The sequence below is a fragment of the Salmo salar genome, chromosome 07 (genome assembly GCF_965601325.2).
Source record: "Salmo salar chromosome 07, fSalSal1, whole genome shotgun sequence".
NCBI classification, from domain to species: domain Eukaryota; kingdom Metazoa; phylum Chordata; class Actinopteri; order Salmoniformes; family Salmonidae; genus Salmo; species Salmo salar.
In genome coordinates, this window is record NC_138297.1 from 53,972,450 (window position 1) to 54,044,538 (window position 72,089).

The window sequence follows — 72,089 nt, forward strand, 5'->3', positions numbered from 1 at the left end:
AGCACTGCTGGCAGCACTCATACGTCAATTTCCCAAAGACAACCTCTGGATATGACGCTGAGCACGTGCACTCAACTTCTTTGGTCGACCATAGCGAGGCCTGTTCTGAGTGGAACCTGTCCTGTTATACCGCTGTATGGTCTTGGCCACCGTGCTGCAGCTCAGTTTCAGGGTCTTGGCAATCTTCTTATAGCCCAGGCCATCTTTATATAGAGCAATAATTCTTTTTTTCAGATCCTCAGAGAGTTCTTTGCCATGAGGTGCCATGTTGAACTTCCAGTGACCAGTCAGTATGAGAGCGATGACACCAAATTTAACACACCTGCTCCCCATTCACACATGAGACCTTGTAACACTAACGAGTCACATGACACCGGGGAGGGAAAATGGCTAATTAGGCCCAATTTGGACATTTTCACTTAGGGGTGTACTCACTTTTGTTGCCAGCGGTTTAGACATTAATGGCTGTGTGTTGAGTTATTTTGAGGGGACAGCAAATTTACACTGTTATACAAGCTGTACACTCACTACTTTACATTGTAGCAAAGTGCCATTTCTTCAGTGTTGTCACATGAAAAGATATACTGAAATATTTACAAAAATGTGAGGGGTGTACTCACTTTTGTGAGATACTGTATATATTTACAAAAAAATATATGGGGGATTAGAAATTATTGCTTCCTGTTCTTAAATTGAGTTTTTGCGACTTTTTCTTTTGGTTTTGTACACCAGCTTCAAACAGCTGAAAATACAATATTTTTGATTATGGAAAATATATTTCACAGCGGTTTACATGTTACAATTATTCGCTACACTATACTTCCTTGTTTTGTCACATAAACTGAAATTAGGCAAACTATTATAATTTTTGCAACTTGGAAATGGCGAAGCGATTTCTGCATATTGCATCTTTAACATCAATAACGGATCATAGCTTTCACCTGGATTCACAAGGTCAGTCTATGTCATTGAAAGAGCATTATGAAAGGTGTTCATATTGTTTTGTACACTCAGTGTATATTAACCCTGGATTGCTGTCGCTATGTATTGGCCAATGAGGCTTTGAAGCTTCTGCATTCCTCCATAGGAATTAATGGCATTCTACAATTTTTCAATTGAACGTTTCAAGGACAAAATTATATTTTGTATTTTGTTGTTGTAGTGGGGACGATAACATTTGAATTAAATAAAAATATATACTCTAGCGGTGGTTGAGAGAATGCCAAGAGAGTGCAAAGCTGTCATCATGGCAAACGGTGGCTATTTGAAGAATCTCAAATATTTGTTTAACACTTTTTTTGCTAACTACATGATTCCATATGTGTTATTTCATAGTTTGATGTCTTCACTATTACTCCACAATGTCGAAAATAGTAAAAATAAAGAAAATCCCTTGAATGAGTAGGTGTTCTAAAACTTTTGACCAGTAGTGTACTTTAAGGAAAATGTTTGAATTAGTTGGCCCATCAGCCAGATAGGACAAGTTTGACCCGGATGAACGATAGGATACATTTGTTCGGCTCCCCAGAAAGGATAAATAAGTTCGGCCGGCCAGATAGGACAAGTTGGCCAGATAGCATAAATTCGATAGGACAAGTCAGTCAGATAGGACAAGTTCGGACGGACGGACAGACAGGACAAATTGGTCAGATAGGACAAGTTCGGACAGATAGGATAAGTTTGGATGGCCAGTCAGATAGGACAAATTCAGCCAGGACGGCCAGATAGGACATGTCGGCCAGATAGGACAAGTTCGCCGGAAGGACAGATAGGATTAGTCCGTCTGGCCGGAAAGATAGGACAAGTTCGGCCGGCTGGACAGACAGGTCAAGTTGGCCACATTGGATAAGTTCGGCCGGCTGCCCAGATAGGTCAAGTCGGCCAGATAGGGCAAGTTGACCGGACAGCCGGATAGGATCAGTTCAGCCGCCTCGCCAGACAGTATAAGTTTGGCCGGCTGCCCAGATAGGATAAGTTCAGCCAGGAGGCCAGATAACATAAGTTTGGCCGAGCGGTCAGATAGTACAAGTTGGACAGATAAGATAAGTTTGTCCGGCCGAACAGATTCAGTCCAGATTTTGTATTTAGACTCATTACATCCGTTTTTTATGGTATCAATATTTTTTTTTTGTTGTTGCTCATTTCAAATATGGCCACACTGTACTTATAGATGCACGTTAGCACATATGCTAATGCTAAAAATACTTTAAAAAATCTTCTTCTCATGAACCATAAGTCAGATTGACTCCAGATTTGGTATATATACACAATGAATTAGCCTCTATTGATTTTGAGAATGATTAGTTGCTGTATTCAACGGTGGCCATGCTACACCACTAGAAGGCACCATACCACACCAGGTCTATAAACGCTGACCTGATGGACATGGGGCCATGAAATGTGTTATGTAAATCTTATGCACAGTGCCCTTCCGTAATTATTGGGACAGTGAATATTTGTTCTTCTTTTGGATCTATACTCCAAAAGGTTGGATTTGAAATTTAAAAAAATACTGTGCAGACTGTCAGCTTTAATTTGGTATTTTCATTCATATCGGGTGAATCGTTTATAAATTACAGCACTTTTTCTACATAGTCCCCCCATTTTAGGGGAGTATTGGGACAAATTCAGTTACATGTGTATTAAAGTATTAAAATATTAAGTATTTGTTCCCATATTCATAGCACGCAATGACTACATCAAGCTTGTGACTCTGTTGGATACATTTGCTCTTTGTTTTGGTTGTGTTTGAGATAATTTTGTGCCCAATAGAAATTAATGGTAAGTAATGTATTGTGTCATTTTGGAATCACTTTTATTGTAAATAAGAATAGAACATGTTTCTAAACACTTCTACATTAATGGGGATGGCACCATGTTTACGGATGATCCTGAGTGAATCGTGAATAATGATAAGTGAGAAAGTTACAGATGCACAAATATCATACCCCCAAGACATACTAACCTCTCACCATTACAATAACAAGGGAGGTTAATGTCGGAACAACATAAGCTTGTTTACTGATCCAGCCACCTTCAATGTATACAAATAGCAGCATCCTCCTCCCTGGCCTAGATCCTGAATCTTGGTGCGACAATGGCCACAGCATTACTTTCTTTTCTTCACGTTGGGCCGAACCTCTGCATAGTTCTTGTTGACCTGAGAGAAGCGGATTATTTGCACCTCGTTGGTCTTGGCCTTGAAGTCCTGCCACAGGTATTCCGGAGACAGAATCTTAGTGGGCTTGTTGTAAAGGAGATATCTGTTCAGGTGGCTTTCCTCCTGCCATGTCGCCTCGATGGAGTTGGCGGCATCGGCCTCCAGCTGCTCGCGGCAGTACTTTGCCAGCTTGTGCACGTCCCCCACATAGCCAGCGATGGTGGCGCCTCCATAGTAGTAGTCTCCTTCCCCCGCGGGGATGTAGGCCCGCGAGGCAAGACGGCGTTCGTAAGGGTAGTGCTCGTGGGTCTGCTCATAATAACCTGGGTGAATAGTGGCCACCAGCCTGCTCAATGTTTCTGCCCCCCACCGTCCGTGGAACTTCGTGTCCACATCCAAGCAGAAGATGTAGTCCGCCTCCTTGCCTATCTGGTTCTCGATGGTGGTCTGGATCATCTCCATCCTCCTGGAGGAGATCTCCTGCCAGCGGTTGGAGCCAGGGACTGGGATGATGGTTACATTTCTACCGGGAGCGAGGACCACCGCTGGCACGTCTTCCCTCCGGTCAGTGAAGATGTAGTAGTGCACTTTGAAATCCACCATGAAATGCTTCTCGGCAGTCTCTAGGAAGTCACGCAGGAAGCGCACATACCTAAAATACAAGGAGAACCAAGTAGGTTTCAGTTGCCTGTCTCATATGGCAAGAGGATAACTACATTTTGTGTAATTATGACATAATGTGTAATCTAAATCAAGATATTTTCCAACTTTGAGGTAGGCCTGCTGAGACTGAGACTCACTAGTTTGGGAAAAAGGGTGTAGTGGAGACTAAGGCACTCAAAGGTTGGCAGTCAAAAGTGTGGAACTTTCAGCGAGGAACATTTAAGAACAAAATGTGTGGGTTGTACATTTTTTAAACATTTCTTCTCAGGTAACCAGAGCAAGTGCAAGCTAAGTTTGAACCTATTTTTACTGGTCACTCTTGTACATGTCCATGTGACGGTCTAGCAGGGGTCATGCTCTATGTGTAGGCTACTGTGAGTGTGAGTGAGTGACACAGGGAACAGGGAGGAGGGAGGGAGAGACGAGAGATAGCAACCAACCAAGCCGACTGGCGCTATAGTAGATTAATAGCTGCCATAGCTAGGTTATTTATCATCTAATATGATTACATAGTAACTGTTTTGACAGCATCAAGCCGAGATCTACCACTCAAGATGACTTAAAAAATATGGCTGCAGGAAGATACTTTTCAATTTATCAGGGGGTGTTGCAGCACCCTCAGCACCCCTACTGCCCGTGGCTATGCCTAAGCAACATTAACCTAGAAAAACAGTTCTGTAGCAATGTGGTTTGTGCAATAGGCTATAGGCCCAATACATTATCATCACTGCATATTGACTATGCTTGAATTGCCATTCCAATGCTGTTCTTCTCAGACCATTTTAAAATTATATTTCTAAATCATCACACTGGTAATATATATATGATCACACTGGTAATATATATATGATCACACTGGTAATATATATATGATCACACTGGTAATATATCATTTGTTGTATTACTTGTGAGGCACAGCTGAGTGAGCATAATCTTTTGCTTTTGATTTTACTGGATTGATCGTCTGCATCTGATGGGGCCATTCTGAGGGGAGGGAGGGAGGGAGGGAGAGAGCAGCGGTGAGGCTGTCTCTCATCCGACTCATTGTCGCTCCGCTCTACCTCGCTCCGCTGACAAAAAGGGGACATTCTTCCAGCTGATGGCGAAACTCAAGTTGCACTGCATTATTTCTGCCTTATGCACCAATTGATGCTGTTACTCATGGTAGCCTAGTGGTTAAGTAGTTGAAAGGTTGCTTGTTCAAATCCCTGAGCAGACTGGGTGGAAAATATGTAGATGTGCCCTTGAGTTTCTCTCTAGTCACGGCTTTACAGGTTTCAACATTTCACAGTATCAACTTTGCTGTGTGCTTGAGGCTTCTTTATAAAGCCTAAGGCTCGAGGAAACCATAAAGACACGGGGATATGAGGTATCTGATTGGCCAGCGGTAGACCTATATGTGTACTTGATTTTCTCTCTGGGCCTGCCGGATATGCAGAGTTCTACCTTCAGACACATGAAATGGTTCAAAATGGGAACACAACGAGAAAAAAATAGGAATGCAAGGCTTTATCATTGTTTTTCTTACAGAAATGTTTGATGACCGACTACAAATGTTATTCTACATTTAAGGCTCAGTGTTACCAGACATCCTGGTAGGGACGGCTGACGTGTGTGAGACTACTTACTTGCCAACAGCAAAGACGGTTGTGGCAATGCTGAGGTGCATAGGCTTGTAAATGCTGTCAACAATCAAGGGATTAAAGGTGCCTTCCCAGACAATTGGTGCCAACCAAGGGGTAACAGTTAACACATTGGTGCGCCTGAAAAAACAAAAGATATGTTAGAAGCTTGTGAACGCCCAGAGATATTCAATCCATCATAAGCAACTCTTTCATAGTGACTACATTTCCTGTACTTCCAAATGCACCTTCTCCTACTGATACTATGTCTACTACTAACAATAATATATTCATAATAACTTACCCCTTTAACACACTGGGCTGCTTATACAGGAGTCTGAAAAGACCATGCAAAATATTACATAGTAAAATAGAGTACTGCTTTCAAAATGGCTGCAGTTGGTGAGTTTTGCAAAGAGGTGGTATCAGGTGAGATGATTATATTAGAGTAGACCAAAGAAGAGTCTCACCCCTGTGGGGACAGCATGTCCCGGGTCCTACAACTCCAGTTTTCCCGCCTGAAATTGACAGGGTCCTGCTGACACAACCTTCAGAGGGGGTTCAATGTTAATACTGTGTTAATACTGAAGGATAGCATCAGGAGAGGTTGTGGAGGGTTAGGGGTTCACAAAAAAGTATACAAATATAAGTTGTTTGTTTATTATGTCAGTAATACAAATTGTCTTACCCCAAAACTTCTAGAATTCTGACGTCCTTATTTTTCATCTCACTGTTGAAGATAAAAAGGAACATTTTAGGTGACTTAACTAGTATGTCAAATCAAACAGAAAAGAAGTGCAACATGTAATTATTTCCATATTTACAATTGTAATGTAATCAGAAAATGTTATCTCAAATTAGATCTTAATCTGTGGTCCTGAATCTCATTGTCATGAGCCCACTGGGCTTTTTTAGAAGGCTACATTTCAGCAATCACCTATGAAATAGATGATGGCATAGAGTCTTTCTGATAGGATTATATACGGGATTGGATTTCTATCAAGATTGGATTATATCATTGACAAAGTTACAAACAAATGAACACTAAACAAGTTCCGATCTTACCTAAATGATGAGTAACAATATGTTAAAACCAGGACTCTAAATAGGAGATAGAAAGAGGATGGATTAACACCAAGTACATCAGCTATGATATCGACAACGCCCAAAAACATATATGTAAAAAAAAGTGGTATGGAGAGAAGCGTACATTTTGGTTAAATGCAATTATCAGCTCTGTGCAAACACAAGTATTGACACACATACAGAAGAACAATGGTGCGTATTCAGAGTACATACACAAGACTATGATAAAGTTTCTCCAAAGATCAGACATCAAAAGTTGACTTAATAAAACACGGGAAAAGCAACATACACCAAAAGTGTGATTCAAAGAAGTGGCAGAGCCATAGAAGGACGGATATTTGTGAAAAAACGCATTGTTCCTCCCAAAGTTTGTAATTCTATTAAATCAAACTTTGAGTGTTTGAAGTAATGCAGGACTGTATCCCAAAGCCAGTAGAATCTATGCCTTTTACTGTTTCACCAGCAAAAATGTAGACCTACATAGTGCCAGTGGGCTATGTAAATATGGGTGTGACCAAAACTCATGTGTAAGGTAAGATAAGCACCATATATCTATAGAACAACAAACACACTATGGAACAGGTTAAGCACCTTTTTTTGTTATGTTGGAGGGCATTGAATGGCAGGGATAACATAAGATCTTGAACTTTTTTTGTTAAAGTGGCACTCCAGTCTCCTTTTCACCTGATTTGTCACCTGATTTACTTAACAAAACTTATTTTGTTCTATATTGCTTCTATATTGTTCCTCTTGCAAGGGTCGAGGCCGATGACGTAGCTGGAGGAAGTCTTTAAACAACTTTGACGAAAAGGAATGAACTGGAGGGTAATACCACCCATATTTCAACAAACAGTGCCTTCAGAAAGTATTAATACCCCTTGACTTACTCCACATTTTGTGTTACAGCCTGAATTCAAATTGTTTTAAATAAATAAAATCACACATCTACACACAATACACCTTAATGACAAAGTGAAAATATGTTTTTTGACATTTTTGTACATTTATTGAAAATTAAATACATAAATATCAATTTACACAAGTATTCACACCCCTGAGTCAAAACTTTGTAGAAGCACCTTTGACAACGATTATAGCTGTGAGTCTTTCTGGGTAAGTCTCTAAGATCATTTTTTTTCAAAATTCTTCAAGCTCTGTCAAGCTCGTTTCTGATCATTGCTAGACAACCATTTTCAGATCTTGCCATAGATTTTCAAGTAGATTTAAGTCAAAACTGTAACTCAGCCACTTAGGAAAATTAATGTTTCTTGGTAAGTGTCACGACTGTTCGAATGATCGGACCAAAATGCAGCGTCGGTTTCGTTCCACATATTTATTGGACAGTGAAACTTAATGCAATACAAAAAATAAACTGAAGGAACAAAACAACAAACCGTGACGCAGGAGGCAAAAACACCCTCACAAAATATAATCACCCACAAAACACAAGTGGGACAGACATCAACTTAAATATGGCCTCCAATTAGAGACAACGACAACCGGCTACCTCTAATTGGAGGTCATGCCAAACAAAACCCAACCTAGAAATACAAAACTAGAAACTAAACATAGAAATACAAAAACGGACAAACACCCCCCGTCACGCCCTGACCTACTCTACCATAGAAAATAATAACTTACTATGGTCAGGACGTGACAGTACCCCCCCCAAAGGTGCGGACTCGACCGCACCTACAAAACCAACAACAAAACCCCCCTAAACAACAACCCCCCCCCCGAAAAAAAACACAACTCAAAGGGAGGGTAGGGTGGGTGACTAATGTCTATGGCGGCGGCTCTGGTTGCGGGCGTAGTACCCCCACCGCCTGCTGATCCCCCCGCTTCTGTATGTCCGGAGGAACCAGACCATGGATCATCGCCGGATGCTTCGGACTGCCAACCGCCACTGAAGACTCTGGGCTAAAGGCCGCCGCTGAAGACTCTGGGCTGCAGACTGCCATTGAAGACTCTGGACTGCAGACCACCGTTGAAGGCTCTGGGCTGCAGACCGCTGCTGAAGGCTCTGGGCTGCAGACCGCCGCTGAAGGCTCTGGGCTGCAGACCACCACTGAAGGCTCTGGGTTGCAGACCGCAGCTGAAGGCTCTGGGTTGCAGACCGCCGCCGGAGGCTCCGGACTGGGGAGCGTCGCTGGAGGCTCCGGGCTGAGGAGCGTCGCTGGAGGCTCCGGGCTGAGGAGCGTCGCTGGAGGCTCCGGGCTGAGGTGCGTCGCTGGAGGCTCCGGGCTGAGGTGCGTCGCTGGAGGCTCCGGGCTGAGAAGTGTCGCTGGAGGCTCCAGGCTGAGGAGCGTCACTGGTGGCCTGATGCGTGGGACTGGCATAGGAGGCGCCAGACTAGTAACACGCACCTCAGGGCTAGTGCGGGGAGCAGGAACAGGACACCCCGGACTGGGCAGGCGTACTGGAGGCCTGATGCGTGGAGCTGGCATAGGAGGCGCCAGACTAGTAACACGCACCTCAGGGCGAGTGCGAGGAGGAGGCACAGGACGTACTGGGCTCCGGAGGCGCACCGGAGGTCTGGAGCTTAGAGCTGGCACACCCCGTCCTGGCTGGATGGTGATTTGAGCCAAACAAGGGCGGAGCGCCGGCAGAGGACGAACTGGGCTGTGCTGGTGAAAGGGGGGTACCGTGCATAGAGCAGGCGCAGGATAACCTGGACCGAAGAGACGCACTGGAGACCAGATACGCTGAACCGGCGCACTTCTACCTGGCTGACGGCCAACTCTAGCACGGCAACGGTGAGGAGCTTGCACCGAGCGCACCGGGCTGTGAGTGCGCACTGGCGACACAGTGCGCATCACCGCATAACACGGTGCTTGTTCGGTCACTTGCTCCCCACGGTAAGCACGGGGAGTTGGCTCAGGTCTTAAAATCGCCTTAGCCAATCTGCCCGTGTGCCCCCCCTCTCAAAAAATGTTTTGGTGCTGCCTCTCGTCCTTGCCTCTTGGTGGATATAGCGCCTCATAGTATCGCCACTCCGCTCTTGCTGCCTCGATCTCCTCCTTCGGACGGCGATACTCCCCAGCCTGCCTCCAGGGTCCTTTCCCATCTAATATCTCCTCCCAAGTCCATTTTTCCCGCTGCTCCATTCCACGCTGCTTGGTCCTTTGTTGGTGGGTGATTCTGTCACAGGCGTCGAAATGAGTAGACCAAGGTGCAGCGTGGAATATGTTCATCCTGATGTTTAATGAAAGAATGAACACTTACAAATAAACAAAAATGACAGCAGACAGTTCCGTCAGGTACACACAAACTAAACGGAAAAGAACTACCCACCCTAGAAATACAAAACTAGAAACTAAACATAGAAATACAAAAACGGACAAACACCCCCCTGTCACGCCCTGACCTACTCTACCATAGAAAATAAGAACTTACTATGGTCAGGACGTGACAGTAAGCAACTTCAGTGTTGTTTTGGCCTTGTGTTTTAGGCTATTGTCCTGCTGAAAGGTATATTCATCTCCCAGTGTCTGGTGGAAAGCAGACTGAAACAGGTTTTCCTCTAGGATTTTGACTGTGCTTAGCTCCATTCTGTTTCTTTATCCTGAAAAACTCCTCAGTCCTTAACGATTACAAGCATACACATAACATGATGCAGCCACCAGTATGCTTGAAAATAAGGAGAGGGGTACTGAGTAATGTGTTATATTGGACTTGCCCCAAATATAACACTTTGTATTTTTGCAGTATTACTTTAGTGCCTTGGTGCAAACAGTATGCACGTTTTGGAATATTTGTATTCTGTACAGGCTTCCTTCTTTTGACTCTGTCCATTAGATTAGTTTTGTGGTGTAATTACAATGTTGTTTTCTCTTATCATAGTAATTCAACTCTGTTTTGAAGTCACCATTGTCCTCATGGTGAAATCCCTGAGCGGTTTCCTTCCTCTCCGGCAACTGAGTGGGATGCCTGTATCTTTGCAGTGACTGGGTGTATTGATACACCATCCAAAGTGTAATTAAAAACTTCACCATGCTCAAAGGGCTATTCACTGTCTGTTTTTTATTTCATTTTACCAATAGGTGCCCTTCTTTGCGAGGCATTGGAAAACCTCCCTGGTCTTTGTGGTTGAATCTGTTGTTGAAATTCACTGCTCGACCGAGGGACATTACAGATAACTTTATACGTAGGGTAAAGAGAGGAGGTAGTCCGGCTTTTGTGGCGCGATGGGTAACGATGCTTCGTGGGTGTTGATTCGTGCAGAGGGTCCCTGGTTCAAGCCCATGTTGGGGCGAGGAGAGGGACGGAAGCTATACTGTTACACCGGCACCATAATTATTCCCAGCGGGTTGTATGAGGCAACTTACTATGGAGGGTTTTATGCACATCCAAACTTTTAACAGGAGCTGGAAAAGTATCCAATATAAAGAGAAAGGGGGAATGTCCACTCACCGTGATACTGCTCCTAAATGTAATATTTTCTAAACATCATGGAACCATTTTACAGATCAGATTTTCACTTCTCCAGAAATAGCAGACATGTGCTTTCTCAGCAGAAACCCATGGATAGTGAATATTTATAATACGTATTTTAATTTGTTTTATTAAAATCAAACAACGATATTTCTAAAAAGGATCGGGTTAGAGGCATGATATCATAATTCGCATCTCTCCTTCAATGAGCATACGGCAATGTGTGCACACCGCTGGCAGCTGGCACACGTTGGCTTCAACGTGGATATATTCCTTTATGGCATTTACATTTCGAAAATGCACTGCATGTTCGACCCAAACGTTATAATAAAATGTGCCTACCATCGCCGTTGATATGGCCAGTCTATAGAAATAACTTGACGTCCCTAAACTGACACCTTATATTCAATGCGAATTGCACATAGACCTAATGAGTCCAAAATCTTCACAGAAGCCAAATGGACAAAACTAATTAAAAAACGTGAATGTCTGTTGACTGCTCGTGATATTTTAATAAACCATTGGTTCAAGGCTACTCACTAAGCTACTTTTCCCCTCCGCTTGCAAAATCGATTCCATAACCAATTACGTTACTCTAAAACCATCTTTATGGTGAGTTTTAAATATCACCAATAGCGCTGCTTGAAATTGGCACGTTGGCGCACCTTGTTAAGCCAACATCTCAAATATTTACACGCTTCCCAATGAGCAAAACAGTTGATCTAAAACTGGTAAATTACCAACCCTGGCGCCAGCGAAGGAAAATAGCAGAGCGCTAGTTTAAACGAAATTGCCAAAGAGCATGCATTTGACACAAGCGCCGCCTTAATCAACTCAGTCTCACAATCAATTCGTGCATATATGCACATAATTCATTACAGCAAATTTCGGGCGTTTTGGTGTGGCTTAATTCGTGAGAAAAGACACGAATTTTATGTGCTTCTTAATTCGTGCGAAAAGACACAAATTTAACCAGTAGGCGTCTATATTGTTTTTGCTACATGGTTACATTTTAGCCTACTGGTTAAATTTGTGTCTTTTCGCACGAATTAAGAAGCACATAAAATTCGTGTATTTTCTCACGAATTAAGCCACACAAAAACGCACGAAATTTGCTGTAATGAATTATGTGCATATATGCACGAATTGATTGTGAGACTGCGTTGCTTTATCATACTGTGTACTTGAGCTTGTGTCCTCAAAAGTGACTACACCTCAGCAAATTATAAAAACATTTTAACTAGAAAGATGAGATTGAAATCTTTCTGGCAGTGTAAGCATTACGAGGTACTCGCAAAATTCATAGATTGACATAATGAATGATAATATCATCATCGTGGAAACCATCAGTATGACAACACTCATACATTGTGTTCTGATGTATTCAGAATGAGAACACTTGTATTCTGATGTTATTCTATGATGAAGTTTCTCGAAAGATCAGATATCACTAATTTAACTTAATAAAACACGGAAAACGCAACATACCCCAAAAGTAGGATTCCAAGAAGTGGCAGAGTGATGGAAGGACGGATATTTGTGAAAAAACGCATTGTGCCTCCCAAAGTTTGCAATTCTATTAAATCAAACTTTGAGTGTTTGAAGTAATGCAGGACTGTATCCCAAAGCCAGTAGAATCTATGCCTTTTACTGTTTCACCTTTTTTTGTTAAAGTGGCACTCCAGTCTCCTTTTCACCTGATTTGTCACCTGATTTACTTAACAAAACTTATTTTGTTCTATATTGCTTCTATATTGTTCCTCTTGCAAGGGTCGAGGCCGATGACGTAGCTGGAGGAAGTCTTTAAACAACTTTGACGAAAAGGAATGAACTGGAGGGTAATACCACCCATATTTCAACAAACAGTGCCTTCAGAAAGTATTAATACCCCTTGACTTACTCCACATTTTGTGTTACAGCCTGAATTCAAATTGTTTTAAATGAATAAAAAATCTCACCGATCTACACACAATACACCATAATGACAAAGTGAAAATATGTTTTTAGACATTTTTGCAAATGTATTGAAAATTAAATACAGAAATATCACATTAACATAAGTATTCACACCCCGAGTCAATACTTTGTAGAATCACCTGTAGTGTAGATTTGGCCTTGTGTTTTAGGCTATTGTCCTTTGAAAGGTGAATTCATCTCCCAGTGTGTGGTGGAAAGCAGACTGTACCAGGTTTTCCCCAAGGATTTTGACTGTGCTTCGCTACATTCTGTTTATTTTTTATCCTGAAAAACTTCCCAGTCCTTAACGATTACAAGCATACACATAACATGATATAGCCACCAGTATGCTTGAAAATAAGGAGATTGGTACTGAGTAATGTGTTGTATTGGACTTGTCCCAAACATAACACTTTGTATTTTTGCAGTATTACTTTAGTGCCTTGTTGCAAACAGGATGCATGTTTTGGAATATTTGTATTCTGTATTCCTTCTTTTGACTCTGTCCATTAGATGAGTTTTGTGGAGTAACTGCAATGTTGTTTTCTCTTATCATAATAATTAAACTCTGTTTTGAAGTCACCATTGGACTCGTTGGGCGAAATCCTTAGAAGGTTTTCTTCCTCACTGGCAACTGAGTGGGACGCCTGTATCTTTTTAGTGATTGATACACCATCCAAAGTGTAATTAATAACTTTACCATGCTCAAAGAGCTATTCACTGTCTACATTTTATTACATTTTTAACCATCTAATAATAGGTGCCCTTCTTTATGAGGCACCGGTAAACCTCGCTGGTCTTTGTGGTTGAATCTGTTGTTGAAATTCACTGCTTGACAGAGTGACCTTACAGATAATTTTATGTGTGGGGTATAGAAATGAGGTAATCTTTTAAAAATAACGTTACATAATTTTATTGCACACAGAGTGAGTCCTTGCAACTTGTGACTTGTTAAGCAAAGTTTTACTCCTGAACTTATTTAGGCTTGCCATAAAAAAGGGGTTGATACTTATTGACTCAAGACATTTCAGCTTTTCATTAAGTATTCTGAACAAAAATATAAATGCAACATGCAACAATTTCAAAGATTTTGCTGAGTTAAGGAAATCAGTCAATTGAAATGAATAAATTAGGCCCTAATCTAGGGTTTTCATATGACTGGGAATACAGATATGCATCTGTTAGTCACAGATACCTTTAAAAAAAGTAGGGGCGTAGATCAGAAAAACAGTCAGTATCTGGTGTGACCACCATTTGCCTCATGCACTGCGACACATCTCCTTCGCATAAAGTTGTGCAAGTAGTTGATTGTGACCTGTGGAATGTTGTCCCACTCCTCTTCAATGGCTGTGCGATGTTTCTGGATATTGGAACACGGTATTGTATACATCAATCCAGAGTATTCCAAACATGCTCAATGGATGACATATCTGGTGAGCTTGCAAGCCATGGAAAAACAGGGACATTTGTGTACAAATCCTTGTGTTGTGTGACAAAACATTTTAGAGTGGCCATTTTATGTCCCCAGGACAAGGTGCACCTGTATAATGATCACGCTGTTTAATCAGCTTTTTGATATACCACACCTATCACTTGATTTAGTGTATCATGCAGCCCTCAGGTTCATTACAAATCAAAAACGTCTAACACATCATTGTGATCTCTACAGCGCTGTTGGCTGGCCGTCATTGTCCCTGCGTAGGTTTAAACACTGGTATACACTGATTTATAAGGCCATATTGGGTAAAATGCCATTTTATCTGTTCTTTTTTAGTCAGGTCGGTAAATAAATATCAATTACGGTCCCATTCTCATTTGCTTCTAACAGTACCAAAAATTAGAACAGGTCACGGTAGAAATAGTTTTAGTTACTTAGCACAGTGGTCCTGGAATTCTCTCCTGAACATTTTAAAATTTGATGATCTAGTTTCGTTGGTGGAGTTTAAACACTTGATCAATGTATATATCATAGAAGAGTGTAATTGTCTTTAGGCCAGCTGTTTTTAGTCAAGACTTGTGTCTTTAATGTAAAATGTTTTTGTTGTATTGTACAGTGAGGGAAAAAAGTATTTGATCCCCTGCTGATTTTGTACGTTTGCCCACTGACAAAGAAATGATCAGTCTATAATTTTAATGGTAGGTTTATTTGAACAGTGAGAGACAGAATAACAACCAAAAAATCAAGAAAAACACGTAAAAAATGTTATAAATTGATTTGCATTTGAAATATCACTCAGTCTGACAAAGATCCAATGAGTTTATTTTGTATGAGTTTTCAAACGAAGTCTCATGTTGCTCATCCGATAAATCCTTTCCCACACTTAAAGTTTTTATTAAGTGTATGATGGATAATAAATGTAGCATCATGTACATAATAATATACATATATCATACACATTCATTTACTAATTATTGAGTCACCACAGACAATTACTGAGTGATTTTTTATTACAATCAGACCTGGGTTCAAATATATATTTCAATATCTGTTATTTAAAATACATTTTTCGGTGTATTTGAGTATTTTCAAAAACAAAACAAGTACTTCTATTTGAGTATTTGAATGGCTATTTGTAAAAAAACAAATAGTAAGAGTATTTTCAAACACTTATTTTAAATACTATTTTCAATACCTGGGTTAAATGCATGGGAGTGTATTTGAGTCAGTGTATTTTAGTATTTTCAAATATTCAACTACTTGTCTTCTGAAATAAAATATATCTGAATACTTACTTGGACAATGTAGGTGAAAGTTGAGATATTTTAAATAGTATTTGAACCCAGGTCTAACTACAATGGAAAACAAAGTGTACCCAATTGCACTTCAGCCCAGCATGAACCAGAAGGGAATCAGGTGCCTGACTTAGGGACTGAAAATAAAAATAAACATTCCTCAGACAAGGACACTTGAACAGGTGACTATGCAGGAGAAAAGGGAGGACTCTGTTCCAACATACATCAAGAGCTTGCCCCAAAACACATGAACGATTATTAAAGGACAACTTGATAGTTGCGGTCAAAATGTTTTTTTTTCTTCATTACTTCAGGTACAGAACAGCCTACACAACATGCTTATATCATGTTAATCCTACTGTGCTCACAGAGTACAGTACAGTTGGCAGTGCACTAAGTAAAACCTCAGCGTCGTTGTGAAGTCTGTGCCCAAAGTTCCTTAACAACCGATCACCTTACCAAGGGGAAAATAACAGAATGGCTACTTAGTCAATAAATGGTGAAAACTTTCTCACGGCGATGAACACTACCTATAATACAATTTCATTTTTTTCTTACTTTTGGCTTTGAGCTCAAGGTGAAACATTATACTAGCATAAAAATTCCATTAGTCTGACAAATATCCAATGACATTATTTTTTTATGAGTTTTCAAATGTATTCTCATGTTGCTCAACTGACTAAATCCTTTCCCACACATGTGGCAGTAATGGGGCTTCTCCTCGGTATGAATAAACATGTGTCTTTTAAGGCCACCAGTTTCTGCAAAGCCCTTTGAACACAGGGAGCAGGTGAACGGGCGCTCGTTTGAGTGCCATCGCTTATGCGACGTGAGAGCGCATGACGTGCTGAAAGCCTTTCCACACGGTTTACAGCGGTAAGGTCGTTCCCCTGTGTGAAAACGCATGTGCACTAAGAGTTCCCTGGAAACAAAGAAAGCCTTCCCGCATACGCTACACAGGTATGGTCTCTCTCCTCTGTGTATCCGGAGATGTCTAACTAATGTGTGCTTTTGATTGAACTTCTTCCCACAGACTGAGCAGGAGTAAGGCCGCTCTCCGGTGTGGGTGCGTATGTGTATTTTGAGGACTGCTGCACTAGTGTAACTCTTGCCACAGTGTTGGCAAATAGGCCTGTGCATCGGTTCTACATCGTGACTTTTCTTGTGCAGTTGTAGATATCTCTCCGATTTGAATCTCTTCTTACACTGGTTGCAACGGAACGGCTGCACACTGGTGTGAACACTTCAGTGTCGTTTCAGGTCAGTTGTGCATCTGAAACCCTTCCCACACTGTTTGCAGGTGTTCTTATTGATTCTCTTGGCTGAGGAGCTCTTGGCTGAGGAGCTCCTGGCAGTTTCACTGGATGGCAGTAAGTTCTCAGCTCCTCCAGAGTCCAGGCTCCTGCTGTCCTCCTCTGTTAGATGTTCCTTCCTGATGTGCTGCTGAAGGTCCACCATTTCCCTGTGGGAGAATGGGTACTGGGGGCAGGAGAAGACCTGGGAGGGCATGTCACTAGCCAGTTCTGTAGGCAGAAAGTAGACATACAATAATTCAGATGCTTTTACATATCCTTCTACGACCCAGATCCTGGAGTGCTTGGTACCATGATCCGCGTTACAAAACATATGCGAAGGGCAAACAAAGCCTGACCCAAATGAATCCTGGACCTGCCCGAGTGGCGGGCCCAAGACCTTGGACCAGAATAGCATGTATTGTGATGCAGCAAATGCGAATCACTTGGACATTTCTGCCAGTTGTAAATGAGCTAGCATGCTGACGTCATGCTGAATGTGCCTGATTTAGGGACAGCTATATTGTTGATTCAACCAGACGTTAGCTTATTATTTAGCAAGTTTCAGCATCTTACAGTTAACGTCGCTCGCCAACCAACATCCCATTGAAATGAATGGTTCCGCTAGCGGTGGCAGCCATTGTTGGAAACAGCCTTCTGTGCGGTGCTCTCAAAAGCACAAAAATGTCCTTCTCCAAAACAATATACACAGCCACTCTATATTTGAAGGTTTTATAAGTAGGAACTGATATCACTCTCTGTAATTCATTATCATAAGTGTAAAATCTGACAGTGGTGTGAAGCAATTCCTGATTTTTCACCTGAAGGTCAAGGAGCGTTAAAACCGCAAATAATATCTTTAGGTAATGTAACAAGTCAGGCTTTTACAAATCACTTAAAAATACATGGTGGAAATGGACTATCATTACGAATCTCTGAATTTCCTTACCATCCGAGTCCTCTGGTTCACTCAGAGGGGAAGTCCAGTTTGCATCATCCTTATCCTTCAATCCTCTCTCAGTGTCTTCATTTCTTTCACTTCCATCATCCTCTAAGTTCTTTTCAAAATGCAACTCTCCTCCTTCCTCACTGTTGATCTTCCACCCCTCTGTGCTCCCTTTCATGCATTCATGTCCATCGACATTGACAATGTGGACAAGATGTTGTCTGCGACCTGGTTGGAAAATTCATCTGGAGGAAGGGAGAGAATTTTCATCTCAGGAAAGGAAACGGAAAAATGCAACTCAACTTATTTACAGAAGAGCACATGGCTAACATGATTGATATCCTCTTATTAAGACGCACTTTTGCGCAAGTGACCCAGATGTCTATGATGCTGCAGCAGTGTCTTCAGGTGCTCGGGGTCAGAGACAGAATGCCAGAACTCCTCCAGGTCAGCGGGGGCAAGGCTGAGACAAGATGCTGTCTGAGAGGATAAAAGGAACATTAAAAAGGTTTCCACAGCTCTCTCTCACAGAACATTCATCATACTAGGTGGGTGTTTTTAATTTTTAATTCTTGCTATGCATAAGCCGTAAAACAAAGGCTTTTACATGTTTCCACTACATGAGTGACTTGATTACTTCTAGAAGTTTGTTTTCACAAAGGCTCTTACAGCATTGTTTACTATCCAGCATCAACTTATTTCTGTTCTATAATATTTCACCCCATGATCAAAGAGCACCTCATGGATTGTATATGCTCTTATCCAGAGTGACATACAGTTAGTGGGGTGTAGTTGGGATGCCAGGACAGAGAAGAGCTTTGACTGGGCTGAGTGGGAGCTGCCCTCCCGTAGGGGTGCGAGGGGCCAAGAGACCAGAGGTGGCAGAACAGAGTGCTCGGGTTGGGGTGTAGGGTTTGAGCATAGCCTGAAGGTAAGGAGGTGCAGTTCCCTTTGCTGCTTCGTAGGCAAGCACCATGGTCTTCAATCAAAGAAGCACTCCTCTCCTGTGTCTCTACATTAATCATATAGGATTCAACTTTAGTTGACAAAAAAGGACAGTCATGAACAAGAAACTCTGTTCCCAAAGACTGGATCTTATACAGTGCCATTACTGAAACAGTGACACCCCTAAGCGTGTGACACTGAAGAAATAACATGACAAGTCTGACCATCTCTAAAGATTTCATGCTATTAAGATATTGAGCCTGTACCTCTGTGAGGTCTGGTACAGGCAGCAGCTCCTCCAGTCGGGAGAGAAACTCCCACACCAGTATCTGCAGTGCTGTGTCATACAGAGGGCTGTAACGTATTGGTTACACCACCTGAGAGAGAAAAATAAAAACATGTGTAGTTGAAACCAACACCTTGCTGGATTTTTCATTTTGTACAGCCTTTCATCAGTTACAGTAAAACAAGCAACATTTCACTACTGAGTTTTACATTGCTGGAACATGCTGTCCTATTGACTCTGAAAGCAACAACTATGATTCATTAAGATATTTCCCACCTGGAAGAAGTGCTTCTTCTCAGAAGGGTCTTCGAGCAGGGTTTTGACCAGCTCCACAAAGTTAGACTCTGAAGCCTCCAACTCATTTCTACTCTGTGACTGGGCATGTAAAATGAATGATACAATCAGCTTTTTAAAAAAAAAGACAATATAAGCTCCCTCTATTCAATAGCATCCAGACTACTTTAGACACTGAAAGTTACATACATCCTCATGCACAGCATGTACTGAAGACGTTTTGATTCTGTCCAAAGGAAGTTGGATGGTCTGGGGGTCCGGTGGGTTTTCATTACGAAACAACTCTAAAACCATCTGAAAGTAGATTTTATGAGAATAATAGTCATTGGACTAAGATCCTTTCTGAACACCCATGCCTCCACTCCTTCTCCAGCCTTCCACCTCTCACCCTTGCTCTCAGTCCCAGGATGAGTTGGGTCCTCTGCCTGGAGCTCAGCAGCTCTGGAACCATCTCTGTCACAAAAGTAACAAACTCCTCCAGCTTCCCATACTGCATCACATTACGCTCTTGAGCCACTTGCCACATGAAAGCTGACATCAGGCGTAGAGGTGGAACCAGGAGACGGAAAGATGATAAAGGGAACAGTGGACCTACAGTAAAATAAAAAAGGAGCCAGTATGGAAACATAAGGATTGTGTCTGTAGCCAACTACACAATACCAGTAACCAACTACACAATACCTGTAGCCAACTACAAACCACTAATATTGCCTTACCTGCCTGGTCTGAAAACAAGGGAGTCTGATCCAGGTTGTCATTAGGACTCTCAACTCTGTCTGCTGAAATCTATGGAAATCAACAAAACAAGAGGCAGTAATTGCACATCTTTAAAAGATTACCAGTAAGGCTAGCCTGTTGCAAACAATAAAACAGTACTTTCTCATTTTATGACTAAATTAATCATTGTCACTGTCATATGTTCTGAATAAAGCAGATTGCCATAAACAGTTGACTCAGTGTTTTAATTTTTCAAAAAGAAAATGTTACATTAATCTCCGCAATCTCATACTGATGCATGTGCGTACTCTGCTGGTTGATATTGCACTCATTTGAACTGCGAACCCAGTGCCAAAAATAGTGGTTTCTTCAGTCGAACTATTAGATAATTTTCTTTGATAATACCGATAATTACTGGTCTATAAGTCTATGGTATTACACACATAACTAGTCATGATAGCAGTAGCTAGCTGGCTGGCTGTGAATAACACAGGTCTGGCAACTAGGTAACTTACTGTAACCACACATTTTCACTATCTTCGCTAGCTAGCTACCTCGGGAAAGTTTGGGTTGGTTTGCCGATGTTTTATAAAAATGGTGAGCCAACTCAGGCTTCCAGGCCTCGGTATACCCTCTGGCATATCCTTAGACCTTTTCAGTGCTCTCACATGACGGTCCCACGCAAGTCTCCATTTCTTCCTGCAAGTATCTTGATCGGAGTTTAAATATGTAGCAATTTCGCGCCAACTGTTTCGAGAGCCTCTTTGTCGAAATGTAAACGCATGGAGGTATCATACAAGTGTGTATGCCCTTTGAAAGCTTTTACGAGACGTAAAAGTGAGTTCTCAACTCCTCCAGAGTCCAGGCTCCTGCTGTCCTCCTCTATTAGATGTTCCTTCCTGATGTGCTGCTAAAGGTTCACCTCTCTTCTGTGGGAGAATGGGCACTGGGGGCAGGAGAAGACCTGGGAGGGCATGTCACTATCCGGTTCTGCAGGTAAAAAGCACATGGAAGTACACTGAACAAAAATATAAACGCAATATGTAAAGTGTTGGTACCATCTTTCATGAGCTGAAATAAAAGATCCCAGACATTTTCCGTACACACAAAACGTTTATTTCTCTCAAATGTTGTGCACAAATTTGTTTACATCCCTGTTAGTGAGCAATTATCCTTTGCCAAGATAATCCATCCACCTGACAGGGGTGGCATATCATGAAGCTGATTAAATAGTATGATCAATACACAGGTGCACCTTGTGCTGGGGACTATAAAAGGCCACTCCAAAATGTGCAGTTTTGTCACACAACACAATGCCTCAAATGTCTCAAGTTGAGGGAGCGTGCAATTCGCATGCTGACTGCAGGAATGTCCACCAGAGCTGTGGCCAGAGAATTTAATGTTCATTTCGCTACCATTAGCCGCCTCCAATGTCATTTTAGAGAATTTGGTAGTACGTCCAACCGGCCTCACAACCGCAGACCACATGTATGGCATTGTGTGGGCAAGTGGTTTGCTGATGTCAACGTTGTGAACAGAGGTCTCACGGTGGCGGTGGGGTTATGGTATTGGCAGGTACAGTGGGGGGGGAAAGTATTTGATCCCCTGCTGATTTTGTACGTTTGCCCACTGACAAAGAAAGGATCAGTCTATAATTTTAATGGTAGGTTTATTTGAACAGTGAGAGACAGAATAACAACAAAAAAATCCTGAAAAACGCATGTTAAAAATGTTATAAATTGATGTTATAAACCTGGTGGCCAACTACAAGAAATGTCTGACCTCTGTGATTGCCAACACGGGTTTTGCCACCAAGTACTAAGTCATGTTTTGCAGAGGGGTCAAATACTTATTTCCCTCATTAAAATGCAAATCATTTTATAACATTTTTGACATGCGTTTTTCTGGATTTTTTTGTTGTTATTCTGTCTCTCACTGTTCAAATAAACCTACTATTAAAATGATAGACTGATAATTTCTTTGTAAGTGGGCAAACGTACAAAATCAGCAGGGGATCAAATACTTTTTCCCCCACTGTATATGCTATGGACAATGAACACAATTGCATTTTATCAATGGCAATTTTAATATCTGTGACCAACAGATGCATATCTGTATTTGCAGTCATGTGAAATCCATAGATAAGGGCCTAATGAATTTCCTGAGGCCAATTGTGAGGCCCATTTATTTTAAGGTATCTGTGACAAACAGATCCATATCTGTATTCCTAGTCATGTGAAATCCATAGATTAGGACTCAATGAATTTATTTCAGTTGACTGATTTCCTGTAACTTAGTACAATCAATGAAATTATTGCATGTTGCCTTTATATTTTAGTTCAGTATATAAATCAGTGCTGCTATTTTAAGCTTTTTTTTCCAGATTGTTGTCGATATGTATATAGTAGTTGACAAGGCAATGACCTCCAAAAAAAGGTAATCCTTGTAAAAAAAATCTCATTACAATTTAATAAAAAACAGTGGGTTAACTGCCTTGTTCAGGGGCAGAATGACAGATTTATACATTGTCATCTCAGGGATTTGATCTAGCAACCTTTCAGTTACTGGCCCAATGCTCTAACCACTAGGCTACCTGCCGCCCCAAAAGAAAGAGTGGTCAAATTTTAAATGAAGTTGTGGTCGAGTAGAGTTAATACAAGCTCTATGAAAAGCCCTGTTAAGTAAATAATGCATGCAATACGTTCCTAAATGTTTTAAGTCAAACACAGATCTTATCTCGAGTGATATTGTCGCAAGAGAAGTTGGATTGCAGTGTGTGAGATATTTTAAGAAATATTTACACGTTTACTTCACAGGCCTCTCCGTCGTGTTTGTGCTAAAATTGTAAGACAGACAACTTCTTTCAATGTAAAAACAAATAATAATAAAATCATTAAGATTGTGTTACATTTTTGTAAAATTATCCCATTAATGAATTTGGAGTCTCTATGAAGACATTCCAAAGGCAAAATCAGTTTGACAGACATCCCTCCTCTAACCACTACCTTGATAACTCCTAGAAGAACAAACCCTAATTCACACATTGAACCATTCACCAATGTATTCAGAATGCTTTAGTACATTTCCTGCAATCAAAATCCCAAAGTTATCACTATTGTTTTCAAAAGTCATATGTGCTGTTTAGCTTTCTTTTTGTTAATTTGTATGTTTACTTTTCCTTGAAGACACACTCCAAGTAGGATTGTGCCAAGCACACAATATGAATGCGTAAATGTGATTTTAAGATCTGTGATGTTCTAAACCCCCTGACACAAGGTGAGCGAACATAAGGCCCTTCTCCTGTTTGAACTCGTTAGTGGGGGCAGGAGAACACCAGGAAGTGCATGTTGATTTCACAGCGAGGTAAAATGAATACAGCTACTGTCACAGGCGGGATCTGAACCCGGGTCTCCCACAGGAGAAACCAACACCTTGACAGTGAGACCAAGAGGATACTCTCTGTAAGGCCGAGGGTGAGGCAGGGCTACCTCATCATGAGACCATGAGCCCGACGAATGTCTGCTACATGTACAGTATGTACAGTATAGTCCTTCACCTGAACAAGCAATATAAGATATACTGAATATTGGTCATCCATGTTGGATTGTGGCATTCTCTCCCGTAGACAGAAGGCCATAACAGTGTTTTCCTTATTTTTTTAAGTCAGGGCCCCCTTAGTGGTCAGGGGCCCTATGCGTAGTGCGTGGTCTGCATATAGGGCAAGCCGGCCCTGGACCACGGTCAACTGTTACAGTATATTGTCAAACAACTGTCATAACCCTGGCTAGCTTGCAAACGACTATTGTAAATGTACTCCAAAACTATTGTGGTGACTGATTACACAGCATCTTCCCAGATGGTTCTCTATTTCAGCTGGTGACTGACAATTATAACAGGTATTTTCAGCATGCAGTGGCCAGACCACAGTCAACTCATCCATAATAAATACACCCCCATAGCAGAACTCAACACATAACAGCTCAAGCAGATGGGTTTTTCTAGGAGGTCCACTCATTGTTAAATCACAACTTCCCAACAATGTGGTAGGTAGTAACATTTTGAAACATGTAGGCTTCTAGGAATTGTGGTAGCAACAGTAACCACTACCCCACCAGTTACAGAAGCAGACCTGGTTTCAACTTCAAATAGCCTACTATTTGAAATAATTTCACAATGGAACCAATAGAATAGTCACAAAACTGCAAACCCCGCCCATCTGGCACTCCGGGTAGGCTAAAGCAAACGTTAACATATTTCAAAGATTTCAAGTAGTATTTGAATACAGGTCTGAAGGGAATATATTATGAAATACTGAATTGTGTAACTTGTTCAAATCTACAATCTTAATTGCCCATTGGTTACCTAGAATTAGAGCTAAAAATGAATCCATGTCATATGAATTAATGTCTTACTTAATTCAACCATTAAATCCTTGGCTTTAGGGTACCAATATTTCCACCCCCAAACAAACAGACTTAACTTTTGGGGAATAGTCAAGTACTTAACTCTGATTGCAATGTAGAAATTCTAATAAGAGCAAACAGTGAAAATTATGTTTCATGCCACGAGAGGTAACGGATCCGGGAGAACAGGGTCCTGTTCCGGCAAGATCCGGCTCAAATAAAGCTCTGTTGGTGGAGTAGCTATAGCCACAATGGAAACAGCAGCTAAAAGTAGCCTGACTAGTCTAATGGAAAAAGTACTGTCGCTTAACTTAATATTGTTCCAACTAGTAATAACAACCAGTTATCAATAACACAGTTTGGCAATCGCCATGAACAGTGCACAGAGGTATGTAATGTACTCTGCTCCGAATGTCCTTACCGTCGACGGCCACCGGACGAGCGTGTAGTGATGATCCTGGTTTCTGCTGACCAGAACTGGATTCACCAGCCTCTTCAAGTCGTTCAGCGTCCTCATCAGTTTCATTGTAACTGATTTCTGGTCGCCACTCTTCTGCACCCTCCTGTTCTTTCTTCCTAGTGTCACGACCTCAAGCCTCCACTGAAGTTTGTTTCGAGTTTACCAAGGAAGTGAGGGACAGAGCGGACAGGATGGTGTCACAGTCGAAGAACAAATGATCTGGAAAAGAGGGAGAATCCAAACCAATTTTATTTACTAATACCTTGGAGGTGAATACAGTTTGTGCAACATTGAAGGTGAAGATCTCTTTAACAAAACAAAACACATTTGATTGGTGGAAAATGCAATCAAATCTAAAGAAGGTCAAAGAATTTACCCCAGCGGAAATAGATAACCTGAAGGCTACCTACCTCTGTTTAGGTGTCCAATGTGTCGTTGATGCTGTAGCAGTGTCTTCAAGTGCTCAGGGTCAGAGACAAACTGAACACACTCCTTCAGGTCAGAGAAGGCAAGGCTGAGACAAGATGCTGTCTGAGGGTGAGAGAGGAAAACTTAAGGAGAGTGCAGTCCAATCCCAAATCAACCCCTAGCTCCTACCCACTGGAAACGTGTTGATGTTCAGTCCATTTATTAAAGGGGGTTCATTCATTCACAACTGTAAACGCAACATTTTTCACATTTGAATTGATAGAATGAAGATGCAGTCATATCAGAACCTGTGTAAAGCTGGGCACCGGCAGCAGCTCCTCCAATCTGGAGAAGAACTCCCACACTAGAATCTGTAGTGCTGTGTCATACTTAGTATCGTACTGCACTGGGAACACCTCCTTTAATGAAAATGTAGAGAGCCATTACACAGTGAGGTGAATGGTCTTGCCTATAACACGTGTTATCATCAATAACCATTAGTTTAATAAAATACTTGTTTTATCCATTTGAACTAATATTCTTGATATTTGTCACAGTACCCAACTTGACACACAACACACACATCACATGCTTGGGAGCATTGCATTTAATTTCAGGTGCATGCCTGCCTGCTTGCTCTTCAGGCATTTCCAACACGTTTGCTTGATTATGACACAGAACAACCCAACTGTGAAAAGTTAGATGTTCGATATTATCTCACCTGAAAAAAGTGTCCCCTCTTCGCTGGGTCTTCCAGCAGGGTTTGGACCAGCTCCACAAAGTTAGACTTTGATGCCTCCACTTTCTTGTTTTTGCTCTGAACATGTAATTACACCCCAAAAAAGTAAGTTAAGAACTAAAATTACAAAAAATAAATGTTGTGATAGAGATTTAACAATCCACATACTCTGTGGTGTATTGCACACAACTTGCCGCTCTGTGCTTTACTGTGCATGACTGGATTCTATCCAACTGGCGTTGGATGGTTTGATGGTCCACCATGTCCTCTTTACCACAGCACAACTCAAGAACCAGCTGAAATAGCAGGCACACTTTAATATACAGGAATGGGAACATTACAGATTCACAGTCAGAGTGTTTAATGTACAGGGTTGCAGGTGTGATGGCAGGGTTCAGAGAAAATATTAGGCTCCGAGCTAAGTGAAATAAAATAATGAAAATGGTCATAAAAAAACAACAATAGAAATATATACATAATAACAACTGTAGCAGTGATGAATAAATAAACGTCCATTGGGGTGGAGGAAAAGTAAAGACTGTAGAGGGAAAAGGGGGAATGACCATAGGGGAGCAGCAGGCAGATTAAATTACCATTGAGGGGGTGTGGGGTCCAAGCAAAATAAAAACTATAACAATTATAATAAAAAAGTAATAATATACATATTAACAACTAACAGTGATGAATGTATACTGAACAAAAATAGAAACACAACATGTAGTGTTGGTCCCATGTTTCATGAGCTGAGATAAAAGAACCCAGAAATGTTCCATACGCACAACAAATGTGTTTCTCTCATTTTTTGTGCACAAATTTGTTTACGTCCCATTAGTGAGCATTACTCCTTTACCATGATAATCCATCCACCTGACTGGTGTGGCATATCAAGAAGCTGATTAAACAGCATGATCATTACATGCTGTTTAATCTTGTGATGGGGACAACAAAAGGCCACTCTAAAATGTGCAGTTTTGTCACACAACAAAATGCCACAGATGTCTCAACTTTTGAGGGAACGTGCAATTGGCATGCTGACTGCAGAAATTGCCAACAAAGCTGTTGCCAGATAATTGAATGTTCATTTCTCTACCACAAGTCACCTCCAATGTTGATTTAGAGAACTTGGCAGTACGTCAAACTGGCCTCACAACCATAGATCATGTGTAACCACGCCAGTCCAGGACCTCCACATCTGGCTTCTTAACCTGTGGGATCGTCTGAGAACAGCCACCCGGACAGCTGATGAAACTGAGGAGTATTTATGTCTGTAATAAAGCCTTTTTGTGGGGAAAAACTCATTCTGATTGGCATGGCCTGGCTCCCCAGTGGGTGGGCCTGGCACCCAAGTGGGTGGGCCTTTGCCCTCCCAGGCTCACCCGTGCCTGCGGCCCTGCCCATTCATGTGAAATCCATAGATTATGGCATCATGAATTTATTTCAATTGACTGAAATATGTGAAATCATTGCATGTTGCACAAATATTTTTGTTCAGTATAATTGGGGTGGGGCAGAGTAAAAGTCATTTGAGGGGTTGGGGGGTGAAATATCCATAGGGGGAACAGCAGGTAAGTTAAGTGACCATTGAGGGGGTGGGGAGAAATGTTCATAGGGGGAGTAGTGGGGGGGAGCAGATAGCTGACCATTTAAAGACAGAGGGGACACAAACTAAGAAGTCTTAAGACAATGACAACAGAAGTTGATCATGAAAATGTGACGAGAACAATCTTCTGTCCACATCCCTAGCCTTCAAGATCCAGGTGCTTATGAGGAATTAAGGTCTGAATCTCACCCCACATTTGTCACTTTTACATCCTCCCCTCCCAACCCTCAACATTTCCACCTCTCTCACCCTTGCGCTCAGTCCTATAATGAGTTGGGTCCTCTGCCTGGAGCTCAGCAGCTCTGGAACCATCTCTGTCACCAAAGTCACAAATTCCTCCAGCTTCCCATACTGCATCACATTACGCTGCTCAGCCACTTGCCACATGGATGCTGACATCAAGCGTATTGGTGGAACCAGGAGACACAAGGAGCATAGAGGGAGATTGAAACCTGTCATGAAAACGAAAGGGAGGAATTTGTTAACATAACTTAAGCCATCAAATTAATACAGACCCTTGCAACGAGACAGACATTTTATGAGACTCCTGGTTTCCACAAATCCAGGACGAAGACCGTATAGCCAAGCTAAGGTTGGTCGAAAATTCTCTGTGCTACACCACAACAGTACCTATCCTGTAACTCCCAGTAATGGATACCAAAAAAATCTTTGGTTAAATTACATTATCTGGTGTAACAATCTGTAGCTAAGTTGAACTAAGTTCATGAGGCATGTATAAGTTATATTCTTCAAGAATAAATGGGTATATGTAGACATTTAATTTAAAATGACAGAAAATGGATGAAGGGGCGATTCCGCTGTAAACATTTACAAGTTTGGACATCAGAGCACGGCACTGGAGAGCGCAGTACAATACAGCACAGTAGAATAGAGTTTAGTACAGTGAAGTATAGTATATTTCAGTACAGTACAATATACTGTACTGTACTTTTCTTTACTGTATTGTACTGTAGTCTTCTCACTGTACAGTACTCAGTATTGTACTCTGCTCTACACTGTACTGTACTATCCATTTGTTCCAATCCAGTCCGTCAGTGTACGTTAACGTCAAGGTCAGGGTGGACTGACCAAATATCAACTACTTTTCAACGTCCATGGACGTCCAGTGTTGGTTGGTACTCAGTGGGATAGGATGCTTGTTACAGTAAATGGAAAGAGAGGGGGCTCATGGGTAGGTGTCAGTAAGAGCTGGGAGAGGTGACATTAACTGGAGAGTGAGAAAAGGAGAGGTGTTGTCCAGAGTCATGACTGTTCTAAGACAACAAAAAATTAAAAATAAAAACTGTTATCTGAACATAACTGTACGCCAGTGGGAGGTCAGTAGCAGGTGACCCAACTGTGCTTTGTGACTATTATGATTTCCCATTGTAGCCAATTCAGTTGCAGTAATTCTGTTACTGATTTTGGGGTAATTTCATACCAATTTGGTAATAGAATTACACGTTTTAATCACTTAATAATTAATGAACACATTTTATATCTGTAAAATCACTATAACTAATTGGTAAGTCTACCATTACTTGTTACTTCAGTGAACTTTCATTAATTTTGGTAACAGAATTACAAGGCAATATTTCTTAAACTTACAGAAGTTAAATAATTTATTCAAAACTAAAAATTTTGCCATTAGTTGGTAGGGGTCTTTACGTCAACATTATTGTGTTTTGATGTATTTCTAATAGTTTCCTGGTAGACTAGATGTTTTCTAAGACACATTTTCTAAGATCCCTTCAGTTTATCCAGAAATCAAAGTATTTACTTAGGACTCATATTTAAGATAGAAAATTGTTGAAAAATGTTTCTATCACGCCTTCATTTCCAAAAAAGATACTCTTAGCTTTCATTTGACACTGAAATTGATATGCTCCTAATAACGTGCGCATGGGTCCATTTCGATGGAAATGCCCTGAAACAATCGCAGACCTTTTATGTCGCAACACTTTCAGGTGTTGACTCCACTATGGCTTTCACCCAGTTAGTGCATGCCTAATGTTAGGTAGCTAGCTAACTTGGAGGCTGGTAACGTTAGTTAAACATTTTATTGTGTGACGGCAATTCATGAGTCTTCAAAATAAAAGTCTCCCGTGTTGTTTATAACTAAGACAGACCACATCCTGTCGTTTCCAACGGGGGGAGAAATTGGCATAGTGGGCAGAACAAGCAAGGAGGTGGGCAGAGCCAAGCACGAGCTAGAGAGATCCAGTTCTAGTTAATTTGCATATTTCCGTTTGGTGAGGTGCGTGTGTGCAATAACTCAATTCGCCTTGTCACTTCTAAACAACGTGTTTTTTATTTTGGCAAAGGGTAAAGTCTACAAAACTCTGTTCGTAAAAGATTATAGTTTGGGAACGGAAAAATGTATTGAGATCAAATGTTTCATCGATGAGAAAATGTGCAGAATTTCGGCCAAAATCGATCTCGTTCCATGTTCTCCCACTACCGGCCACTGGAAACGCCAAGCGGATGCTTCACATTTATACATCTGGTGAAATATCTGTCCCATTGTGGCTTGATCGAGTACCGCTATGGATGGAAGTGACATAAAATCATCATACCAAGTTCCCTAAGCAAACATGACTGCTCAAGAAAACCAAGGCCACTTGCACTTTCCCTTCAATAAAATGTTTGAAATGAATGTGAAAAAAGTTTGAGGACCAAATTCGACCAAATTCGTCGTTTCAACAAAAGATACAACTTTTGGTCAATATGTAGCGGAATTCTCAGTCAGGGGGCGCTAACGTTCCGTTTCCGTTGTGTCCCTGACAAAAACAGAACGTTAGCGCCTCCTGACGGAGCTTGTGGTTAGATCTAAGTCTTGACCAGAGATACAATATCTTAGGTCTGACTATGTACTGTACGAGTTTGAAGCTGGTTCACTGGCTGGCCATGCAGGCAGGCAGGATGGTATGTTATGATAAGGACACCGATCATGTGGGAGGTTATACATGACCTTGGATGGGATACGCATTATGGTGGTAGGAAGGAAGGTCTAATCCTGCCACAAGGGTAAAGACAGGCACAAAGGGGAAGCAGAAGAGCGAAAATAAATAAATATAGAAATGGATGTGTATTGATTTGTATACAGGGCTAATCTGTAAAAGAGACCTTGGTCTCAGCATGACTCCTTGTCAAAATAAAGGTAAAAATAAACAGTTATATGCACTTTGGCTAAATTGTTTAACATGACCACACAATGCAATACGGTTCCATATACTGGTGTAATGTAAATTAAAACTGCCCTTGTCTATATTTTTTTATTTGATTTATTTCACCTTTATTTAACCAGGTAGGCCAGTTGAGAACAAGTTCTCATTTACAACTGCGACCTGGCCAAGATGAAGCAAAGCAGTGCGACAAAAACAACAACACAGAGTTACACATAAACAATCGTACAGTCAATAACACAATATAAAAATCTATGTACAGTGTGTGCAAATGTAGAAGAGTAGGGAGGTAGGCAATAAATAGGCCATGGAGGCTAAATAATTACAATTTAGTATTAACACTGGAGTGATAGATGTGCAGATGGGGATGAGGTAGTTGGGTGGGCTATTTACAGATTGGCTGTGTACAGGTACAGTGATCGGTAAGCTGCTCTGACAGCTGATGCTTAGAGTTAGAGAGGGAGATATAAGACATTATATGAGGTACAATATTGAATTGTGTCTAGAAGACTCTAGTTCTAGTACTTGTCAGGGTGCAGGGTGTATTTTTCAATAGTCTATCTTCTCTCCATGTTTGTCTTAGCTTGAAGACCACTCGGATCACTCTTCTAAAAAGCTGCTGTCTGTCACATACCAAAGCTAATATCACTGAGTTATAACATGAGATGCACCAGCTATTTTCTTCTCCCCTCTAGTGGTCAGATACAGTAACGACGCTTGGTCAGTTTTGAGGTACTAGACTGGTTTGGCTATTGTGGGGAGTGTATGAGCAAAATAAGGACAGGAAAATGGTCTAATTGACATACTTATCAAGAGAACATCCCTGGTCATCTCAACTGCCTCTGATCTGGCGGACTCACTAAACACATTCATCTTTACTTTTACTCAAGTATGACAATTAGGTACTTTTCCACAACTGAGTATATGCAAATAATAAAATACTTTGGGGGAAAAGTTATATCTACAGTATTTGATAGGAGTTATGGGTTTTACTTGTTTTGGTCATCATGACAATATTGTCACGGTTGACCTCCTCTACTGACCAGTGTTCCATGGCACTGTCTCCCCTTCAGCACCTGCAGTAGGTCCCAAACTATAGTTTTGACAAGTCGGTTAGGACATCTACTTTGTGCATGACACAAGTATTTTTTCCAACAATTGTTTACAGACAGATTATTTCATATATAATTCACTGTATCACAATTCCAGTGGGTCAGAAGTTTACATACACTAAATTGATTGTGCCTTTGGAAATTTCCAGAAAATGATATCATGGCTTTAGAAGCTTCTGATAGGCTAATTGACATAATTTGAGTCAATTGGAGGTGTACCTGTAGATGTATTTCAAGGCCTACCTTCAAACTCAGTGCCTCTTTGCTTGACATCATGGGAAAATCAAAAGAAATCAGCCAAGACCTCAGAAGAAAAATTGTAGACCTCCACAAGTCTGGTTCATCCTTGGTAGCAATTTCCAAACGCCTGAAGGTACCACGTTCATCTGTACAAACAATAGTACGCACGTATAAACACCATGGGACCACACAGCCGTCATACTGCTCAGGAAGGAGACGCGTTCTGTCTCCTAGAGATGAACGTACTTTGGTGCGAAAAGTGCAAATCAATTCCAGAAACAGGTATAAAAGTATCTATATGCACATTAAAACGAGTCCTCTATCCACATAACCTGAAAGGCCGCTCAGCAAGGAAGAAGCCACTGCTCCAAAACCGCCACAAAAAAGCCAGAATACGGTTTACAACTGCACATGAGGACAAAGATCGTACTTTTTGGAGAAATGTCCCCTGGTCTGATGAAACAAATAGAACTGTTTGGAGAAAAAAGTCAGGAAGTTAAGCAAATCAATTTATAATTTTTTTTTACATGCGTTTTTCTGGATTTTTGTTGTTGTTATTCTGTCTCTCACTGTTCAAATAAACCTACCATTAAAATTATAGACTGATCATTTCTTTGTCAGTGGGTAAACGTACAAAATCAGCAGGGGATCAAATACTTTTTTCCCTCACTGTAGATGGTCATTTCTTCCCTGTCCTCAGTGATTCTCTCCTGTGATTCTCTCCTGTGATTCTCTCCACAGAACAAAGGGCCAGGATGTAGTTTATAACCCAGCCCTAGCCTGTAGTTGACCAATTAGAATTCCTTGCAATAAAACTGGGCCAATGGCCAAATAACAAGTATCCTATTTCAGAAGACATATTCCTTCCATGTCTCTGACCCATTGCTAATTAACTCCCTATGACAGAAAAAACACTATTTCCTTTGATCATCAGTACTCTATTGACCTCTCGTCCTCTGTCTCTGCATTGTGTATTTATCTTCAAAATATTCTTACATTCAAAACATAGGACTATCAATCACTAATGTATTATACTAGTACTTCAGTACTATAGTCCCTATTGTACTATACAAGTACTTCATTCCTGTCAGTCCCTATTGTATTATACTAGTTACTTCATTCCTATCAGACCCTATTGTATTATACTAGCACTTCAGCACTATCAGTCCCTATTGTATTATACTAGTATTTCAGCACTATCAATCACTATTGTATTATACTAATACTTCAGTTCTATGAGTCCCTATTGTATTATACTAGCACTTCAGCACTATCAGTCACTATTGTATTATACTAGTACTTCAGCACTATCAGTCCCTATTGTATTATACTAGCACTTCAGCACTATAGGTCTCTATTGTATTATACGAGTACTTTGGTACTATCGGTCCCTATTGTATTATTCTAGTACTTCAGTACTATCAGTCCCTATTGTATTTTGACACCCGAGTGGCACAGTGGTCTAAGGCACTGCATCTCAGTGCAAGAGGCGTCACTGCAGTATCTGGTTCAAATCCAGGCTGCATCACATCTGGCTGTGATTGGGAGTCCCATAGGGTGGTGCACAATTGACCCAGCGTTGTCTGTGTTTGGCTGGGGTAGGCCTTCATTGTAAATAAGAATTTGTTCTTAATCGACTTGCCTAGTTAAATAAAAATACTAGTACTTCACTACTATCAGGGTGGTACTGAGAGTGCTCTGCAGGAAGGTTCTCACTCTTGTGTGAAGGAGGTTTTGGTACGGAGACTTCACCAGAATGAATCACTGTGGTGGACTTTTGGAAGCGGCACAAAATTGGTGCTGAAAAGAAACTCAATTTTTGTATTTCTCTCCTAAAACTAAATGTAATCATGCTATTGAACAACGTTATGAGATGTTATCATCTTCTCCAGTTGAAGACTTTGAGGTTATATATTTTTTGAGATTTCTGTGGACAGATTGGTCGATTTTTAGAAGGCAGAGTCACAGACGTGAGAGAATTGTTCACATAGTGTCACGGGTGTCGTATGACTTGGACCAAAACGCAGCGGGAATATGTATACTCATCTTCTTTTTTATTGAAGAAGGAAAACAAAAATAAACACGTATACAAAACCAACGACGAAACAGTCCTGTAAGGCTACTAGGCTATACAAAGAACAACTACCCACAAAAACCCCATGAAAAACACCCCTACTAAATAGGACCTTCAATTAGAGGCAACGAGGAACAGCTGCCTCCAATTGAAGGACAAAACAATAAACTAGACATAGAAATAGAAAAACTAGAAAATAGAACATAGAAATACAAAACATAGAACACTACCCAAAAACCCCGACAACACAAAACAAACACACCCCTGCCACGTCCTGACCAAACTACAATAACAAATAACCCCTTATACTGGTCAGGACGTGACAGTACCCCCCCAAAGGTGCAGACCCCGGAAGCACCTCACACAAAAAATAAACACAAAAAATAAACCCCAAAACAAAAAAAATATTCCTAACGGAAGGGAGGGTGGCCACCGTCACCGACGGTTCTTGTGCTACACCCCCCACCTCCCCAACATCCTACTACGGAGGTGGCTCAGGCTCCGGCCTTACTCCCCAACCTAACCTGTCCACCCCCGCTAAATGCTTAATATATTTTAACCCTCCCGAAGTCTCTGGACTATGGCGCATCGCTGAAGACCTCGGGCTGATGCACGTCGCTGGAGACCTCGGGCTCATGCGCGTCGCTGGAGACCTCAGGCTGATGCGCGTCGCTGGAGACCTCGGACTGGAGGGCGACTCTGGGAGCTCCGGACTGGAGGGCGACTCTGGGAGCTCCGGACTGGAGGGCGACTCTGGGAGCTCCGGACTGGAGGGCGTCTCTGTCGGTTCCGGACTGTGGGCCGTCTCTGTCGGTTCCGGACTGTGGGCCGTCTCTGTCGGTTCCGGACTGTGGGCCGTCTCTGTCGGTTCCGGACAGTGGGCCATCTCTGTCGGTTCCGGACTGTGGGCCGTCTCTGTCGGCTCCAGACTGTGGGCCGTCTCTGCCGGCTCCGGAATGTGGGCCGTCTCTGCTGGCTCCGGACTGTGGGCCATCTCTAGACGGGGCACTATCGCCGGAAGCTCTGGACGGGGCACTGTCGCCGGACACTCTGGACGGGGAACTGTCGCCGGACACTCTGGACGGGGCACTGTTGCCGGGCACTCTGGACGGTGCACTGTTGCCGGACACTCTGGACGGTGCACTGTTGCCGGACACTCTGGACGGGGTACTGTTGCCGGACACTCTGGACGGGGCACTGTTGCCGGACACTCTGGACGGGGCACTGTTCCTGGACACTCTGGACGGGGCACTGTTGCCGGACACTCTGGACGGGGCACTGTTGCCGGACACTCTGGACGGGCACTGTCGTCGGAAGCTCTGGACGGGGACTGCGCACTGAAGGCCTGATGCGTGGGGCTGGCTTAAGAGGCGCCAGACTAGGGACACGCACCACAGGGCTAGTGCGAGGAGCAGGAGCAGGACGAGCTGGACTGGGCTGACGCACTGGAGGCCTGGTGCGTGGGGCTGGTACTGGAGGTACCAGACTGGAGACACGCACCCCAAGGCTAGTGCGAGGAGCGGGAACAGGACGTACTGGACTGGGCTGACGCACTGGAGGCCTGGTGCTGGCTTTGGAAGCGCCAGACTAGAGACACGCACCTCAGGGCTAGTGCGAGGAGCAGGAACTGGATACACCGGGCCATGAGTAGGCACTGGAGGTCTGGAGCGCACCGCCTGCACAACCTGTCCTGGCTGGATGGTAATAGTAGCCCTGCACGAGCGGAGTGCTGGCACAGGGCGAACTGGGCTGTGCAGAGGCCTGATGGCTGCCGTGCATAGAGCAGGCGTAGGGTAGCCTGGGCCTAGGAGGCGCACTGGTGGCCAGATGTGCTGCGCAGGCATCCTCCTTCCAGGCTGGATGCCCACTCTAGCACTGCACTTGCGAGGGGCTGGGATTTCTCGCACCGGACTGTGCGTGCGCACGGGCGAGATCGTGCACACTTCCGCATACACCGGCGCTCTCCACTCCACACGCTACCCATAATAAACACGGGGAGTTGGCTTAGGGCTCACCCTTGGCCCAGCCAAACTACCCATGTGCCCCCCCCATTTTTTTTCTTGGGGGTGCCTCTCAGGCTTCCTTGCCAGCCGTGTCCCAGCATAGCGTTCTCTGTCCTCTCCAGCCTTCCTCCATGGTCCTCTCCCACTAGTATCTGCTCCCAAGTTCAAAACTCCTTATAACTCTGCTGCTGCTCCTTCCTCCGCTGCTTGGTCCGTTGGTGGTGGGTAGTTCTGTCACGGGTGTCGTAGGGATTGGACCAAAACGCAGCGGGAATATGTATACTCATCTTCTTTTATTTGAAGAAGGAAAACAAAAATAAACACGTATACAAAAACAACGACGAAACAGTTCTGTAAGGCTACTAGGCTATACAAAGAACAACTACCCACAAAAACCCCATGGAAAAAAACCCCTACTAAATAGGACCTTCAATTAGAGGCAACGAGGAACAGCTGCCTCCAATTGAAGGTCAAAACAATAAACTAGACATAGAAATAGAAAAAATAGAAAATAGAACATAGAAATACAAAACATAGAACACAACCCAAAAACCCCGACAACACAAAACAAACACACCCCTGCCACGTCCTGACCAAACTACAATAACAAATAACCCCTTATACTGGTCAGGACGTGACACATAGCACCAAGTTTATTTGGGAATAAAACCATAGTATTCAAACACGCAATTTAAAAAGAGCACATTTTGATATACAGTTTTGCATGTCAACTCATTGTTCTGTTGTCACGACTTCCGCCGAAGTTGGTCCCTCTCCTTGTTCAGGCGGTGTTCCGCAGTCGACGTCACCGACCTTCTAGCCATCGCTGATCCCTTTTTCATTTTCCATTGGTTTTGTTGTCACGTCCTGACCTTAGAAAGCTTTAATTTTCTATGGTAGAGTAGGTCAGGGCATGACAGGGGGTTTTGTCTGGTTTAATTTTCTATGTTGTGTGGTTCTAGTTTCTGTTTTTCTATGTTTTTTTGGGGGGGATGATCTCCAATTAGAGGCAGCTGGTCATCATTGTCTCTAATTGGGGATCATATGTAAGTAGTGGTTTTTCCCACCTGGGTTTGTGGGAGATTATATTTTGAGGTAGTATATGTTGCACCTCTTCGTCACGGTTTGTTATTTTGTTTAGTAGTTTATTTGTATGTCTTGCATAGTTTCACAGTTTAAATAAAATGTGGAACGATACACACACTGCGCCTTGGTCTCCTTCGTACAACGGACGTGGCATTTGTCTTGTCTTCCATCACACCTGGTTTCAATCCCATCAATTACATGTTGTGTATTTAACCCTCTGTTTCCCCTCATGTCTTCGTCGGTGATTGTTTGTTGTATGTTTTGTGCAAGTCATGTTCTGGTGTGCGACGGGTTTTGTACCCTTTTTATATTATTTTTGTATATATTGGTTTTCAGAGATTTTTAGCATTTATTAAACTGCTCCGTTTAAACCAAGTTCACTCTCCTGCGCCTGACTTACCTGCCACCAGCACGCACCCATTACATCTGTTGAGATGTAGCACTTACTATTTCTATAATATAAGCAACACTTTGTATTGTATTCATAGTAGATGGTAACATTAACATGGATTAAAGGGGAACCTCATCTATAGTTTTAAATCGTTTTTGAGATCATTTTGGGCTCAGAAGATTTGACATACATTTCTATGGATATTTCATGTCTTATTTAAAATTGTGAATATTAAATGATACTGTATCCAGACTATATGAAAGTGATTTTTAGTCTAGGACAAGGCTTCATCTGAATCAAGGAAACCCCCTCCTAGTATTCAGTTGCTCTTGGTGTGCTAAACTGTAGAGCATGAATGTAACATACATTTATCTAATGGATTGTTTATCTATAAATCCATCCAGAGTTGTTAAGTTTGCATTTATGTTTATAGATTCAGTGTTTCGTTGTTCTCGGTTGTTCTCTGTACTGTAGCTAGTTGTTTATCCTGTGTGTACTGTTGATCTGAAATGGTTTTGTTCACTGATAACACAGTGTCTCTTCTCTTTCCTCCTCTCCTAATGTCATAGAGTAGTAGTAGTAACTGACTCGTTCCTCTCCTAATGTTATAGAGTAGTAGTAGTAACTGACCCTCTCCTCTCCTAATGTTATAGAGTAGTAGTAGTAGTAACTGACCCTCTCCTCTCCTAATGTTATAGAGTAGTAGTAGTAGTAACTGACCCTCTCCTCTCCTAATGTTATAGAGTAGTAGTAGTAGTAACTGACCCTCTCCTCTCCTAATGTTATAGAGTAGCAGTAGTAACTGACCCTCTCCTCTTCTAATGTTATAGAGTAGTAGTAGTAGTAACTGACTCTCTCCTCTCCTAATGTTATAGAGTAGTAGTAGTAACTGACTCTCTCCTCTCCTAATGTTATAGAGTAGTAGTAGTAGTAACTGACTCTCTCCTCTCCTAATGTTATAGAGTAGTAGTAGTAGTAACTGACTCTCTCCTCTCCTAATGTTATAGAGTAGTAGTAGTAACTGACTCTCTCCTCTCCTAATGTTATAGAGTAGTAGTAGTAGTAACTGACTCTCTCCTCTCCTAATGTTATAGAGTAGTAGTAGTAACTGACTCTCTCCTCTCCTAATGTTATAGACTAGTAGTAGTAACTGACCCTCTCCTCTCCTAATGTTATAGAGTAGTAGTAGTCGTAACTGACATTCTCCTCTCCTAATGTTATAGAGTAGTAGTAGTAACTGACACTCTCCTCTCCTAATGTTATAGAGTAGTAGTAGTAACTGACATTCTCCTCTCCTAATGTTATAGAGTAGTAGTAGTAACTGACACTCTCCTCTCCTAATGTTATAGAGTAGTAGTAGTAACTGAAACTCTCCTCTCCTAATGTTATAGAGTAGTAGTAGTAACTGACACTCTCGTCTCCTAATGTTATAGACTAGTAGTAGTAGTAACTGACTCTGTCCTCTCCTAATGTTATAGAGGAGTAGTAGTATCTGACTCTCTCCTCTCCTAATGTTATAGAGTAGTAGTAGTAACTGACCCTCTCCTCTCCTCTCCTAATGTTATAGAGTAGTAGTAGTAACTCACTCGTTCCTCTCCTAATGTTATAGAGTAGTAGTAGTAACTGACCCTCTCCTCTCCTAATATTATATAGTAGTAGTAGTAGTAACTGACTCTCTCCTCTCCTAATGTTATAGAGTAGTAGTAGTAACTGACTCTCTCCTCTCCTAATGTTATAGAGTTGTAGTAGTAACTGACACTCTCCTCTCCTAATGTTATAGAGTAGTAGTAGTAACTGACCCTCTCCTCTCCTAATGTTATAGAGTAGTAGTAGTAGTAACTGACCCTCTCCTCTCCTAATGTTATAGAGTAGTAGTAGTAGTAACTGACCCTCTCCTCTCCTAATGTTATAGAGTAGTAGTAGTAGTAACTGACTCTCTCCTCTCCTAATGTTATAGAGTAGTAGTAGTAACTGACCCTCTCCTCTCCTAATGTTATAGAGTAGTAGTAGTAGTAACTGACCCTCTCCTCTCCTAATGTTATAGAGTAGTAGTAGTAACTGACTCTCTCCTCTCCTAATGTTATAGAGTAGTAGTAGTAGTAACTGACCCTCTCCTCTCCTAATGTTATAGAGTAGTAGTAGTAGTAACTGACTCTCTCCTCTCCTAATGTTATAGAGTAGTAGTAGTAACTGACCCTCTCCTCTCCTAATGTTATAGAGTAGTAGTAACTGACTCTCTCCTCTCCTAATGTTATAGACTAGTAGTAGTAGTAACTGACCCTCTCCTCTCATAATGTTATAGAGTAGTAACTGACTCTCTCCTCTCCTAATGTTATAGAGTACTAGTAGTAACTGACCCTCTCCTCTCCTAATGTTATACTGTAGTAGTAGTAACTGACTCTCTCCTCTCCTAATGTCATAGAGTAGTAGTAGTAGTAACTGACCCTCAACTCTCCTAATGTAATAGAGTAGTAGTAGTAACTGACCCTCTCCTCTCCGAATGTTGTAGAGTAGTAGTAGTAACTGACTCTCTCCTCTCCTAATGTTAGAGAGTAGTAGTAGTAACTGACTCTTTCCTCTCCTAATGTTATAGAGTAGTAGTAGTAACTGACCCTCTCCTCTCCTAATGTTATAGACTAGTAGTAGTAACTGACTTTTTCCTCTCCTAATGTTATAGAGTAGTAGTAGTAACTGACCCTCTCCTCTCCTAATGTTATAGAGTAGTAGTAGTAGTAACTGACCCTCTCCTCTCCTAATGTTATAGAGTAGTAGTAGTAGTAACTGACTCTCTCCTCTCCTAATGTTATAGAGTAGTATTCGTAGTAACTGACCCTCTCCTCTCCTAATGTTATACTGTAGTAGTAGTCGTAACTGACATTCTCCTCTCCTAATGTTATAGAGTAGTAGTAGTACGACCCTGCCTCACACAGGAAGCGGCGCAGGTCCTAATCCAGGCACTTGTCATCTCCCGTCTGGATTATTGCAACTCGCTGTTGGCTGGGCTCCCTGCCTGTGCCATTAAACCCCTACAACTCATCCAGAACGCCGCAACCCGTCTGGTGTTCAACCTTCCCAAGTTCTCTAATGTCACCCCGCTCCTCCGCTCTCTCCACTGGCTTCCAGTCGAAGCTCGTATCCGCTACAAGATCATGGTGCTTGCCTACGGAGCTGTGAGGGGAACGGCACCTCCGTACCTTCAGGCTCTGATCAGGCCCTACACCCAAACACGGGCACTCCGTTCATCCACCTCTGGCCTGCTCGCCTCCCTACCTCTGAGGAAGCACAGTTCCCGCTCAGCCCAGTCAAAACTGTTCGCTGCTCTGGCACCCCAATGGTGGAACAAGCTCCCTCACGACGCCAGGACAGCGGAGTCAATCACCACCTTCCGGAGACACCTGAAACCCCACCTCTTCAAGGAATACCTGGGATAGGATAAAGTAATCCTTCTAACCCCCCCCCTTAAAAGATTTAGATGCACTATTGTAAAGTGGTTGTTCCACTGGATATTATAAGGTGAATGCACCAACTTGTAAGTCGCTCTGGATAAGAGCGTCTGCTAAATGACTTAAATGTAATGTAATGTAAATGTAGTAACTGACACTCTCCTCTCCTAATGTTATAGAGTAGTAGTAGTAACTGACATTCTCCTCTCCTAATGTTATAGAGTAGTAGTAGTAACTGACACTCTCCTCTCCTAATGTTATAGAGTAGTAGTAGTAACTGAAACTCTCCTCTCCTAATGTTATAGAGTAGTAGTAGTAACTGACACTCTCCTCTCCTAATGTTATAGACTAGTAGTAGTAGTAACTGACTCTGTCCTCTCCTAATGTTATAGAGGAGTAGTAGTATCTGACTCTCTCCTCTCCTAATGTTATAGAGTGGTAGTAGTAACTGACCCTCTCCTCTCCTCTCCTAATGTTATAGAGTAGTAGTAGTAACTCACTCGTTCCTCTCCTAATGTTATAGAGTAGTAGTAGTAACTGACCCTCTCCTCTCCTAATATTATATAGTAGTAGTAGTAGTAACTGACTCTCTCCTCTCCTAATGTTATAGAGTAGTAGTAGTAACTGACTCTCTCCTCTCCTAATGTTATAGAGTTGTAGTAGTAACTGACACTCTCCTCTCCTAATGTTATAGAGTAGTAGTAGTAACTGACCCTCTCATCTCCTAATGTTATAGAGTAGTAGTAGTAGTAACTGACCCTCTCCTCTCCTAATGTTATAGAGTAGTAGTAGTAGTAACTGACCCTCTCCTCTCCTAATGTTATAGAGTAGTAGTAGTAGTAACTGACTATCTCCTCTCCTAATGTTATAGAGTAGTAGTAGTAACTGACCCTCTCCTCTCCTAATGTTATAGAGTAGTAGTAGTAACTGACTCTCTCCTCTCCTAATGTTATAGAGTAGTAGTAGTAGTAACAGACCCTCACCTCTCCTAATGTTATAGAGTAGTAGTAGTAGTAACTGACTCTCTCCTCTCCTAATGTTATAGAGTAGTAGTAGTAACTGACCCTCTCCTCTCCTAATGTTATAGAGTAGTAGTAGTAACTGACTCTCTCCTCTCCTAATGTTATAGAGTAGTAGTAACTGACTCTCTCCTCTCCTAATGTTATAGACTAGTAGTAGTAGTAACTGACCCTCTCCTCTCCTAATGTTATAGAGTAGTAACTGACTCTCTCCTCTCCTAATGCTATAGAGTACTAGTAGTAACTGACCATCTCCTCTCCTAATGTTATACTGTAGTGGTAGTAACTGACTCTCTCCTCTCCTAATGTCATAGAGTAGTAGTAGTAACTGACTCTCTCCTCTCCTAATGTTATCGAGTAGTAGTAGTAACTGACCCTCTCCTCTCCTAATGTAATAGAGTAGTAGTAGTAACTGACCCTCTCCTCTCCGAATGTTATAGAGTAGTAGTAGTAACTGACTCTCTCCTCTCCTAATGTTATAGAGTAGCAGTAGTAACTGACCCTCTCCTCTCCTAATGTTATAGAGTAGTAGTAGTAACTGACTCTCTCCTCTCCTAATGTTAGAGAGTAGTAGTAGTAACTGACTCTTTCCTCTCCTAATGTTATAGAGTAGTAGTAGTAACTGACCCTCTCCTCTCCTAATGTTATAGAGTAGTAGTAGTAACTGACTTTTTCCTCTCCTAATGTTATAGAGTAGTAGTAGTAACTGACCCTCTCCTCTCCTAATGTTATAGAGTAGAAGTAGTAGTAACTGACCCTCTCCTCTCCTGATGTTATAGAGTAGTAGTAGTAGTAACTGACTCTCTCCTCTCCTAATGTTATAGAGTATTATTCGTAGAAACTGACCCTCTCCTCTCCTAATGTAATAGAGTAGTAGTAGTAGTAACTGACTCTCTCCTCTCCTAATGTTATAGAGTAGTAGTAGTAACTGACTCTCTCCTCTCCTAATGTTATAGAGTAGTAGTAGTAGTAACTGACCCTCTCCTCTCCTAATGTTATAGAGTAGTAGTATTAACTGACCCTCTCCATTCCTAATGTTATAGAGTAGTAGTAGTAACTGACCCTCTCCTCTCCTAATGTTATAGAGTAGTAGTAGTAATTGACTCTCTCCTCTCCTAATGTTATAGAGTAGTAGTAGTAACTGACCCTCTCCTCTCCTAATGTTATAGAGTAGTAGTAGTAACTGACTCTCTCCTCTCCTAATGTTATAGAGTAGTAGTAGTAACTGACCGTCTCCTATCCTAATGTTATAGAGTAGTAGTATTAACTGACTCTCTCCTCTCCTAATGTTATAGAGTAGTAGTAGTAACTGACCCTCTCCTCTCCTAATGTTATAGATTAGTAGTAGTAACTGACCCTCTCCTCTCCTAATGTTATAGAGTAGTAGTAGTAACTGACTCTCTCCTCTCCTAATGTTATAGAGTAGTAGTAACTGACCCTCTCCTCTCCTAATGTTATACTGTAGTAGTAGTAGCTGACCCTCTTCTCTCCTAATGTTATAGAGTAGTAGTAGTAACTGACTCTCTCCTCTCCTAATGTTATACTGTAGTAGTAGTGACTGACTCTCTCCTCTCCTAATGTTATAGAGTAGTAGTAGTAACTGACCCTCTCCACTCCTAATGTTATAGAGTAGTAGTAGTAACTGACTCTCTCCTCTCCTAATGTTATAGAGTAGTAGTAGCTAACTGACCCTCTCCTCTCCTAATGTTATAGAGTAGTAGTAGTAACTGACCCTCTCCTCTCCTAATGTTATAGAGTAGTAGTAGTAGTAACTGACCCTCTCCTCTCCTAATGTTATAGAGTAGTAGTAGTAGTAACTGACCCTCTCCTCTCCTAATGTTATAGATTAGTAGTAGTAGTAACTGACACTCTCCTCTCCTAATGTTATAGAGTAGTAGTAGTAACTGACTCTCTCCTCTCCTAATGTTATAGAGTAGTAGTAACTGACCCTCTCCTCTCCTAATGTTATACTGTAGTAGTAGTAGCTGACCCTCTCCTCTCCTAATGTTATAGAGTAGTAGTAGTAACTGACTCTCTCCTCTCCTAATGTTATACTGTAGTAGTAGTGACTGACTCTCTCCTCTCCTAATGTTATAGAGTAGTAGTAGTAACTGACCCTCTCCACTCCTAATGTTATAGAGTAGTAGTAGTAACTGACTCTCTCCTCTCCTAATGTTATAGAGTAGTAGTAGTAACTGAACCTCTCCTCTACTAATGTTATAGAGTAGTAGTAGTAACTGACTCTCTCCTCTCCTAATGTTATAGAGTAGTAGTAGTAACTGACCCTCTCCTCTCCTAATGTTATAGAGTTGTCGTAGTAACTGACACTCTCCTCTCCTAATGTTATAGAGTAGTAGTAGTAACTGACCCTCTCCTCTCCTAATGTTATAGAGTAGTAGTAGTAGTAACTGACCCTCTCCTCTCCTAATGTTATAGAGTAGTAGTAGTAGTAACTGACCCTCTCCTCTCCTAATGTTATAGATTAGTAGTAGTAGTAACTGACTCTCTCCTCTCCTAATGTTATAGAGTAGTAGTAGTAACTGACCCTCTCCTCTCCTAATGTTATAGAGTAGTAGTTGTAACTGACTCTCTCCTCTCCTAATGTTATAGAGTAGTAGTAGTAGTAACTGACCCTCTCCTCTCCTAATGTTATAGAGTAGTAGTAGTAGTAACTGACTCTCTCCTCTCCTAATGTTATAGAGTAGTAGTAGTAACTGACCCTCTCCTCTCCTAATGTTATAGAGTAGTAGTAGTAACTGACCCTCTCCTCTCCTAATGTTATAGAGTAGTAGTAACTGACTCTCTCCTCTCCTAATGTTATAGAGTAGTAGTAACTGACCCTCTCCTCTCCTAATGTTATAGAGTAGTAGTAGTAACTGACTCTCTCCTCTCCTAATGTTACACTGTAGTAGTAGTGACTGACTCTCTCCTCTCCTAATGTTATAGAGTAGTAGTAGTAACTGACCCTCTCCACTCCTAATGTTATAGAGTAGTAGTAGTAACTGACTCTCTCCTCTCCTAATGTTATAGAGTAGTAGTAGTAACTGACCCTCTCCTCTCCTAATGTTATAGAGTAGTAGTAGTAACTGACTCTCTCCTCTCCTAATGTTATAGAGTAGTAGTAGTAACTGACCCTCTCCTCTCCTAATGTTATAGAGTTGTCGTAGTAACTGACACTCTCCTCTCCTAATGTTATAGAGTAGTAGTAGTAACTGACCCTCTCCTCTCCTAATGTTATAGAGTAGTAGTAGTAGTAACTGACCCTCTCCTCTCCTAATGTTATAGAGTAGTAGTAGTAGTAACTGACCCTCTCCTCTCCTAATGTTATAGAGTAGTAGTAGTAACTGACTCTCTCCTCTCCTAATTTTATAGAGTAGTAGTAACTGACCCTCTCCTCTCCTAATGTTATACTGTAGTAGTAGTAGCTGACCCTCTCCTCTCCTAATGTTATAGAGTAGTAGTAGTAACTGACTCTCTCCTCTCCTAATGTTATACTGTAGTAGTAGTGACTGACTCTCTCCTCTCCTAATGTTATAGAGTAGTAGTAGTAACTGACCCTCTCCACTCCTAATGTTATAGAGTAGTAGTAGTAACTGACTCTCTCCTCTCCTAATGTTATAGAGTAGTAGTAGTAACTGACCCTCTCCTCTCCTAATGTTATAGAGTAGTAGTAGTAACTGACTCTCTCCTCTCCTAATGTTATAGAGTAGTAGTAGTAACTGACCCTCTCCTCTCCTAATGTTATAGAGTTGTCGTAGTAACTGACACTCTTCTCTCCTAATGTTATAGAGTAGTAGTAGTAACTGACCCTCTCCTCTCCTAATGTTATAGAGTAGTAGTAGTAGTAACTGACCCTCTCCTCTCCTAATGTTATAGAGTAGTAGTAGTAGTAACTGACCCTTTCCTCTCCTAATGTTATAGATTAGTAGTAGTAGTAACTGACACTCTCCTCTCCTAATGTTAAAGAGTAGTAGTAGTAACTGACTCTCTCCTCTCCTAATGTTATAGAGTAGTAGTAACTGACCCTCTCCTCTCCTAATGTTATACTGTAGTAGTAGTAGCTGACCCTCTCCTCTCCTAATGTTATAGAGTAGTAGTAGTAACTGACTCTCTCCTCTCCTAATGTTATACTGTAGTAGTAGTGACTGACTCTCTCCTCTCCTAATGTTATAGAGTAGTAGTAGTAACTGACCCTCTCCACTCCTAATGTTATAGAGTAGTAGTAGTAACTGACTCTCTCCTCTCCTAATGTTATAGAGTAGTAGTAGTAACTGACCCTCTCCTCTCCTAATGTTATAGAGTAGTAGTAGTAACTGACTCTCTCCTCTCCTAATGTTATAGAGTAGTAGTAGTAACTGACCCTCTCCTCTCCTAATGTTATAGAGTTGTCGTAGTAACTGACACTCTCCTCTCCTAATGTTATAGAGTAGTAGTAGTAACTGACCCTCTCCTCTCCTAATGTTATAGAGTAGTAGTAGTAGTAACTGACCCTCTCCTCTCCTAATGTTATAGAGTAGTAGTAGTAGTAACTGACCCTCTCCTCTCCTAATGTTATAGATTAGTAGTAGTAGTAACTGACTCTCTCCTCTCCTAATGTTATAGAGTAGTAGTAGTAACTGACCCTCTCCTCTCCTAATGTTATAGAGTAGTAGTAGTAACTGACTCTCTCCTCTCCTAATGTTATAGAGTAGTAGTAGTAGTAACTCACCCTCTCCTCTCCTAATGTTATAGAGTAGTAGTAGTAGTAACTGACTCTCTCCTCTCCTAATGTTATAGAGTAGTAGTAGTAACTGACCCTCTCCTCTCCTAATGTTATAGAGTAGTAGTAGTAACTGACCCTCTCCTCTCCTAATGTTATAGAGTAGTAGTAGTAACTGACTCTCTCCTCTCCTAATGTTATAGAGTAGTAGTATCTGACCCTCTCCTCTCCTAATGTTATACTGTAGTAGTAGTAACTGACCCTCTCCTCTCCTAATGTTATAGAGTTGTCGTAGTAACTGACACTCTCCTCTCCTAATGTTATAGAGTAGTAGTAGTAACTGACCCTCTCCTCTCCTAATGTTATAGAGTAGTATTCGTAGTAACTGACCCTCTCCTCTCCTAATGTTATACTGTAGTAGTAGTCGTAACTGACATTCTCCTCTCCTAATGTTATAGAGTAGTAGTAGTACGACCCTGCCTCACACAGGAAGCGGCGCAGGTCCTAATCCAGGCACTTGTCATCTCCCGTCTGGATTATTGCAACTCGCTGTTGGCTGGGCTCCCTGCCTGTGCCATTAAACCCCTACAACTCATCCAGAACGCCGCAGCCCGTCTGGTGTTCAACCTTCCCAAGTTCTCTAATGTCACCCCGCTCCTCCGCTCTCTCCACTGGCTTCCAGTCGAAGCTCGTATCCGCTACAAGATCATGGTGCTTGCCTACGGAGCTGTGAGGGGAACGGCACCTCCGTACCTTCAGGCTCTGATCAGGCCCTACACCCAAACACGGGCACTCCGTTCATCCACCTCTGGCCTGCTCGCCTCCCTACCTCTGAGGAAGCACAGTTCCCGCTCAGCCCAGTCAAAACTGTTCGCTGCTCTGGCACCCCAATGGTGGAACAAGCTCCCTCACGACGCCAGGAAAGCGGAGTCAATCACCACCTTCCGGAGACACCTGAAACCCCACCTCTTCAAGGAATACCTGGGATAGGATAAAGTAATCCTTCTAACCCCCCCTTAAAAGATTTAGATGCACTATTGTAAAGTGGTTGTTCCACTGGATATTATAAGGTGAATGCACCAACTTGTAAGTCGCTTTGGATAAGAGCGTCTGCTAAATGACTTAAATGTAATGTAATGTAAATGTAGTAACTGACACTCTCCTCTCCTAATGTTATAGAGTAGTAGTAGTAACTGACATTCTCCTCTCCTAATGTTATAGAGTAGTAGTAGTAACTGACACTCTCCTCTCCTAATGTTATAGAGTAGTAGTAGTAACTGAAACTCTCCTCTCCTAATGTTATAGAGTAGTAGTAGTAACTGACACTCTCCTCTCCTAATGTTATAGACTAGTAGTAGTAGTAACTGACTCTGTCCTCTCCTAATGTTATAGAGGAGTAGTAGTATCTGACTCTCTCCTCTCCTAATGTTATAGAGTGGTAGTAGTAACTGACCCTCTCCTCTCCTCTCCTAATGTTATAGAGTAGTAGTAGTAACTCACTCGTTCCTCTCCTAATGTTATAGAGTAGTAGTAGTAACTGACCCTCTCCTCTCCTAATATTATATAGTAGTAGTAGTAGTAACTGACTCTCTCCTCTCCTAATGTTATAGAGTAGTAGTAGTAACTGACTCTCTCCTCTCCTAATGTTATAGAGTTGTAGTAGTAACTGACACTCTCCTCTCCTAATGTTATAGAGTAGTAGTAGTAACTGACCCTCTCATCTCCTAATGTTATAGAGTAGTAGTAGTAGTAACTGACCCTCTCCTCTCCTAATGTTATAGAGTAGTAGTAGTAGTAACTGACCCTCTCCTCTCCTAATGTTATAGAGTAGTAGTAGTAGTAACTGACTATCTCCTCTCCTAATGTTATAGAGTAGTAGTAGTAACTGACCCTCTCCTCTCCTAATGTTATAGAGTAGTAGTAGTAACTGACTCTCTCCTCTCCTAATGTTATAGAGTAGTAGTAGTAACTGACTCTCTCCTCTCCTAATGTTATACTGTAGTAGTAGTGACTGACTCTCTCCTCTCCTAATGTTATAGAGTAGTAGTAGTAACTGACCCTCTCCACTCCTAATGTTATAGAGTAGTAGTAGTAACTGACTCTCTCCTCTCCTAATGTTATAGAGTAGTAGTAGTAACTGACCCTCTCCTCTCCTAATGTTATAGAGTAGTAGTAGTAACTGACTCTCTCCTCTCCTAATGTTATAGAGTAGTAGTAGTAACTGACCCTCTCCTCTCCTAATGTTATAGAGTTGTCGTAGTAACTGACACTCTCCTCTCCTAATGTTATAGAGTAGTAGTAGTAACTGACCCTCTCCTCTCCTAATATTATAGAGTAGTAGTAGTAGTAACTGACCCTCTCCTCTCCTAATGTTATAGAGTAGTAGTAGTAGTAACTGACCCTCTCCTCTCCTAATGTTATAGATTAGAAGTAGTAGTAACTGACTCTCTCCTCTCCTAATGTTATAGAGTAGTAGTAGTAACTGACCCTCTCCTCTCCTAATGTTATAGAGTAGTAGTAGTAACTGACTCTCTCCTCTCCTAATGTTATAGAGTAGTAGTAGTAGTAACTCACCCTCTCCTCTCCTAATGTTATAGAGTAGTAGTAGTAGTAACTGACTCTCTCCTCTCCTAATGTTATAGAGTAGTAGTAGTAACTGACCCTCTCCTCTCCTAATGTTATAGAGTAGTAGTAGTAACTGACCCTCTCCTCTCCTAATGTTATAGAGTAGTAGTAGTAACTGACTCTCTCCTCTCCTAATGTTATAGAGTAGTAGTATCTGACCCTCTCCTCTCCTAATGTTATACTGTAGTAGTAGTAACTGACCCTCTCCTCTCCTAATGTTATAGAGTTGTCGTAGTAACTGACACTCTCCTCTCCTAATGTTATAGAGTAGTAGTAGTAACTGACCCTCTCCTCTCCTAATGTTATAGAGTAGTAGTAGTAGTAACTGACCCTCTCCTCTCCTAATGTTATAGAGTAGTAGTAGTAGTAACTGACCCTCTCCTCTCCTAATGTTATAGATTAGTAGTAGTAGTAACTGACACTCTCCTCTCCTAATGTTATAGAGTAGTAGTAGTAACTGACACTCTCCTCTCCTAATGTTATAGAGTAGTAGTAGTAACTGACCCTCTCCTCTCCTAATGTTATACTGTAGTAGTAGTAGCTGACCCTCTCCTCTCCTAATGTTATAGAGTAGTAGTAGTAACTGACTCTCTCCTCTCCTAATGTTATACTGTAGTAGTAGTGACTGACTCTCTCCTCTCCTAATGTTATAGAGTAGTAGTAGTAACTGACCCTCTCCACTCCTAATGTTATAGAGTAGTAGTAGTAACTGACTCTCTCCTCTCCTAATGTTATAGAGTAGTAGTAGTAACTGACCCTCTCCTCTCCTAATGTTATAGAGTATTAGTAGTAACTGACTCTCTCCTCTCCTAATGTTATAGAGTAGTAGTAGTAACTGACCCTCTCCTCTCCTAATGTTATAGAGTTGTCGTAGTAACTGACACTCTCCTCTCCTAATGTTATAGAGTAGTAGTAGTAACTGACCCTCTCCTCTCCTAATGTTATAGAGTAGTAGTAGTAGTAACTGACCCTCTCCTCTCCTAATGTTATAGATTAGTAGTAGTAGTAACTGACTCTCTCCTCTCCTAATGTTATAGAGTAGTAGTAGTAACTGACCCTCTCCTCTCATAATGTTATAGAGTAGTAGTAGTAAATGACTCTCTCCTCTCCTAATGTTATAGAGTAGTAGTAGTAGTAACTGAACCTCTCCTCTCCTAATGTTATAGAGTAGTAGTAGTAGTAACTGACTCTCTCCTCTCCTAATGTTATAGAGTAGTAGTAGTAACTGACCCTCTCCTCTCCTAATGTTATAGAGTAGTAGTAGTAACTGACTCTCTCCTCTCCTAATGTTATAGAGTAGTAGTAACTGACTCTCTCCTCTCCTAATGTTATAGATTAGTAGTAGTAGTAACTGACCCTCTCCTCTCCTAATGTTATAGAGTAGTAACTGACTCTCTCCTCTCCTAATGTTATAGAGTACTAGTAGTAACTGACTCTCTCCTCTCCTAATGTCATAGAGTAGTAGTAGTCGTAACTGACTCTCTCCTCTCCTAATGTTATAGAGTAGTAGTAACTGACCCTCTCCTCTCCTAATGTTATACTGTAGTAGTAGTAGCTGACCCTCTCCTCTCCTAATGTTATAGAGTAGTAGTAGTAACTGACTCTCTCCTCTCCTAATGTTACACTGTAGTAGTAGTGACTGACTCTCTCCTCTCCTAATGTTATAGAGTAGTAGTAGTAACTGACCCTCTCCACTCCTAATGTTATAGAGTAGTAGTAGTAACTGACTCTCTCCTCCCCTAATGTTATAGAGTAGTAGTAGTAACTGACCCTCTCCTCTCCTAATGTTATAGAGTTGTAGTAGTAACTGACTCTCTCCTCTCCTAATGTTATAGAGTAGTAGTAGTAACTGACCCTCTCCTCTCCTAATGTTATAGAGTTGTCGTAGTAACTGACACTCTCCTCTCCTAATGTTATAGAGTAGTAGTAACTGACCCTCTCCTCTCCTAATGTTATAGAGTAGTAGTAGTAGTAACTGACCCTCTCCTCTCCTAATGTTATAGAGTAGTAGTAGTAGTAACTGACCCTCTCCTCTCCTAATGTTATAGATTAGTAGTAGTAGTAACTGACACTCTCCTCTCCTAATGTTATAGAGTAGTAGTAGTAACTGACTCTCTCCTCTCCTAATGTTATAGAGTAGTAGTAACTGACCCTCTCCTCTCCTAATGTTATACTGTAGTAGTAGTAGCTGACCCTCTCCTCTCCTAATGTTATAGAGTAGTAGTAGTAACTGACTCTCTCCTCTCCTAATGTTATACTGTAGTAGTAGTGACTGACTCTCTCCTCTCCTAATGTTATAGAGTAGTAGTAGTAACTGACCCTCTCCTCTCCTAATGTTATAGAGTAGTAGTAGTAACTGACTCTCTCCTCTCCTAATGTTATAGAGTAGTAGTAGTAACTGACCCTCTCCTCTCCTAATGTTATAGAGTTGTCGTAGTAACTGACACTCTCCTCTCCTAATGTTATAGAGTAGTAGTAGTAACTGACCCTCTCCTCTCCTAATGTTATAGAGTAGTAGTAGTAGTAACTGACCCTCTCCTCTCCTAATGTTATAGAGTAGTAGTAGTAGTAACTGACCCTCTCCTCTCCTAATGTTATAGATTAGTAGTAGTAGTAACTGACTCTCTCCTCTCCTAATGTTATAGAGTAGTAGTAGTAACTGACCCTCTCCTCTCCTAATGTTATAGAGTAGTAGTAGTAACTGACTCTCTCCTCTCCTCATGTTATAGAGTAGTAGTAGTAGTAACTGACCCTCTCCTCTCCTAATGTTATAGAGTAGTAGTAGTAGTAACTGACTCTCTCCTCTCCTAATGTTATAGAGTAGTAGTAGTAACTGACCCTCTCCTCTCCTAATGTTATAGAGTAGTAGTAGTAACTGACTCTCTCCTCTCCTAATGTTATAGAGTAGTAGTAACTGACTCTCTCCTCTCCTAATGTTATAGACTAGTAGTAGTAGTAACTGACCCTCTCCTCTCCTAATGTTATAGAGTAGTCACTGACTCTCTCCTCTCCTAATGTTATAGAGTACTAGTAATAACTGACTCTCTCCTCTCCTAATGTTATACTGTAGTAGTAGTAACTGACTCTCTCCTCTCCTAATGTCATAGAGTAGTAGTAGTCGTCACTGACCCTCCCCTCTCCTAATGTAATAGAGTAGTAGTAGTAACTGACCCTCTCCTCTCCGAATGTTATAGAGTAGTAGTAGTAACTGACTCTCTCCTCTCCTAATGTTAGAGAGTAGTAGTAGTAACTGACCCTCTCCTCTCCTAATGTTATAGAGTAGTAGTAGTAATTGACTCTCTCCTCTCCTAATGTTATAGAGTAGTAGTAGTAACTGACTTTTTCCTCTCCTAATGTTATAGAGTAGTAGTAGTAACTGAACCTCTCCTCTCCTAATGTTATAGAGTAGAAGTAGTAGTAACTGACCCTCTCCTCTCCTAATGTTATAGAGTAGTAGTAGTAGTAACTGACTCTCTCCTCTCCTAATGTTATAGAGTAGTATTCGTAGTAACTGACCCTCTAATCTCCTAATGTAATAGAGTAGTAGTAGTAGTAACTGACTCTCTCCTCTCCTAATGTTATAGAGTAGTAGTTTTAACTGACTCTCTCCTCTCCTAATGTTATAGAGTAGTAGTAGTAACTGACCCTCCCCTCTCCTAATGTTATAGAGTAGTAGTAGTAACTGACCCTCTCCTCTCCTAATGTTATAGATTAGTAGTAGTAGTAACTGACTCTCTCCTCTCCTAATGTTATAGAGTAGTAGTAGTAACTGACCCTCTCCTCTCATAATGTTATAGAGTAGTAGTAGTAAATGACTCTCTCCTCTCCTAATGTTATAGAGTAGTAGTAGTAGTAACTGACCCTCACCTCTCCTAATGTTATAGAGTAGTAGTAGTAGTAACTGACTCTCTCCTCTCCTAATGTTATAGAGTAGTAGTAGTAACTGACCCTCTCCTCTCCTAATGTTATAGAGTAGTAGTAGTAACTGACTCTCTCCTCTCCTAATGTTATAGAGTAGTAGTAACTGACTCTCTCCTCTCCTAATGTTATAGATTAGTAGTAGTAGTAACTGACCCTCTCCTCTCCTAATGTTATAGAGTAGTAACTGACTCTCTCCTCTCCTAATGTTATAGAGTACTAGTAGTAACTGACTCTCTCCTCTCCTAATGTCATAGAGTAGTAGTAGTCGTAACTGACTCTCTCCTCTCCTAATGTTATAGAGTAGTAGTAACTGACCCTCTCCTCTCCTAATGTTATACTGTAGTAGTAGTAGCTGACCCTCTCCTCTCCTAATGTTATAGAGTAGTAGTAGTAACTGACTCTCTCCTCTCCTAATGTTACACTGTAGTAGTAGTGACTGACTCTCTCCTCTCCTAATGTTATAGAGTAGTAGTAGTAACTGACCCTCTCCACTCCTAATGTTATAGAGTAGTAGTAGTAACTGACTCTCTCCTCCCCTAATGTTATAGAGTAGTAGTAGTAACTGACCCTCTCCTCTCCTAATGTTATAGAGTTGTAGTAGTAACTGACTCTCTCCTCTCCTAATGTTATAGAGTAGTAGTAGTAACTGACCCTCTCCTCTCCTAATGTTATAGAGTTGTCGTAGTAACTGACACTCTCCTCTCCTAATGTTATAGAGTAGTAGTAACTGACCCTCTCCTCTCCTAATGTTATAGAGTAGTAGTAGTAGTAACTGACCCTCTCCTCTCCTAATGTTATAGAGTAGTAGTAGTAGTAACTGACCCTCTCCTCTCCTAATGTTATAGATTAGTAGTAGTAGTAACTGACACTCTCCTCTCCTAATGTTATAGAGTAGTAGTAGTAACTGACTCTCTCCTCTCCTAATGTTATAGAGTAGTAGTAACTGACCCTCTCCTCTCCTAATGTTATACTGTAGTAGTAGTAGCTGACCCTCTCCTCTCCTAATGTTATAGAGTAGTAGTAGTAACTGACTCTCTCCTCTCCTAATGTTATACTGTAGTAGTAGTGACTGACTCTCTCCTCTCCTAATGTTATAGAGTAGTAGTAGTAACTGACCCTCTCCTCTCCTAATGTTATAGAGTAGTAGTAGTAACTGACTCTCTCCTCTCCTAATGTTATAGAGTAGTAGTAGTAACTGACCCTCTCCTCTCCTAATGTTATAGAGTTGTCGTAGTAACTGACACTCTCCTCTCCTAATGTTATAGAGTAGTAGTAGTAACTGACCCTCTCCTCTCCTAATGTTATAGAGTAGTAGTAGTAGTAACTGACCCTCTCCTCTCCTAATGTTATAGAGTAGTAGTAGTAGTAACTGACCCTCTCCTCTCCTAATGTTATAGATTAGTAGTAGTAGTAACTGACTCTCTCCTCTCCTAATGTTATAGAGTAGTAGTAGTAACTGACCCTCTCCTCTCCTAATGTTATAGAGTAGTAGTAGTAACTGACTCTCTCCTCTCCTCATGTTATAGAGTAGTAGTAGTAGTAACTGACCCTCTCCTCTCCTAATGTTATAGAGTAGTAGTAGTAGTAACTGACTCTCTCCTCTCCTAATGTTATAGAGTAGTAGTAGTAACTGACCCTCTCCTCTCCTAATGTTATAGAGTAGTAGTAGTAACTGACTCTCTCCTCTCCTAATGTTATAGAGTAGTAGTAACTGACTCTCTCCTCTCCTAATGTTATAGACTAGTAGTAGTAGTAACTGACCCTCTCCTCTCCTAATGTTATAGAGTAGTCACTGACTCTCTCCTCTCCTAATGTTATAGAGTACTAGTAATAACTGACTCTCTCCTCTCCTAATGTTATACTGTAGTAGTAGTAACTGACTCTCTCCTCTCCTAATGTCATAGAGTAGTAGTAGTCGTCACTGACCCTCCCCTCTCCTAATGTAATAGAGTAGTAGTAGTAACTGACCCTCTCCTCTCCGAATGTTATAGAGTAGTAGTAGTAACTGACTCTCTCCTCTCCTAATGTTAGAGAGTAGTAGTAGTAACTGACCCTCTCCTCTCCTAATGTTATAGAGTAGTAGTAGTAATTGACTCTCTCCTCTCCTAATGTTATAGAGTAGTAGTAGTAACTGACTTTTTCCTCTCCTAATGTTATAGAGTAGTAGTAGTAACTGAACCTCTCCTCTCCTAATGTTATAGAGTAGAAGTAGTAGTAACTGACCCTCTCCTCTCCTAATGTTATAGAGTAGTAGTAGTAGTAACTGACTCTCTCCTCTCCTAATGTTATAGAGTAGTATTCGTAGTAACTGACCCTCTAATCTCCTAATGTAATAGAGTAGTAGTAGTAGTAACTGACTCTCTCCTCTCCTAATGTTATAGAGTAGTAGTTTTAACTGACTCTCTCCTCTCCTAATGTTATAGAGTAGTAGTAGTAACTGACCCTCCCCTCTCCTAATGTTATAGAGTAGTAGTAGTAACTGACCCTCTCCTCTCCTAATGTTATAGATTAGTAGTAGTAGTAACTGACTCTCTCCTCTCCTAATGTTATAGAGTAGTAGTAGTAACTGACCCTCTCCTCTCATAATGTTATAGAGTAGTAGTAGTAAATGACTCTCTCCTCTCCTAATGTTATAGAGTAGTAGTAGTAGTAACTGACCCTCACCTCTCCTAATGTTATAGAGTAGTAGTAGTAGTAACTGACTCTCTCCTCTCCTAATGTTATAGAGTAGTAGTAGTAACTGACCCTCTCCTCTCCTAATGTTATAGAGTAGTAGTAGTAACTGACTCTCTCCTCTCCTAATGTTATAGAGTAGTAGTAACTGACTCTCTCCTCTCCTAATGTTATAGATTAGTAGTAGTAGTAACTGACCCTCTCCTCTCCTAATGTTATAGAGTAGTAACTGACTCTCTCCTCTCCTAATGTTATAGAGTACTAGTAGTAACTGACTCTCTCCTCTCCTAATGTCATAGAGTAGTAGTAGTCGTAACTGACTCTCTCCTCTCCTAATGTTATAGAGTAGTAGTAACTGACCCTCTCCTCTCCTAATGTTATACTGTAGTAGTAGTAGCTGACCCTCTCCTCTCCTAATGTTATAGAGTAGTAGTAGTAACTGACTCTCTCCTCTCCTAATGTTACACTGTAGTAGTAGTGACTGACTCTCTCCTCTCCTAATGTTATAGAGTAGTAGTAGTAACTGACCCTCTCCACTCCTAATGTTATAGAGTAGTAGTAGTAACTGACTCTCTCCTCCCCTAATGTTATAGAGTAGTAGTAGTAACTGACCCTCTCCTCTCCTAATGTTATAGAGTTGTAGTAGTAACTGACTCTCTCCTCTCCTAATGTTATAGAGTAGTAGTAGTAACTGACCCTCTCCTCTCCTAATGTTATAGAGTTGTCGTAGTAACTGACACTCTCCTCTCCTAATGTTATAGAGTAGTAGTAACTGACCCTCTCCTCTCCTAATGTTATAGAGTAGTAGTAGTAGTAACTGACCCTCTCCTCTCCTAATGTTATAGAGTAGTAGTAGTAGTAACTGACCCTCTCCTCTCCTAATGTTATAGATTAGTAGTAGTAGTAACTGACACTCTCCTCTCCTAATGTTATAGAGTAGTAGTAGTAACTGACTCTCTCCTCTCCTAATGTTATAGAGTAGTAGTAACTGACCCTCTCCTCTCCTAATGTTATACTGTAGTAGTAGTAGCTGACCCTCTCCTCTCCTAATGTTATAGAGTAGTAGTAGTAACTGACTCTCTCCTCTCCTAATGTTATACTGTAGTAGTAGTGACTGACTCTCTCCTCTCCTAATGTTATAGAGTAGTAGTAGTAACTGACCCTCTCCTCTCCTAATGTTATAGAGTAGTAGTAGTAACTGACTCTCTCCTCTCCTAATGTTATAGAGTAGTAGTAGTAACTGACCCTCTCCTCTCCTAATGTTATAGAGTTGTCGTAGTAACTGACACTCTCCTCTCCTAATGTTATAGAGTAGTAGTAGTAACTGACCCTCTCCTCTCCTAATGTTATAGAGTAGTAGTAGTAGTAACTGACCCTCTCCTCTCCTAATGTTATAGAGTAGTAGTAGTAGTAACTGACCCTCTCCTCTCCTAATGTTATAGATTAGTAGTAGTAGTAACTGACTCTCTCCTCTCCTAATGTTATAGAGTAGTAGTAGTAACTGACCCTCTCCTCTCCTAATGTTATAGAGTAGTAGTAGTAACTGACTCTCTCCTCTCCTCATGTTATAGAGTAGTAGTAGTAGTAACTGACCCTCTCCTCTCCTAATGTTATAGAGTAGTAGTAGTAGTAACTGACTCTCTCCTCTCCTAATGTTATAGAGTAGTAGTAGTAACTGACCCTCTCCTCTCCTAATGTTATAGAGTAGTAGTAGTAACTGACTCTCTCCTCTCCTAATGTTATAGAGTAGTAGTAACTGACTCTCTCCTCTCCTAATGTTATAGACTAGTAGTAGTAGTAACTGACCCTCTCCTCTCCTAATGTTATAGAGTAGTCACTGACTCTCTCCTCTCCTAATGTTATAGAGTACTAGTAGTAACTGACCCTCTCCTCTCCTAATGTTATACTGTAGTAGTAGTAACTGACTCTCTCCTCTCCTAATGTCATAGAGTAGTAGTAGTCGTCACTGACCCTCTCCTCTCCTAATGTAATAGAGTAGTAGTAGTAACTGACCCTCTCCTCTCCGAATGTTATAGAGTAGTAGTAGTAACTGACTCTCTCCTCTCCTAATGTTAGAGAGTAGTAGTAGTAACTGACTCTTTCCTCTCCTAATGTTATAGAGTAGTAGTAGTAACTGACTCTCTCCTCTCCTAATGTTATAGAGTAGTAGTAGTAACTGACTTTTTCCTCTCCTAATGTTATAGAGTAGTAGTAGTAACTGAACCTCTCCTCTCCTAATGTTATAGAGTAGAAGTAGTAGTAACTGACCCTCTCCTCTCCTAATGTTATAGAGTAGTAGTAGTAGTAACTGACTCTCTCCTCTCCTAATGTTATAGAGTAGTATTCGTAGTAACTGACCCAATAATCTCCTAATGTAATAGAGTAGTAGTAGTAGTAACTGACTCTCTCCTCTCCTAATGTTATAGAGTAGTAGTTTTAACTGACTCTCTCCTCTCCTAATGTTATAGAGTAGTAGTAGTAACTGACCCTCCCCTCTCCTAATGTTATAGAGTAGTAGTAGTAACTGACTCTCTCCTCTCCTAATTTTATAGAGTAGTAGTAGTAACTGACCCTCTCCTCTCCTAATGTTATAGAGTAGTAGTAGTAACTGACCCTCTCCTCTCCTAATGTTATAGAGTAGTAGTAGTAACTGACTCTCTCCTCTCCTAATGTTATAGAGTAGTAGTAACTGACCCTCTCCTCTCCTAATGTTATACTGTAGTAGTAGTAGCTGACCCTCTCCTCTCCTAATGTTATAGAGTAGTAGTAGTAACTGACTCTCTCTTCTCCTAATGTTATACTGTAGTAGTAGTGACTGACTCTCTCCTCTCCTAATGTTATAGAGTCTTAGTAGTAACTGACCCTCTCCTCTCCTAATGTTATAGAGTAGTAGTAGTAACTGACTCTCTCCTCTCCTAATGTTATAGAGTAGTAGTAACTGACCCTCTCCTCTCCTAATGTTATACTGTAGTAGTAGTACCTGACCATCTCCTCTCCTAATGTTATAGAGTAGTAGTAGTAACTGACTCTCTCCTCTCCTAATGTTATACTGTAGTAGTAGTGACTGACTCTCTCCTCTCCTAATGTTATAGAGTAGTAGTAGTAACTGACCCTCTCCTCTCCTAATGTTATAGAGTTGTCGTAGTAACTGACACTCTCCTCTCCTAATGTTATAGAGTAGTAGTAGTAACTGACCCTCTCCTCTCCTAATGTTATAGAGTAGTAGTAGTAGTAACTGACCCTCTCCTCTCCTAATGTTATAGAGTAGTAGTAGTAGTAACTGACCCTCTCCTCTCCTAATGTTATAGATTAGTAGTAGTAGTAACTGACTCTCTCCTCTCCTAATGTTATAGAGTAGTAGTAGTAACTGACCCTCTCCTCTCCTAATGTTATAGAGTAGTAGTAGTAACTGACTCTCTCCTCTCCTCATGTTATAGAGTAGTAGTAGTAGTAACTGACCCTCTCCTCTCCTAATGTTATAGAGTAGTAGTAGTAGTAACTGACTCTCTCCTCTCCTAATGTTATAGAGTAGTAGTAGTAACTGACCCTCTCCTCTCCTAATGTTATAGAGTAGTAGTAGTAACTGACTCTCTCCTCTCCTAATGTTATAGAGTAGTAGTAACTGACTCTCTCCTCTCCTAATGTTATAGACTAGTAGTAGTAGTAACTGACCCTCTCCTCTCCTAATGTTATAGAGTAGTCACTGACTCTCTCCTCTCCTAATGTTATAGAGTACTAGTAGTAACTGACCCTCTCCTCTCCTAATGTTATACTGTAGTAGTAGTAACTGACTCTCTCCTCTCCTAATGTCATAGAGTAGTAGTAGTCGTCACTGACCCTCTCCTCTCCTAATGTAATAGAGTAGTAGTAGTAACTGACCCTCTCCTCTCCGAATGTTATAGAGTAGTAGTAGTAACTGACTCTCTCCTCTCCTAATGTTAGAGAGTAGTAGTAGTAACTGACTCTTTCCTCTCCTAATGTTATAGAGTAGTAGTAGTAACTGACTCTCTCCTCTCCTAATGTTATAGAGTAGTAGTAGTAACTGACTTTTTCCTCTCCTAATGTTATAGAGTAGTAGTAGTAACTGAACCTCTCCTCTCCTAATGTTATAGAGTAGAAGTAGTAGTAACTGACCCTCTCCTCTCCTAATGTTATAGAGTAGTAGTAGTAGTAACTGACTCTCTCCTCTCCTAATGTTATAGAGTAGTATTCGTAGTAACTGACCCTCTAATCTCCTAATGTAACAGAGTAGTAGTAGTAGTAACTGACTCTCTCCTCTCCTAATGTTATAGAGTAGTAGTAGTAACTGACTCTCTCCTCTCCTAATGTTATAGAGTAGTAGTAGTAACTGACCCTCCCCTCTCCTAATGTTATAGAGTAGTAGTAGTAACTGACTCTCTCCTCTCCTGATTTTATAGAGTAGTAGTAGTAACTGACCCTCTCCTCTCCTAATGTTATAGAGTAGTAGTAGTAACTGACCCTCTCCTCTCCTAATGTTATAGAGTAGTAGTAGTAACTGACTCTCTCCTCTCCTAATGTTATAGAGTAGTAGTAACTGACCCTCTCCTCTCCTAATGTTATACTGTAGTAGTAGTAGCTGACCCTCTCCTCTCCTAATGTTATAGAGTAGTAGTAGTAACTGACTCTCTCTTCTCCTAATGTTATACTGTAGTAGTAGTGACTGACTCTCTCCTCTCCTAATGTTATAGAGTCTTAGTAGTAACTGACCCTCTCCTCTCCTAATGTTATAGAGTAGTAGTAGTAACTGACTCTCTCCTCTCCTAATGTTATAGTGTAGTAGTAACTGACCCTCTCCTCTCCTAATGTTATACTGTAGTAGTAGTACCTGACCATCTCCTCTCCTAATGTTATAGAGTAGTAGTAGTAACTGACTCTCTCCTCTCCTAATGTTATACTGTAGTAGTAGTGACTGACTCTCTCCTCTCCTAATGTTATAGAGTAGTAGTAGTAACTGACCCTCTCCTCTCCTAATGTTATAGAGTAGTAGTAGTAACTGACCCTCTCCTCTCCTAATGTTATAGAGTAATAGTAGTAACTGACTCTCTCCTCTCCTAATGTTATAGAGTAGTAGTAGTAACTGACTCTCTCCTCTCCTAATGTTATAGAGTAGTATTAGTAACTGACACTCTCCTCTCCTAATGTTATAGAGTAGTAGTAGAAGTAACTGACTCTCTCCTCTCCTAATGTTATAGAGTAGTAGTAGTAACTGACCCTCTCCTGTCCTAATGTTATAGAGTAGTAGTCGTAACTGACACTCTCCTCTCCTAATGTTATAGAGTAGTAGTAGTAACTGACTCTCTCCTCTCCTAATGTTATAGAGTAGTAGTAGTAACTGACTCTCTCCTCTCCTAATGTTATAGAGTAGTAGTAGTAACTGACACTCTCCTCTCCTAATGTTATAGAGTAGTAGTAGTAACTGACTCTCTCTTCTCCTAATATTATAGAGTAGTATTAGTAGTAACTGACTCTCTCCTCTCCTAATGTTATAGAGTAGTAGTAGTAACTGACCCTCTCCTCTCCTAATGTTATAGAGTAGTAGTAGTAACTGACACTCTCCTCTCCTAATGTTATAGAGTAGTAGTAGTAACTGACACGCTTCTCTCCTAATGTTATAGAGTAGTAGTAGTAACTGACTCTCTTTTCTCCTAATGTTATAGAGTAGTATTAGTAGTAACTGACTCTCTCCTCTCCTAATGTTATAGAGTAGTAGTAGTAACTGACCCTCTCCTCTCCTAATGTTATAGAGTAGTAGTAGTAACTGACACTCTCCTCTCCTAATGTTATAGAGTAGTATTAGTAGTAACTGACACTCTCCTCTCCTAATGTTATAGAGTAGTATTAGTAGTAACTGACACTCTCCTCTCCTAATGTTATAGAGTAGTAGTTGTAGCTGACACTCTCCTCTCCTAATGTTATAGAGTAGTATTAGTAGTAACTGACACTCTCCTCTCCTAATGTTATAGAGTAGTAGTAGTAACTGACCCTCTCCTCTCCTAATGTTATAGAGTAGTAGTAGTAACTGACCCTCTCCTCTCCTAATGTTATAGAGTAGTAGTAGTAACTGACACTCTCCTCTCCTAATGTTATAGAGTAGTAGTAGTAACTGACTCTCTCCTCTCCTAATGTTATAGAGTTGTAGTAGTAACTGACACTCTCCTCTCCTAATGTTATAGAGTAGTAGTAGTAACTGACCCTCTCCTCTCCTAATGTTATAGAGTAGTAGTAGTAGTAACTGACCCTCTCCTCTCCTAATGTTATAGAGGAGTAGTTGTAGTAACTGACCCTCTCCTCTCATAATGTTATAGAGTAGTAGTAGTAGTAACTGACTCTCTCCTCTCCTAATGTTATAGAGTAGTAGTAGTAACTGACCCTCTCCTCTCCTAATGTTATAGAGTAGTAGTAGTAACTGACTCTCTCCTCTCCTAATGTTATAGAGTAGTAGTAGTAGTAACTGACCCTCTCCTCTCCTAATGTTATAGAGTAGTAGTAGTAGTAACTGACTCTCTCCTCTCCTAATGTTATAGAGTAGTAGTAGTAACTGACCCTCTCCTCTCCTAATGTTATAGAGTAGTAGTAGTAACTGACTCTCTCCTCTCCTAATGTTATAGAGTAGTAGTAACTGACTCTCTCCTCTCCTAATGTTATAGACTAGTAGTAGTAGTAACTGACCCTCTCCTCTCCTAATGTTATAGAGTAGTAACTGGCTCTCTCCTCTCCTAATGCTATAGAGTACTAGTAGTAACTGACCCTCTCCTCTCCTAATGTTATACTGTAGTGGTAGTAACTGACTCTCTCCTCTCCTAATGTTATAGAGTAGTAGTAGTAGTAACTGACTCTCTCCTCTCCTAATGTTATAGAGTAGTATTCGTAGTAACTGACCCAATAATCTCCTAATGTAATAGAGTAGTAGTAGTAGTAACTGACTCTCTCCTCTCCTAATGTTATAGAGTAGTAGTTTTAACTGACTCTCTCCTCTCCTAATGTTATAGAGTAGTAGTAGTAACTGACCCTCTCCTCTCCTAATGTTATAGAGTAGTAGTAGTAACTGACTCTCTCCTCTCCTAATGTTATAGAGTAGTAGTAGTAACTGACCCTCTCCTCTCCTAATGTTATAGAGTAGTAGTAGTAACTGACACTCTCCTCTCCTAATGTTATAGAGTAGTAGTAGTAACTGACTCTCTCCTCTCCTAATGTTATAGAGTAGTAGTAGTAGCTGACACTCTCCTCTCCTAATGTTATAGAGTAGTATTAGTAGTAACTGACCCTCTCCTCTCCTAATGTTATAGAGTTGTCGTAGTAACTGACACTCTCCTCTCCTAATGTTATAGAGTAGTAGTAGTAACTGACCCTCTCCTCTCCTAATGTTATAGAGTAGTAGTAGTAGTAACTGACCCTCTCCTCTCCTAATGTTATAGAGTAGTAGTAGTAGTAACTGACCCTCTCCTCTCCTAATGTTATAGAGTAGTAGTAGTAACTGACTCTCTCCTCTCCTAATGTTATAGAGTAGTAGTAGTAACTGACTCTCTCCTCTCCTAATGTTATAGAGTAGTAGTAGTAACTGACTCTCTCCTCTCCTAATGTTATAGAGTAGTAGTAGTAGTAACTGACCCTCTCCTCTCCTAATGTTATAGAGTAGTAGTAGTAGTAACTGACTCTCTCCTCTCCTAATGTTATAGAGTAGTAGTAGTAACTGACCCTCTCCTCTCCTAATGTTATAGAGTAGTAGTAGTAACTGACTCTCTCCTCTCCTAATGTTATAGAGTAGTAGTAACTGACTCTCTCCTCTCCTAATGTTATAGACTAGTAGTAGTAGTCACTGACCCTCTCCTCTCCTAATGTTATAGAGTAGTCACTGACTCTCTCCTCTCCTAATGTTATAGAGTACTAGTAGTAACTGACCCTCTCCTCTCCTAATGTTATACTGTAGTAGTAGTAACTGACTCTCTCCTCTCCTAATGTCATAGAGTAGTAGTAGTCGTAACTGACCCTCTCCTCTCCTAATGTTATAGAGTAGTAGTAGTAACTGACCCTCTCCTCTCCTAATGTTATAGAGTAGTAGTAGTAACTGACCCTCTCCTCTCCTAATGTTATAGAGTTGTCGTAGTAACTGACACTCTCCTCTCCTAATGTTATAGAGTAGTAGTAGTAACTGACCCTCTCCTCTCCTAATGTTATAGAGTAGTAGTAGTAACTGACTCTCTCCTCTCCTAATGTTATAGAGTAGTAGTAGTAACTGACCCTCTCCTCTCCTAATGTTATAGAGTAGTAGTAGTAACTGACCCTCTCCTCTCCTAATGTTATAGAGTAGTAGTAGTAACTGACTCTCTCCTCTCCTAATGTTATAGAGTAGTAGTAGTAACTGACCCTCTCCTCTCCTAATGTTATAGAGTAGTAGTAGTAACTGACCCTCTCCTCTCCTAATGTTATAGAGTAGTAGTAGTAACTGACTCTCTCCTCTCCTAATGTTATAGAGTAGTAGTAACTGACCCTCTCCTCTCCTAATGTTATACTGTAGTAGTAGTAGCTGACCCTCTCCTCTCCTAATGTTATAGAGTAGTAGTAGTAACTGACTCTCTCCTCTCCTAATGTTATACTGTAGTAGTAGTGACTGACTCTCTCCTCTCCTAATGTTATAGAGTCTTAGTAGTAACTGACCCTCTCCTCTCCTAATGTTATAGAGTAGTAGTAGTAACTGACTCTCTCCTCTCCTAATGTTATAGTGTAGTAGTAACTGACCCTCTCCTCTCCTAATGTTATACTGTAGTAGTAGTACCTGACCATCTCCTCTCCTAATGTTATAGAGTAGTAGTAGTAACTGACTCTCTCCTCTCCTAATGTTATACTGTAGTAGTAGTGACTGACTCTCTCCTCTCCTAATGTTATAGAGTAGTAGTAGTAACTGACCCTCTCCTCTCCTAATGTTATAGAGTAGTAGTAGTAACTGACCCTCTCCTCTCCTAATGTTATAGAGTAATAGTAGTAACTGACTCTCTCCTCTCCTAATGTTATAGAGTAGTAGTAGTAACTGACTCTCTCCTCTCCTAATGTTATAGAGTAGTATTAGTAACTGACACTCTCCTCTCCTAATGTTATAGAGTAGTAGTAGAAGTAACTGACTCTCTCCTCTCCTAATGTTATAGAGTAGTAGTAGTAACTGACCCTCTCCTGTCCTAATGTTATAGAGTAGTAGTCGTAACTGACACTCTCCTCTCCTAATGTTATAGAGTAGTAGTAGTAACTGACTCTCTCCTCTCCTAATGTTATAGAGTAGTAGTAGTAACTGACTCTCTCCTCTCCTAATGTTATAGAGTAGTAGTAGTAACTGACACTCTCCTCTCCTAATGTTATAGAGTAGTAGTAGTAACTGACTCTCTCTTCTCCTAATATTATAGAGTAGTATTAGTAGTAACTGACTCTCTCCTCTCCTAATGTTATAGAGTAGTAGTAGTAACTGACCCTCTCCTCTCCTAATGTTATAGAGTAGTAGTAGTAACTGACACTCTCCTCTCCTAATGTTATAGAGTAGTAGTAGTAACTGACACGCTCCTCTCCTAATGTTATAGAGTAGTAGTAGTAACTGACTCTCTCTTCTCCTAATGTTATAGAGTAGTATTAGTAGTAACTGACTCTCTCCTCTCCTAATGTTATAGAGTAGTAGTAGTAACTGACCCTCTCCTCTCCTAATGTTATAGAGTAGTAGTAGTAACTGACACTCTCCTCTCCTAATGTTATAGAGTAGTATTAGTAGTAACTGACACTCTCCTCTCCTAATGTTATAGAGTAGTATTAGTAGTAACTGACACTCTCCTCTCCTAATGTTATAGAGTAGTAGTTGTAGCTGACACTCTCCTCTCCTAATGTTATAGAGTAGTATTAGTAGTAACTGACACTCTCCTCTCCTAATGTTATAGAGTAGTAGTAGTAACTGACCCTCTCCTCTCCTAATGTTATAGAGTAGTAGTAGTAACTGACCCTCTCCTCTCCTAATGTTATAGAGTAGTAGTAGTAACTGACACTCTCCTCTCCTAATGTTATAGAGTAGTAGTAGTAACTGACTCTCTCCTCTCCTAATGTTATAGAGTTGTAGTAGTAACTGACACTCTCCTCTCCTAATGTTATAGAGTAGTAGTAGTAACTGACCCTCTCCTCTCCTAATGTTATAGAGTAGTAGTAGTAGTAACTGACCCTCTCCTCTCCTAATGTTATAGAGGAGTAGTTGTAGTAACTGACCCTCTCCTCTCATAATGTTATAGAGTAGTAGTAGTAGTAACTGACTCTCTCCTCTCCTAATGTTATAGAGTAGTAGTAGTAACTGACCCTCTCCTCTCCTAATGTTATAGAGTAGTAGTAGTAACTGACTCTCTCCTCTCCTAATGTTATAGAGTAGTAGTAGTAGTAACTGACCCTCTCCTCTCCTAATGTTATAGAGTAGTAGTAGTAGTAACTGACTCTCTCCTCTCCTAATGTTATAGAGTAGTAGTAGTAACTGACCCTCTCCTCTCCTAATGTTATAGAGTAGTAGTAGTAACTGACTCTCTCCTCTCCTAATGTTATAGAGTAGTAGTAACTGACTCTCTCCTCTCCTAATGTTATAGACTAGTAGTAGTAGTAACTGACCCTCTCCTCTCCTAATGTTATAGAGTAGTAACTGGCTCTCTCCTCTCCTAATGCTATAGAGTACTAGTAGTAACTGACCCTCTCCTCTCCTAATGTTATACTGTAGTGGTAGTAACTGACTCTCTCCTCTCCTAATGTTATAGAGTAGTAGTAGTAACTGACTCTCTCCTCTCCTAATGTTATCGAGTAGTAGTAGTAACTGACCCTCTCCTCTCCTAATGTAATAGAGTAGTAGTAGTAACTGACTCTCTCCTCTCCTAATGTTATAGAGTAGTAGTTGTAACTGACCCTCTCCTCTCCTAATGTTATAGAGTAGTAGTAGTAACTGACCCTCTCCTCTCCTAATGTTATAGAGTAGTAGTAGTAACTGACTCTCTCCTCTCCTAATGTTATAGAGTAGTAGTAGTAACTGACCCTCTCCTCTCCTAATGTTATAGAGTAGTAGTAGTAACTGACCCTCTCCTCTCCTAATGTTATAGAGTAGTAGTAGTAACTGACTCTCTCCTCTCCTAATGTTATAGAGTAGTAGTAACTGACCCTCTCCTCTCCTAATGTTATACTGTAGTAGTAGTAGCTGACCCTCTCCTCTCCTAATGTTATAGAGTAGTAGTAGTAACTGACTCTCTCTTCTCCTAATGTTATACTGTAGTAGTAGTGACTGACTCTCTCCTCTCCTAATGTTATAGAGTCTTAGTAGTAACTGACCCTCTCCTCTCCTAATGTTATAGAGTAGTAGTAGTAACTGACTCTCTCCTCTCCTAATGTTATAGAGTAGTAGTAACTGACCCTCTCCTCTCCTAATGTTATACTGTAGTAGTAGTACCTGACCATCTCCTCTCCTAATGTTATAGAGTAGTAGTAGTAACTGACTCTCTCCTCTCCTAATGTTATACTGTAGTAGTAGTGACTGACTCTCTCCTCTCCTAATGTTATAGAGTAGTAGTAGTAACTGACCCTCTCCTCTCCTAATGTTATAGAGTAGTCGTAGTAACTGACACTCTCCTCTCCTAATGTTATAGAGTAGTAGTAGTAACTGACCCTCTCCTCTCCTAATGTTATAGAGTAGTAGTAGTAGTAACTGACCCTCTCCTCTCCTAATGTTATAGAGTAGTAGTAGTAGTAACTGACCCTCTCCTCTCCTAATGTTATAGATTAGTAGTAGTAGTAACTGACTCTCTCCTCTCCTAATGTTATAGAGTAGTAGTAGTAACTGACCCTCTCCTCTCCTAATGTTATAGAGTAGTAGTAGTAACTGACTCTCTCCTCTCCTAATGTTATAGAGTAGTAGTAGTAGTAACTGACCCTCTCCTCTCCTAATGTTATAGAGTAGTAGTAGTAGTAACTGACTCTCTCCTCTCCTAATGTTATAGAGTAGTAGTAGTAACTGACCCTCTCCTCTCCTAATGTTATAGAGTAGTAGTAGTAACTGACTCTCTCCTCTCCTAATGTTATAGAGTAGTAGTAACTGACTCTCTCCTCTCCTAATGTTATAGACTAGTAGTAGTAGTAACTGACCCTCTCCTCTCCTAATGTTATAGAGTAGTCACTGACTCTCTCCTCTCCTAATGTTATAGAGTACTAGTAGTAACTGACCCTCTCCTCTCCTAATGTTATACTGTAGTAGTAGTAACTGACTCTCTCCTCTCCTAATGTCATAGAGTAGTAGTAGTCGTCACTGACCCTCTCCTCTCCTAATGTAATAGAGTAGTAGTAGTAACTGACCCTCTCCTCTCCGAATGTTATAGAGTAGTAGTAGTAACTGACTCTCTCCTCTCCTAATGTTAGAGAGTAGTAGTAGTAACTGACTCTCTCCTCTCCTAATGTTATAGAGTAGTAGTAGTAACTGACTCTCTCCTCTCCTAATGTTATAGAGTAGTAGTAGTAACTGACTCTTTCCTCTCCTAATGTTATAGAGTAGTAGTAGTAACTGACCCTCTCCTCTCCTAATGTTATAGAGTAGAAGTAGTAGTAACTGACCCTCTCCTCTCCTAATGTTATAGAGTAGTAGTAGTAGTAACTGACTCTCTCCTCTCCTAATGTTATAGAGTAGTATTCGTAGTAACTGACCCTCTCCTCTCCTAATGTAACAGAGTAGTAGTAGTAGTAACTGACTCTCTCCTCTCCTAATGTTATAGAGTAGTAGTAGTAACTGACCCTCTCCTCTCCTAATGTTATAGAGTAGTAGTAGTAACTGACCCTCTCCTCTCCTAATGTTATAGAGTAGTAGTAGTAACTGACTCTCTCCTCTCCTAATGTTATAGAGTAGTAGTAGTAACTGACCCTCTCCTCTCCTAATGTTATAGAGTAGTAGTAGTAACTGACCCTCTCCTCTCCTAATGTTATAGAGTAGTAGTAGTAACTGACTCTCTCCTCTCCTAATGTTATAGAGTAGTAGTAACTGACCCTCTCCTCTCCTAATGTTATACTGTAGTAGTAGTAGCTGACCCTCTCCTCTCCTAATGTTATAGAGTAGTAGTAGTAACTGACTCTCTCTTCTCCTAATGTTATACTGTAGTAGTAGTGACTGACTCTCTCCTCTCCTAATGTTATAGAGTCTTAGTAGTAACTGACCCTCTCCTCTCCTAATGTTATAGAGTAGTAGTAGTAACTGACTCTCTCCTCTCCTAATGTTATAGTGTAGTAGTAACTGACCCTCTCCTCTCCTAATGTTATACTGTAGTAGTAGTACCTGACCATCTCCTCTCCTAATGTTATAGAGTAGTAGTAGTAACTGACCCTCTCCTCTCCTAATGTTATACTGTAGTAGTAGTAACTGACTCTCTCCTCTCCTAATGTTATAGAGTAGTAGTAGTAACTGACCCTCTCCTCTCCTAATGTTATAGAGTAGTAGTAGTAACTGACCCTCTCCTCTCCTAATGTTATAGAGTAATAGTAGTAACTGACTCTCTCCTCTCCTAATGTTATAGAGTAGTAGTAGTAACTGACTCTCTCCTCTCCTAATGTTATAGAGTAGTATTAGTAACTGACACTCTCCTCTCCTAATGTTATAGAGTAGTAGTAGAAGTAACTGACTCTCTCCTCTCCTAATGTTATAGAGTAGTAGTAGTAACTGACCCTCTCCTGTCCTAATGTTATAGAGTAGTAGTCGTAACTGACACTCTCCTCTCCTAATGTTATAGAGTAGTAGTAGTAACTGACTCTCTCCTCTCCTAATGTTATAGAGTAGTAGTAGTAACTGACTCTCTCCTCTCCTAATGTTATAGAGTAGTAGTAGTAACTGACACTCTCCTCTCCTAATGTTATAGAGTAGTAGTAGTAACTGACTCTCTCTTCTCCTAATATTATAGAGTAGTATTAGTAGTAACTGACTCTCTCCTCTCCTAATGTTATAGAGTAGTAGTAGTAACTGACCCTCTCCTCTCCTAATGTTATAGAGTAGTAGTAGTAACTGACACTCTCCTCTCCTAATGTTATAGAGTAGTAGTAGTAACTGACACGCTCCTCTCCTAATGTTATAGAGTAGTAGTAGTAACTGACTCTCTCTTCTCCTAATGTTATAGAGTAGTATTAGTAGTAACTGACTCTCTCCTCTCCTAATGTTATAGAGTAGTAGTAGTAACTGACCCTCTCCTCTCCTAATGTTATAGAGTAGTAGTAGTAACTGACACTCTCCTCTCCTAATGTTATAGAGTAGTATTAGTAGTAACTGACACTCTCCTCTCCTAATGTTATAGAGTAGTATTAGTAGTAACTGACACTCTCCTCTCCTAATGTTATAGAGTAGTAGTTGTAGCTGACACTCTCCTCTCCTAATGTTATAGAGTAGTATTAGTAGTAACTGACACTCTCCTCTCCTAATGTTATAGAGTAGTAGTAGTAACTGACCCTCTCCTCTCCTAATGTTATAGAGTAGTAGTAGTAACTGACCCTCTCCTCTCCTAATGTTATAGAGTAGTAGTAGTAACTGACACTCTCCTCTCCTAATGTTATAGAGTAGTAGTAGTAACTGACTCTCTCCTCTCCTAATGTTATAGAGTTGTAGTAGTAACTGACACTCTCCTCTCCTAATGTTATAGAGTAGTAGTAGTAACTGACCCTCTCCTCTCCTAATGTTATAGAGTAGTAGTAGTAGTAACTGACCCTCTCCTCTCCTAATGTTATAGAGGAGTAGTTGTAGTAACTGACCCTCTCCTCTCATAATGTTATAGAGTAGTAGTAGTAGTAACTGACTCTCTCCTCTCCTAATGTTATAGAGTAGTAGTAGTAACTGACCCTCTCCTCTCCTAATGTTATAGAGTAGTAGTAGTAACTGACTCTCTCCTCTCCTAATGTTATAGAGTAGTAGTAGTAGTAACTGACCCTCTCCTCTCCTAATGTTATAGAGTAGTAGTAGTAGTAACTGACTCTCTCCTCTCCTAATGTTATAGAGTAGTAGTAGTAACTGACCCTCTCCTCTCCTAATGTTATAGAGTAGTAGTAGTAACTGACTCTCTCCTCTCCTAATGTTATAGAGTAGTAGTAACTGACTCTCTCCTCTCCTAATGTTATAGACTAGTAGTAGTAGTAACTGACCCTCTCCTCTCCTAATGTTATAGAGTAGTAACTGGCTCTCTCCTCTCCTAATGCTATAGAGTACTAGTAGTAACTGACCCTCTCCTCTCCTAATGTTATACTGTAGTGGTAGTAACTGACTCTCTCCTCTCCTAATGTTATAGAGTAGTAGTAGTAACTGACTCTCCCCTCTCCTAATGTTATCGAGTAGTAGTAGTAACTGACCCTCTCCTCTCCTAATGTAATAGAGTAGTAGTAGTAACTGACACTCTCCTCTCCTAATGTAATAGAGTAGTAGTTTTAGCTGACACTCTCCTCTCCTAATGTTATAGAGTAGTATTAGTAGTAACTGACACTCTCCTCTCCTAATGTTATAGAGTAGTAGTAGTAACTGACCCTCTCCTCTCCTAATGTTATAGAGTAGTAGTAGTAACTGACCCTCTCCTCTCCTAATGTTATAGAGTAGTAGTAGTAACTGACACTCTCCTCTCCTAATGTTATACAGTAGTAGTAGTAACTGACTCTCTCCTCTCCTAATGTTATACTGTAGTGGTAGTAACTGACTCTCTCCTCTCCTAATGTCATAGAGTAGTAGTAGTAACTGACTCTCTCCTCTCCTAATGTTATCGAGTAGTAGTAGTAACTGACCCTCTCCTCTCCTAATGTAATAGAGTAGTAGTAGTAACTGACCCTCTCCTCTCCGAATGTTATAGAGTAGTAGTAG

At 41.0% G+C, this 72,089-nt stretch overlaps 2 protein-coding genes across 2 annotated transcripts; both read right to left on the reverse strand.

Annotated features, from left to right (window-relative positions):
• Nucleotides 1-2,793: 2,793 nt before the first annotated feature.
• LOC106609536 (globoside alpha-1,3-N-acetylgalactosaminyltransferase 1) lies at nt 2,794-12,619 on the reverse strand. Its single transcript, XM_014208460.3, has 7 exons — nt 12,454-12,619; nt 6,511-6,546; nt 6,134-6,175; nt 5,916-5,993; nt 5,750-5,782; nt 5,452-5,586; nt 2,794-3,812 (listed from the first exon to the last, which is right to left on the reverse strand). Exons 1-7 carry the CDS (start codon nt 12,516-12,518, stop codon nt 3,110-3,112), a joined length of 1,092 nt encoding a protein of 363 aa, XP_014063935.1. The 5' UTR covers nt 12,519-12,619; the 3' UTR covers nt 2,794-3,109.
• Nucleotides 12,620-15,046: 2,427 nt separating this feature from the next.
• On the reverse strand, nt 15,047-20,026 carry LOC106609537 (uncharacterized). Its single transcript, XM_082977768.1, has 5 exons — nt 19,806-20,026; nt 19,104-19,711; nt 18,252-18,372; nt 17,896-18,137; nt 15,047-17,177 (listed from the first exon to the last, which is right to left on the reverse strand). The coding sequence occupies exons 4-5, from the start codon at nt 18,068-18,070 to the stop codon at nt 16,900-16,902; spliced, it is 453 nt and encodes a 150-aa protein (XP_082833894.1). The 5' UTR covers nt 18,071-18,137; nt 18,252-18,372; nt 19,104-19,711; nt 19,806-20,026; the 3' UTR covers nt 15,047-16,899.
• Between the last annotated feature and the right edge of the window lie 52,063 nt (nt 20,027-72,089).

Bases quoted from the DNA above. Each gene is read 5' to 3' on its own strand.
- LOC106609536 (XM_014208460.3), bottom strand. From the start codon at position 12,518: ATGCGTTTTTTCACAAATATCCGTCCTTCCATCACTCTGCCACTTCTT. The intron at 6,176-6,510 runs GTAAGATCGGAA...TATCTTCAACAG, and splicing joins TATTGTTACTCATCATTTAG to TGAGATGAAAAATAAGGACG. The intron at 3,813-5,451 runs GTAAGTAGTCTC...CTTGTATTTTAG, and splicing joins ACCGTCTTTGCTGTTGGCAA to GTATGTGCGCTTCCTGCGTG.
- LOC106609537 (XM_082977768.1), bottom strand. From the start codon at position 18,070: ATGAAAGGGAGCACAGAGGGGTGGAAGATCAACAGTGAGGAAGGAGGA. The intron at 17,178-17,895 runs GTAAGGAAATTC...TTCTGCCTACAG, and splicing joins TGAACCAGAGGACTCGGATG to AACTGGCTAGTGACATGCCC.